This window comes from Coffea arabica, chromosome 7e (assembly GCF_036785885.1).
Source record: "Coffea arabica cultivar ET-39 chromosome 7e, Coffea Arabica ET-39 HiFi, whole genome shotgun sequence".
In the NCBI taxonomy this organism is placed as follows: Eukaryota; Viridiplantae; Streptophyta; class Magnoliopsida; order Gentianales; family Rubiaceae; genus Coffea; species Coffea arabica.
Window position 1 is genome coordinate 42649459 of NC_092323.1, and position 71258 is coordinate 42720716.

General features: G+C 36.1%; 2 protein-coding genes, 2 long non-coding RNA genes and 1 other non-coding gene across 5 annotated transcripts; 4 read left to right on the top strand and 1 right to left on the bottom strand.

Annotated features, from left to right (window-relative positions):
* Window positions 1–43328: 43328 nt before the first annotated feature.
* Window positions 43329–44165, bottom strand: LOC113700859 (uncharacterized). The gene has a single exon (XM_027221293.1). It carries the CDS (start codon window positions 44163–44165, stop codon window positions 43329–43331), a length of 837 nt encoding a protein of 278 aa, XP_027077094.1.
* Window positions 44166–44847: 682 nt separating this feature from the next.
* LOC113702583 (small nucleolar RNA R71) lies at window positions 44848–44954 on the top strand. Its single transcript, XR_003451220.1, has one exon. It is a non-coding gene; the product is annotated as a small nucleolar RNA R71 (small nucleolar RNA).
* Window positions 44955–52417: 7463 nt separating this feature from the next.
* On the top strand, window positions 52418–53194 carry LOC140010958 (uncharacterized). Its single transcript, XR_011818158.1, has 2 exons — window positions 52418–52610; window positions 52873–53194. It is a non-coding gene; the product is annotated as an uncharacterized lncRNA (long non-coding RNA).
* Window positions 53195–56371: 3177 nt separating this feature from the next.
* LOC113701262 (uncharacterized) lies at window positions 56372–57495 on the top strand. Its single transcript, XR_003450875.2, has 2 exons — window positions 56372–56620; window positions 57088–57495. It is a non-coding gene; the product is annotated as an uncharacterized lncRNA (long non-coding RNA).
* Window positions 57496–65757: 8262 nt separating this feature from the next.
* On the top strand, window positions 65758–69726 carry LOC113700860 (uncharacterized). The gene has a single exon (XM_027221294.1). It carries the CDS (start codon window positions 65758–65760, stop codon window positions 69724–69726), a length of 3969 nt encoding a protein of 1322 aa, XP_027077095.1.
* The last annotated feature ends 1532 nt before the right edge of the window (window positions 69727–71258 follow it).

The window sequence follows — 71258 nt, forward strand, 5'->3', positions numbered from 1 at the left end:
CGCCCTTAAGTTTGAAACTTATCTTATTGTCTTTCTTTTGCCTTATCTCACTAATTCATAGTGTTTCCTCTAATCCACTCTTAACACTTCTAATCACATAAGCTCTCTTCGATAAATACCCATTTTTGTCCATCAAATTTATTACGCAACTCACTAGTGGATCCCACTTCTATAATATTCTACGAACTTAATGTACATTAACTTATGGTAGAAAATGATTAAAAATCTTAATTCTCTTATAAAAATATCTAGAAAATTAAGACAATAAAATAAAGTAAAGAAAATATATTCAAAGAAATAAAAGAAAAGATGAAATAATTTTCGGGCCCTCACATTTGGACTTGTGCAGCCTTAGTTATGACCTGAACTAGAAACTGCGTTGGGTATTCCAAAGTTGAAATTTCATGTTTCAGGTTTCAAAAATCAACTTTCAAAAAATTATTGTATCTTGGTGTAGAATCCAAATTGCGTTCCATTTATTGCATTTGAAAATAGACTTGGATTTATTTCAGCGGTATAAATTTCAGGGGCTAGTTTGATTTCTATGAATTTTGAAAAATTATTAAAGTTCATTGAAATTTAAGACTATTTTGCCTTGTTTTTACGGTAGCAGTGATTTGGAATTAAAATTTGACTGGTTTCTACTTTGAATTTGTAAGGATCGAAGACAACCTAAGAAGGGGGTGAATTAAGTTATTTAAAAATCAATCAGGTTATGAGATACCTTTTGCTCAATATAAAATTTATTCTCTTTTATAGATTATCACTCAATGAAATAGTTAACAAGAAAGCAAGATTGCTCGTGAGTAGAGAAGATGAACAATTTATGTTGCAGGATAGTAAGTAAAAGAGAAAGAATAGCAAACCAAATCACATACAAGCTCCTCTTGAATTTGAGTATCACTTTATAGAGCAAACTTTTTCAACTTGATCAATTACAGCCAATTTTTGTGTACAAATGAAGGATCACTTCCTCCTTGCCCCAAGCCACACTTGGTTAAATTAGAAAGTTTTATTATCTCTCGGATAGCCCTCACAAAGCTACACTATTGAAATAATTTTCTCACACAAGAAAAGTTTATAAGAAATTTATACAACTAAGAGTACAAATCTTCCTTGAAGAGCATTTTCACACTAAAATCATTCTAGATCTTTTGTAGTCTCAATGTGCAAAAGTGCCCTTAAAGTGGTTGACCATACTCTATTTATATGATACCAAAAAGTTCTTCAATTAATGCTTCCAACGGATAGAAGGCAGCTGAAGAGTCAACTATAGTCATGTTTCTTGCGTCCTACGCAGGCAGTGAGTTAAAGAGATATTCTTTAATTCTTTCGGACGTCCGGTACCTTCAATGTTTGCGTCCGAAAGTAGATAATGAAATTGAGAAACCATCTTCAATCCTTTCGGACGTGCGGTATCTCCAATGCTTTGCGTCTGAAGTGTCGCATCATTTATCGGACGTCCGGTGCTCTAATGTTTTACGTCCGATCGAAGTCAGTGAGTTTAGAGGAAATATTTGAATTCCTTCAGACGTCCGGTGGTGGAGTTCATCATGCGTCCTAAGTTACGCAATGATTGTCAGACATCCGATCCTGTTTTCACAAGCGTCTGACAGCTTTCAGTATCCTTCGTCTTTTTCAATTGTACTTAATTTTTGAACCTGATTTGCTTCATAGCTGAGAAGATCTTTGAAGAGATATTAGTAGCATCCATTTGTTTTATAAACATCAAAAGTTAGGAACTAAGATTAACAATCTCCCTTTTTTGATGATGACAACACAATGGATAGAAGAAAAAATAATTTAGCTAAAATTCCCTCTCGCTTAATGCATCCAATGAGTTTTTAAGTACTAACTCCCCCTCAGGATAACTTCCCCTTACACATTTATCAGTTTACATTTTCTAGTATTCCCACATAATCTCAGCAGCATCCATTTTCATTTTTCCCCCTTTTGTTATCATTAGATGATTTTAGTAACAATGGCAGCGATCCAATATCAGAAATCATACAATCAGAAACCAAGTTCATCAGACATCAAGTCCAATATTCAATCCAAATAGACAATCCAATATCCAATCTAATATACCACAGTATACCAGAAATGCAATCCAAATACAAGTACAGAGGGTTAATATTAGAAATCAGAGAAGGTACCAAACAGAGGAATACTATAGCAAATTTACCGGAAGCCATTAAAGTTAACCAATATCCATAGTACAGAGTACTTGTAAAGTCAAAATACAAAAGATACAATTATCTACTATGAAGTGCCATCCTAGAATGAAGTGTAAGTGCCTAATAATGCCTAAATGTTGATCTTAGCCGATCCAGGTCTCCTTCTTGCAAGATGAAACTCAGCAGGATCGAATTCTTCTTTAGTTTTCTCATCATCATCACCACTAGCTTCAGTTCCTGGAGCCTTTCCTTTATCTTGTGGCTGAGAACTCGAGGCAAGAACTTCAGAAGTGGACTCAATATGGGGCCCTTTGTCATGTGGAACAGAGGTTGACTCAGTTGGCTCAGTCTGAGACTCATTCTGATGAACATTTTCATCTTCTTAAGGGACAGGGGGTACAAGCAGATTTCTTTTGTCAACGAAGGTGGCTTGTTGCTCAGGTGACATGGTCATCATCAGACCATCCTCAAGAAGGAGAATGTGCTGTTTGAGATTCTCAAGCAAAGAGATGACTTCAGAGTTAGATGAATAAGGCCGAGTGGATGATTTTCTAGGAAGAATGGTGAGGATGAGACATATTAGGACTGATCTTTGAGAGGTCTAGGGGTAACAGGAGTTTCATGACTGTTCTTTGTCCTAGATTCCAACACAGACTCCTTGTAGCACCACTGACCATAAAAAAATCTCAGATTTTTTCTTTCAAAATAAGCCTTTGAAAAAATAGTTGATGCACTCTCTTTTGAAGCTATGCTAATGTCAGATTTTTTCTTTCAAAATAAGCCTTTGAAAAAATAGTTGATGCACTCTCTTTTGAAGATATGCTAATGAAAGGAATCTTAAGGTGAGCAAAGATTGGAGTCAAAAATTTTTCATAGGAAAGTTTTCTACGACTATCAGTGCTGATTTTGAGCAAAAACTTACACATAACAAAGCTGAAATCAATTTGGATCTTTTTAAGAAAGCAATAAAATAAGTAAAGCTCCATTTTGCTGACATCAGTCTTATGACCATCAGCAGGAACCAACAGATTTGAAATTATTGAAAAGATGATCAAATTTTGAGGACTGAGATCCTCCAATTTTTCCTCAGCAGGAGTGTTAAAATGTGTTTGAAAATAGGTCATCAGTTTTGCAACATGAAAGTAATGATAGGTAGAATGAAACTCTTTATAAAAGAAAAAGTTTACAATTTTTTCTTCAAATTCATCTTCAATTTTGGTCTTTAAAATGACATTAACAAAGTTAGGATTGAGTGTAATATCAACCGAATTGACATGAGAAATGAGGTCAGTGTGTGAACTACTCTTCCTAAAATTAGCAAAGAATTGATAAAGCATATCAGGGTAATAAGTGTTGGGTAAAGACAGAATGTGTGACCATTTTTGGAATTCAAAGAGTTTGAGAACAGGTTCAAGGTCAAGCTTACGAAATTCATAAGGGACAATGGTCCTTTGAGTGATGAAACCCTTCTGTGAAATCCATTCAAACCTTTCCCTGACATCATCATCAATACATTTGGGTAATAGGGTTGGCTTTTCCTCAGTTTGACCAGCAGATTGTCCTCTAGTAGGACTTTTCCTTTTTTCACCACGTTGAGCATCAGTTGGCACATCAATCCTTTTCCTTAATGATGTCCTGGTGGAAGGCTTAGCAGAAGGCTCAACAGTTTACTGTTCCTCATCACTGACATTGGGCACTTCAGTTGGCTGTGCTTCAGTTTATTTTGTTCATTTTACTCTGGCAGGTTGTGTCCTTATTCCACCACGTGCTTAGTTCCTTTTTGGGTGATTTCATGATGGACGGCTCGACAATCTCAATGTTTTCATCCCTCAGCCTGGTAGTGTGTCCGGCACCCGTAGATCCACTTCTTACCCTTACCATGATGAAATGCAGGTCGATTGTGTTGCAGAAAGTGGTGAATGTGTAAATGAGATGGACTAAGATTGCATAATAGACTAGAATGTATGCATGAATCTCTTCAAAAGGAATGAATTTTCAGTTGCTAGGGTTTTGAGTGAGAATTGAAATTTGTGGGGTGGTTACCAGTTGGAGGAAGTTATGAAGGGTAATGAATGGGCAAAAGGGATGTGATGGTATTAGACAATTCAATTTGTTGGAACTTGTTCAGAGGAAAGATGAATTTTGAAATTTAAAAGTTGGAGAAGAGGAAGGGTTGCGTCCTAGACAACGGTTAAAATTGAACTGAATGAAGGAGAGAACTTGTGAGAACCTTGAAAAAAATATATATATATATATATAAACCAGTGCATATTTCATTCGCATTTCTTTTATTCCTTAATAATTCCTAGCATTACTTTCACTTGTTTCCAAATAAGTACGTAAAAAACACTTTTCATGTGAGAGATAATATAATTTTTCTAAGTTATGATATTTCATGGTTTTGCTAGACTAAATTAATACATCTGGAGTTAGAATTACTTATCGCCTTAACGTAAAATTTCTTGAATTCCAATAATTAATTTTTATTAGTGAATAACGTTAAATACTAATAAGAACTTTCACGTTAAGACAAAGTCGATAAATTCTAGATAAACCTGACACAAGTACACTAAACATATTTAAGACGTAAAAATTACGATAATTAAAGTCTTGCAAGGTTAGCGTATAATTAGGCGTTTAAATCACACTTGGGGATAATTTTTTGGAATTAAGTTAGAATTAAGGACTTAAGTGGAGGTTAGGAGAATAAGTGAAATGACTAAACTACCCTCCACTACCTCACAAATTACCATGCAATCCAAACACATTTTCGGACAACATCATAACTCACCACCCCATCCGGCCAATGTAAATTTCTACCATTTCTATACTCAACCCTCTCATGCACTCAACCTCCCTCAAAACCGCAACTCCATTCCACCATTTCACCTCAAAACCGCAACTCCATTCCACCATTTCACCTCATACCACAACAACATTCCACTTCATTCCTTTACCTCGTTAATATCGACCGAGAGAGAGAGAGCCACCTTCTGCAACCGAGAGTAAGAAGAAAAAAAAACTGTGAGCTGCAACTTGTTCTGGTTCTGTCCGGGAGTTGAAGGAAGAAAGGGAGAGGCCGTGCATGAGTTCTTTCTGCACCTTCACCTCCACCAGCTGCAGCCATTTCATCAGTTCCAACCGCAACACCATTCCAGCTGCAACCAGAAAACCAGAACCAAACCATCGCGTGTGTGAGCCAGCCGAGAGGAGAGGAAGGAAACTTCAGTATCTGTCGTGTGAGTGAGCTTCCAGTAGAGGTAATTTCTGGACTAAAAGCAGTAGATTACAGGTAGATTAAGCTGATTAAGGACTTGCATGTGAAGCTGATGCATTCGGATGATGAAATCAAAGCATAAGAAAATTGGATTCGAAGGAAATGGAATTACCGAGAAGCTGAAGCGAGAATGCAGCTTTAATTTTGTTTCTCTGGAGTAATCTGAGCATATAGATGTGATTAACTAACTAAGAACAAGATGATTAAGCTCTGCATGAAGCTAACTGGTTGGATTAAGCTAGAAAAAAAAATGAAATGAAATCTGCTTGCATGCAAGCTTAGCCGAGAAGAATGGAACAAATTCTGATTTGATTGGGGAATGCGGATGACAACCGAATCTGATTTTGGACTAGAAATGTTAATTAATTAGGTAAGTAGTTGCATGACAGATTTGAGAGCAAAATACAAAGTTTAGCCGAAGGAAAAATTTGGATTATGACTAACTAAGTGCTGGAAGATTTCTGTGATTGCCGAGGGAATGAAGCTAGAAATTTCAGTTTTAAATTGGTAATCGGTATGTCCTGAGCTTAAAACTGTGATTAGCTAGTTATTAACAAGATAACTAAGCTCTGCCTGCAGTTGTTTTGGTTGGTTTAAAACAGAAAAAAAATAAAAGAAAATCTGTTACATGCATGTTCATCCGAAACTAGCTGAACAGAATTACTGGAAATTTTGAGGTTTGCAGCTGTTATTCGAATTTAACCTCGAACTGGGAATGTTTAATAGCTAACTACGTGTTTGCATGTCAAAATGGAGGACTTAAAACACTGGTTTGGCCGAGTAAAACCCGGATCAGTGATGGTCTAAGCTGTTGGAAATTTTTCCAGAGTAGCCGAGTAAGGAAGAAAAGAATTTTCCAGTTTTCTTTGGCCAAATTGGTTGGGACTTTTGGTGGAATAATTTGCGGGAACTATCTGTCACTTGACTCATTTCATGTCAAACAAAATGCATGTTAAGTGTTTAGTGTTTAAAGCAAGATAAGGATGGAAGCCTTGTTGAAAATTTTGAAGTATCTTTGCTGGAAATCTATACGTGGTTGCTAGCCGTACTAGCTCAAGCTTTTAATGAGTTTATTTTCTGGACTCGTGTATTATTTGCTTTAGTTTAAGCTGAGCAGGTTATGAGCTATATTTTTAGTGTATCTAGCAAGTAAAAGATGGAGAGTTATTAGATATTTTGAATTGACACTTGCTGGAATTTTCCTGACTTTCAAAGCAAGAGAGAAATTCATGAACTTCTTGAGTTAATTGATTGTAAACTAGCCGTGACTTAATTTTTTTTATATACTCGAGTTAAAATTTCTGCTGTTCGTAGCAAGGGATGGTAGCTTGATACTAAGAGCTAATGATTGATGAAACTCTTGGCCATTTGAGTAGTTTTTACAAAACTTAATTCTAATAAAGCATTCAAGTAGTTGACTAAAATGTGCTTGGAAGCTTCATGGTTTGCACTTTGGAATGTCTTGATACCTTGGACTTCCTTTATCGAGTTTTATTTGGAACTGAATCTACTGAGACCTAGGGCTAATGATTGATGAAGCCCTAGTGAAATTTATATGTGAATTATGTATTTGCTATAAGGGCAACTTGAAATACAATGTGCAAATGGAATGAAATCGCGAAGTCCGTTCTAGTCTTTTGAACTCAAGTACCTCTAAATCAAATCTCGTGGGAATATTTTACCCTAATATCAAGTTATATATATATATTGAGTTAAGTACGTTAATATTAAAACTTTGATATTGGGACCTTTAAAACCTTGCCGACTAATTATACCTTCCTTCGCTTAAACCAGTTTTATTACCTCCAGAGAGTAATTGCAATAACTACTAAACTTTAAGTTTTCGTAAAATTACCCTTGATTAGCTGTTTTAGAGAAAATTTGTTAAAAACATCTAATTCGAATAATTTCAAATAAAAGACATGAAAAATTTACTCGGCAAGAAACTTTGCTAAAACCAATTTAGCTTTAGTTTGCCTCTAGAAGGGAAATATCTTTAAAAAGAAACCACACGAAACATTTTATCTTTTTTTCCAGTTTAATTTTAAAAGGAGGTTATTGACTTGTTTTGAGAAATTAAGCTAGATTTATACAAGATAATCTTTTATTTATAAACCAAGGGTTCGTTTAGTAAAACTTATGGTTTATAAAACTTGAATTTTCTAGGATCCAACGAGGACGCGGACTACGATTTCCAGCCTGACTTTTGAGCCTCACTTTTTGTGAGTGTCCTTGCCTGTTCTATGACTATTTGGTTAAAGTGCTTTCTTGACTCGATATATGATAATTGCAAAGTGGTTTTTGATCCATCGAAGTGAGCAGTGTGTACTTTATCACACTAGCCGTTCGAGTGGTGACTTGTGTGAAATGTTTTAGTGAATATCTCAAGTGTCGTGAAGTCGTTGGGTGAATCCCTCGACTAATTATCCAAAGGGTATATTCGAATATTACTGCTTTCTTATTTCGTGACGTCGTTGGGTGAATCCCTCGACTAATTATCCAAAGGGTATATTCGAATATTACTGCTTTCTTATTTCGTGACGTCGTTGGGTGAATCCCTCGACTAATTATCCAGGGGGTATACTCGAGTACTACCGCTCTCATTTATCTGGTGTGCAGGCCCGTGACAGGGGTATGATTGGTGACGGGTTAAGAAAAAGAAAAAGATCTACATGGACCGTAGGTAGTGAGAGTTGACGGAGGGTCAACTACGGTAAAATTTTGATCAAGCGCGGAAAATGGCTCCTGAGAGCCCCCATATCCTACTTTGTACTGTTATGCGCTTTCCTATTTGTTTACTTTAGTCAAAATCGATACTTGCTATTTGTTTATTTAATTGTATGTTTTGGGGCACCACTGAGCTTTAGCTCACCCCACGTTTATTTGTTTTCCTTGACAGGTCTTGAAGTTTGAGAAATCTGAACTACTTAGACTTTCTTATGAATGTATTTGAGCTTTATTACTTCATTTTGCGGTTTATAATGTATTCGGATAAGATGATATAGTTTTGTTTTGCGGTTCATAACCCTGATTATGATATTTGGCTTGTATGTGTATATATTCGGTCTGTATGAAATTATATGTTTTGGAAACTGTAAGACTTTACCTCTTGAATGTAACGCGTGAGGTGTTTAGGAGCCGCCGATTGGCTAATTTCGGATGTTGTTATCTTTGAAGTTAATGTGGTATTAGAAATCGATTTATTTTGGAAGAATCGCTATTGTAATAGTTTAGGTTAATCTTCGGAAGGATTTGGATTAGTGTGCTTGCGTGAGTCCTGGCGAGAGTTGGGCAGACGGCCCGCCAACCCTCTGGTTCGCCTTAGGGGGAAGTGGGGTCGCCACAGAACTGCTTTATAATACGCATCTTTCAAGTGTCGGATGATTGAATAAAGAGAAGCGTTCGACACTACCGTCCGAAACAAGACCTTCTGAAAAAATGGCTTAGAACATTGTCGGATGGCCGTTTTTATGTATCGGACGTCCGATAATATGTGACCAGAGAATTTTCAGAAATTCTTTTCCAAAATGTCCAATTTTGTTCTCAAATTTTCAAACTGATTTAATAGTAAGGCTTTTGTGAGAATATCAGCAATTTGATTTTTTGAACAGACGCACTGAATACAAATTTTACCCTTTTGAACAAGATCACGAATGAAATGGTGCTTAATTTATGTGTACATGCTTTGTCCTAGAATGTTGAATCGAATTTTTGTCAAATTTATAGCACTAATATTATCACAATACATAGGCACACAATCATATACTAATCCAAAATCATTAAAGTACTTTTCATCCATAATAATTGAGCATAACATGCCCCGGCGGTAACATATTCCACTTCAGTAGTAGATAAGGAAATAGCATTTTGTTTCTTACTAAACCAAGACACTAAGTAATTATCAAGAAAGTGACATGTACCAATTGTACTTTTTTTATCTATCCTACAACCAGCAAAATCAGCATCCGAAAAATCAAATAAAGGAAACTTATGACACTTAGGATACCAAAAACCATAATTCAAAGTTCCTTTTAGATCTAAAATTTTTTTTTTACAGTATTTAAGTGAGATTTCTTTGGACAAGATTGAAAACGAGCACATAAGTAAACAACAAACATAATATCAGGTCTACTTGCGGTTAAGTAAAGTAAACTACCAATTATACCTCTATATTTCTTTTCATCAACTTTTATACTTTCTTCATCCTTGTCAAGCTTGGTAGATATGCACATAGATGTTCCAACGTGCGTTGAACCCTCCATTCCAAATCTTTTGAGCAACTCCTTGGTGTATTTAACTTGATTGATGAACGTACCTTCTCAAGTTTGAACCACTTGGAGCCCAAGGAAGAAATTCAACTCTCCCATCATACTCATCTCAAACTCTTATCGGATGGATCACCAATGATAAGTTTCTTGGGATGATTTTGAGCAAACTTCCAAATTCTTGGAAGATCCCTAGGTATACCATCATCCTTGTTACTTTCTTCCACTGTGTGATTTTCTTGAAGATCATCTTCCTTCGAATTGTCTTCTAGTGGAGCATTATCTTGATCATGAATTGTGAGTTTCTTGAGTCCTTCTTGAACACCTACATCATCATCCTTACAACAACTCTTGGAAATCTCATCATTAGATTCATCAAATGTGACATGTATGGCTTCTTTTATGACAAGAGTCCTTCTATTATAGATTCTAAAACCTCTTTTGTTCTCACAATATTCCAAAAAAATACCTTCATCAAATTTCTTATCAAATTTTTCAAGGTATTCCTTGATATTTAAAATAAAATATTTGCAACCAAAAACTTTGAAATATCCAACAATTATTTTTTTTATCAAACATTAACTCATAAGAAGTTTTATTCAAAGTTGGTCTCAAAAAAACTCTATTCATTGTATAACAAACCGTATTAACGGTTTCGGTCCAAAACTATTTTGGCAAGTTGCATTCACTTAACATGGTTCTTGCGGTTTCTTGAAGAATTCTATTCTTTCTTTCAACAACACCATTTTGTTGAGGAGTTCTTGCAATTGAAAATTCATGTGTGATTCCATTATTATCACAAAATTCTGAAAAATAGCAAAATTTAAATTCCGAACCATTGTCACTTCTAATCTTAATGATTTTCAATTCAATCAGATTTTGAACTTTTGCAAATAAGAAAACAAAATTTTTGAAAGTGTCACCTTTGTGAGCAAGAAAAATCACCCAAGTGTATCTAGAAGAATCATCAACAATAACCAAATAATATATTTTACCACCCAAACTAGCAATTTGTTAGGACCAAATAAATCAAGATGTAAAAATTTCAAAGGTTTTGAAGTAGAAACACATTTTTGGGGTTTGAAAGAAACTTTTATTATTTTTTAAATTGACAAACATCACAAATTTTGTCCTTTTCAAACTTAATGTTTGGCAAACCTCTAATAAGTTCCTTTTTAGAAATTTCTTTTAACAAATCCATGTTGAAATGACAAAGTCTTTTATAATGGTCTTCATTTTCAATTTTAAGACATTTAAATCTAGAGGAATCGATATTTTCAAGAATAACTATATAGATGTCATTTATTCTTTTTTTCTTGAAGATAATATTAAACTTTGAGTCAAGAACAAGATATTCATGTTTTTTGAACAACACAAACAGATTTCTATCACATAATTGACTAACACTTGGCAAGTTGTAACTCAAATTATCAACTAAAAGTACATTGTGAACAAAAGTTTGACCATTCTTACCAACATGTCTAACTCCAACTGTTTTGATTTTATTATCATCTCCAAAAGTCACTTTTTCACTTGATTTAGGTTGAACTTGACGAATTGTGATGGATCACCGGTTATGTGCCTTGAACATCCACTATCTATGAATCATTTTGATTCATTAATGATATTCACCAAGTTCACCTACACAAAAGTTCACAAGATAATATTTGGTATCATTTATTTTTTTGGTCCTTGAGAGTTAGCATTATGTCTAACTATCCACATACATTTCATGTCATTTCTCATATTCTTTCTTACATAACAATTACTCTTAATGTGACCAATTTAGCAACAAAAACTACACATAGTCAGCGAATTACTTGCATGGATAGGTTTAACAAATCTAACTTGCCTTCTCTTATAAATGGTAAATTCGTTTGTATTAGAGTTCAACATTTTCTCATGCATGCCAACATGAGGTTTTGAATCATTTCTTTGAAAACAGTTTTGTTTCTCGTGTTGAAGCAAATCATTTAGATTATCCATTCTCCTTTTCAAATTTCCTTATTCTCTTTTGAACATTTCACAAATCTTTGTTTTTCTATCAAGGTCAACACGTAGATCAGTATCAACCTTTTTGAAGTTATCATTTTTAGCTTTTAGATTCTTGTTCTGTCAAAAAAGACTTACATTATCCAGAATAAGAAAATTAATTTTTGTTTTAATTCCTTATTTCTAGCATAGGAATCTTTCAAACTACTATGCAATTTTTCAATGAAGGAATTAACATCATCATCAGATTCCTCATCACTATCAAGTTGAGAGTTGCAAGTAGTTATCTCATCATCACCAATAGTCATGAAAGCCATTTGAGCAGATTCTTCTTTTTTTCGACTTCACATTCTGAGTTGCAATCATTCCATATGATTTGAAAGTTGTTGAACTTTGGTTTTTGTTCAACTTTTCCCTCTTTCTTTTTCTTCATTGGGCACTCACTCACGTAGTGTCCAAGTTGGCCGCATTCAAAGCATTTGTCAGTTTGCTTTTTATTAAACTCTTGCTTTCCTTTGTTTCTTGCATTGTTGAACTGATTTGGAAATGAGTTGCTAGGTTCCCCTTTTCCGAATCTCCTTTTGTTGAGGATTCTCTTAAAATTTCTTGTGATGAGAACAAGATCACTGTCATCAACTTTCACATCTTCCCCATCAAGGAGGCCGAATCATTTTCATTTTGAAATGCTTTTAGAGCAATGCTCCTTCTTACCTTAGCATCCTCATCCTCTTGCACCTTAGACTTAAGTTTCAGCTCATAAGAGATTACAGAATTAATAAGAGATTCAATAGGCATAGAATTTAAATCTTTAGTCTTTTCAATGGCAGTCACCTTACTTTTCCAATCTTTGGACAATGCATTCAGGATTTTTCTATTTTTCTTACCTAGAGAATATTCCTTTTCCAACACGTCTAGGTTCTTAATGAGGTTATTGAATCTACAATACATCTTGTCAATATTTTCATGAGGTTCCATCTTGAATGATTCATATTTAGTGACTAGGATAGATTTCTTTTGTTCTCTCATATTCTCACTCCATTCATGGATTTTTCTAAATTTATCCCAAATCCCTTTAGCATACCTACACCCTTTGACCCTAATGGATTCATTTGAATCTAAAACATTATACAATACATTCATAGTTTTGGCATTCAAGGTAAGGTGGGTCATATCATCACCAGTCAATTCATTTCTGATTTTTGGTTTTGGTCTATGAGTAATTTCATCTATTATAAAGGTATCATATGGACCTTCATTAACAATGAACCACAGTTCAATATCAATAGATTGCAAAAAAATAATCATTCTTTCCTTCCAACTCACGTAATTTGATCCATTAAATATTGGAGGTTTAGTGACAGATTGTCCTTCAAAAAATATGGCATTGTTGGTTGTCATTTTTACTCCAAAACCGATTTGAGCTTAATCTCTAGGAGACCAAACTTTGATACCAATTGTAAGGATCGAAAACAATCTAAGAGGGGGTGAATTAGGTTATTTAAAAACTAATCAGGTTATGAGACACCTTTTTGCTCAATATGAAATTTGCCATCTTTTCTAGATGATCACTCAATGAAACAGTTAACAAGACAGCAAGATTGCTCATGAGTAGAGGAGATGAACAATTTATATTGCAGGATAATAAGTAAAAGAGAAAGAATAGCAAACCAAATTCACATCCAAGCTTCCTTGAGCTTGAGTATCACTTTATTGAGCAAGTTTTTTTAAATTGATCAATTACAACTAATCTTTGTGTACAAAGGAAGGATCACTTCCTCCTTGCCCCAAGCCACACTTGGTCAAGTTAGGAAGTTTTACACAACTAAGAGTATAAATCTTCCTTGAAGAGTACTTTCACACTAAAATCACTCTAGATCTCTTGTAGTCTTAATGTGCAAAAGTGCCCTTGAAGTGGTTGACCATACTCTATTTATATGAGATAAAAAAGTTCTTTAATTAATGCTTCCAACGGATAGAACGCAACTGAAGAGTCAACTAGCCGTTGGTAGTATCGGACGTCTGGTAGTCCTGTTTCTTGCGTCCGATCTCAAGCAGTGAACTAAAAAGATATTCTTTAATTCTTTCAGACGTCCAGTATCTTCAATGTTTGTGTTCGAAAGCGGATAGTGAAATTGAAAAATCTTCTTCAATCCTTTCGGACGTCCGGTATCTTCAATGCTTTGCGTCCGAAGTGCCGCATCATTTATCGGACATCCGGTGCTCTAATGTTTTGCGTCCAATCGATATTAGTGAGTTTAAAGAAAATGTTTGAATTCCTTCGGACGTCCGGTAGTGGAGTTCATCATGCTTCTGAAGTTGCGCAATGATTGTCGGACGTCCGATCCTGTCTTCACAAGCATCCGACAGTTTTCAGTACCCTTTGTCTCTTTTAGTTGTATTTAATCTTTGAACCTGATTTGCTTCATAACTGAGAAGATCTTTGAAGAGATATCAGTAGCATCCATTTATTTTGTAAACATCAAAAGTTAGGGACTAAGATTAACAGAATCTGGTAAAAGTGTCTTTAGAGAATTTTAGTTCATTGAGTCTGTTTTCCAACGGTATAAGATTTGCAATTTTTGGATTTATGAAACTCAAGTTATGATTCTTCAAAGAACATTACAAAAACTGAAAATTTTCTTATAAAGTGGCAAAAGCTTAAAAGTGGTTTGGAAACTTTTCTAGATTTCAAGTCTAACTTTCTTGATTATTTGCACTTCATTTCATACTTGAAAAATGGATTTCACCGAGCACATGAGATTTCTCTTGATTTGGACCGGAAAAATTGATTGTTTGGAAGTTGGCCAAACTTCAAGCGAAACTAGTTTGTTTCCTTTGGCTCCAAAATAAGATTTTCACCTTCTAGTTTTATGCCCTCGATTTTCATGAAAATGAACCATAAATTGAGCATTTTAGCTAGATCAATTCTTGAGGAATTTCACCAGATTCATATTTGAAACTTGAAACTTTTAACTCCAATATTTACTATGAAATAAGTGACGCTTTTAATGGATTTTGACTTCATAAGTTTAGAAAACGTGAACGCTCAGCTATATTCTAAAACTTGGGCATAGGATTAGAAATTTTAAAATATGAAAATATTTTTTTTCTTCCTCGATTTTTGTGTAAAAATTAAGCGTTGTACTTCTCTTTTAAAATCGAAACTTCTTGCCACGACTTTAACTCGAAAATAGAACTTTTGAATCCTTTTTGAGTATTATTTTAGTGATTAAATGTGAAATGTTCTCTTTTAAGTTGACTTGAACTTGAGGTTCTTGAGTGTAGGTAGCAAGGGAATTTTTTTATTAGTCTTGGTCGAATACCTAGGTAACCGTGATTGTGCATGTCTCAAGTGATCAAGTGAATAACTAGGAGCTCGTTTGACCTCTTGCTTTTGCTCTCGCTTTGCTCTTGACTTTTGGTGAGTGTCAAGTGAATGCTTCATGTTGTCTTGATTGAAATGATACTTGTACAAATTCTATGTGATTCTTGTGATTGTAAACTTATTGAGACGAGAGTGTACTTTATCGCTCTCATCCTCTCCCGTTTGAATAATTGCTACTTGTTATATGAATGTGTGTAACTTGCACTTGTACTCGAACATGCTCTTAACTCGTGAGCACTGAGCGGCAGTATGTATCCCATCCTATTCGAGTGGGAGGTGCCTCTCATCCCGACTCAATGCTATGATCGATTCTAAATTGATTGAAGCGTTGTCTCATCGATCAATTGTACTTGTGGGGACACTCCAACCCATTGGCTAATTTCATTACTCAAGCCGGCAAGGGGTTGGTCGAGAAGTTTGGTGAACCATGAAAAATTATATATAGTTTGGTCTTTTGAGATCTTACTTGGCATACTCGAACAGTATTGCCATCTCGTGCTTGTTTGGTTCCGGATCCGAGAGGGTGATATGGTGGATGGAGGAAGTGAGTGGAATTCTACAAACATGTTACTACTTGAGTTGATGGATGGTCAACCAAAGATGGCTTGAACTAGCCGAGATGTAGGAATAGCTCCTGAGAGCTCTTATATCCTTTCTACCTTTGTTTTACTTCCTACTTGCTCACTTATATGAAATTCATGTTAAGTCGCTCTTAAGTATGCTATTTGATTTAGTTCATGCTACTTACTTGCTTACTTGATTTTCTTGGCCTCGAGCGTTAGCTCACCCTAAGTTGTTATTCCTTTAATCCTAAGTCTATGGTTGACTTGTGGATCTCTATTAAACTAAAATGAGTGTGTGAGTCCTGATGAGAGTTAGGCAGACACCTTGCTGATACCCTAGGGCTCGCCCTAGGGAGAGGTGGGTGTAAGGAGAGGTGGGGGCGTTACATTCTCTATTTTTCAGTAAAAGATAGCACAAGTCTTTACTAAACTTTAGAATGATAATATTATTAACTGCCAGCTAAAATTGTATGAAAAGTATTTGTACAGTCAATTGGATCAAATGTTTGGAAAATAGAGTTGGTATTGCTGAAAGAAATTCAAAGGCAAAGAAATGAGTCAAAAAAATCCCAATTTTCTTGGTATCTATTCTAAATAGAGTTTTGTACGTTTTTCATGGGAAAAAAGTACAACCAATTCATAAAAAATATAACCATGAATCCACTACAAAATCTCCGCAAGTGAGTCGAAAAAGAAACATAGAAACAACTATTTCTTTGCAGAGGAAAACATACGAAAGAGAAGGTGATCTTCTTCTTTTCCATATAATTATAAATTATTATTAATAATAAACAATTAGCAAGTAATGAGAAATTGATCAACCAAAAGCTAAAAACGTTCAGAGGGTCCAAAATATTACAACACAGTCAATTTTTTTAATCAAAAATAAATGAAAAGAAAAGTGAAAAAAAAAGAATTACAATTTGACTTGCAAACCCTTGAACAGTTAGTCATTGTTTATCTAGTTAATTAAATTGGAAAAGGCAAATATGGTATTTAATATGAAGGTATCGAAAATCATTTTACAACATCATTTTTAAGTAATAATTTAATTTATCCATTTACAACATCATCCTTTAACAGTCATTAACCATCATGGTTGGAAAAGTAATTTTACCCAATTTAATCCCACTAGCCTTATGCTAATCATGCAATTCTTAGCCAAGGAGTGTGTATGTCTCTACGTGTGTATATAGTACAATATCACCCTATAACAATAATTAATTGGTGAACACAGTAGCTTAATCATCAAGGTTGGAAAAGTAAAATTTATTTTCACTTAGCCTTACTGATCATGCAATTCTCAGCCAAGGAGTATACATGCGTACATACATATATATGTGTGTGTGTGTGTGTATGTGTGCATATGTGTGCTTAAATATATGTACATATATACAATAGATCCAAACCCTTTTCAAACAATAGCCTCAGTGCTGCCCTTATCCAGTCTTAAACAATAGCCTCAGTATACCCTTATCCATTCTTTCACCAAAAACATGCGCTGCTACTATTGAGGAAGAAAAATTGAAATAAAACCACCTTCCTATTTGGATCTTAAGCAATGGGCCCTAACCATAAGCTATCTTATATCAAAGCTGCCAGAAATAATGAAAACCCTAGCCTGCCAATTGGGCAAATTCATTTGGGTCATTTTGTACAAGATATCATATCTTATACCAAAGATCTAAGCTTGCATATCCATATTAGCAGTATCATAATAAATTGAAAGACCCATTATGTGAGGACTCGCAAATTTACCTATTTTAAACTTTTATTACTAGTTTATTTAAATATTTAATTGCTTGTTTGCTCCGAATATTTTATTCCAACCCTTTTGGACCCAATTACATGGAACTATAACTCACATATATTTTTAAAATAACTTGTTACAAAATTTAATTTTTGGGAAGCTCGTTAGTGAGAATAGTGAATACGCGTTTGGAGGTAATAATCGATTCTAGGGTACAGTGAGCTTGGAGATTGAAGACTTATACATTAGTCTTAAAATAGGTAATTTTATGTTTAAGTACTCAAGTATTAGTTAGTAATACTATTGTTACGAGAATTTCTTAGAAATTGCATTTTCTCACGCACAAGTCGGAAGTACGCATTTTCGCTCGCGCGACTAATTGAGGGACTTTGGACATTTATTTTTAGACTATTAAGAGTGAATAATAATAGTATCAATGGAAGTGCATTAGAGATTTAGTGCACAAGTGAAACAAACCCGAGAGGAAACGAGCACGAATCGCCCGCGTACGCGCACTATTCCTAGTTGACTTTTGAAGTAATTTGGGCCACAAACACTTAAGCATCTCAAGGAAGCTTCACCATCAGCAAAACACTCTCTCTCCCTTTGCTCTTGCTGGCCGAAACACCATAGGAGGAAGAGGACCAAAGCTCTTCATCATCTTGCTTCATCTCTTGCTCATTTCACCTCAAATTCCTACCATACCTTACAAATAACTTGGAGATCATCTTGGGCTAGGAAAGGAGCTTCATTCTCACGGTTTCTTGGAGCTAAAGAGGGCCAAAAATTTCTGGTTTAATACCATCTAGGAGGTAATGATGATCCAACCCTTGAATCTTAGCTTTTGTAAGTTAAATTGCACTAAGCTTGTAACTTCATGTGGGTAGCTTTGGATTGTTGGAAATCATGTGAGTGGGCTCTATGAAATCCCACAATGGACTTGATGATCTGATTTGATGAGTTTGGATGTTATTTGTGTTGATTGAGTGTTAATCTAGTAGATTTAAGTTCAAAGAGTAAAAAGAAAATCAAAGGAAATGATGCATGTTGAAGGGCTGAATCTGCCCTGTCTTTGCTGTGCCTCTTGGTGCAATTTTTTTGTGGTCCAATTGACTTGATTTCAGTGTATATATGTTTTATAGGTTGTGTGGAAAGTTTCCACCAAAAATCATTTGAATTGGTTGGGAAAAAGTTGTGTTTTCGAAAATTTTTCATGACTGGAAAACGTGTCCAAAGTTGCTCTGGCAGCGAATTTCAAATGACTATAACTCTTTACTCCGACATCGAAATTGAGTGTTGTTTGTGGAATTAGAAACTAGACATTTCTAGTTTTCCAACGGTATAAAATGCATTCCTTGATTCCACTTGAGTGGACCGTAGCAGCCTTTCAAAGTTACCTGTCCTGTTTCTCGGCTGTGTTAGGAAGCCTGTTATGTACTGTGAATTGTTGCTTGAAAATGAGCTAGTTATGGACAGAATTTTAAAACAATTCCTTCTGTGAAATTGTAGCCTTATGAATGTAGCTTCTAACTCCACCAACCACGCTCAATTCCAAGTTGAATTGAGTGAATTGTGGCCAAATTTTGAAACTGTCTCAGTGATGGAAAACCCATTTTTGGCTAGTTGAATGCCTTAATTTGGATTGGGACTTGTTATTTTGAAATTCTTGGTGTTAACCACCTACCAAATGTATCTTGGATGTTTATTAGACCTTGTCTTCATAATTGAACCATGTTTGAGATAATTTCATTGACTCAAAAGTTAGAAAAGGGAAAACGGAAGTACAAGGCAGATTTGCTTTGGAAATTCTTGAAATTTTAGTGGCTTTGTTAATTGACTTCCCGTACGAATTTTTATATAAAATTTGATAGAGCCCTTATATGGTAGGGTAATACTACCAAATTTGGTGCCATTCCAAATCCATTTTGATGCCCAACCAAAGTCTCAAAATTCATGTTTTACATCTGGAAAACCCTTGTGCAGTGAGAAATTTTCAGTAACCTTGAGCTGCTATATCTTGGTGCTCAAAACTCCGATTCTTGTTCCACTTGTTGTGTTTTAAACTTTGATTGCAACTCTAATTGAGTTTCAAATTTCAGAGGCTAGTTCACATCCTGTGAATTTTGCCGAATTTCCAAAATTGGCCAAAAACCAACCTCGAAACTGTTTTGGTATTCCAAAACGGCAACTTGAAGCCGAAATTTGAATGTCTTCCATTTGGAATCATGGAAAAGTGCCTCCCAAAAACTTTTAGTACTCTGGAACTAGTTTCTAATGGTACCAAGTTTTCCAATTTTGCACTTTCAAAGAGTGAGTTATGTTTTTTCAAAGAATGCCCTCAAATTCGATATTTCTTGACCAATTTAGAAAATTTTTTATCACAGGAAAGTTTTCAAAGAATCCGGTTGTATATCCGGCCAGTTCTTGGCCGGATTTGTCGTGACAGTTGAAAAAAAAAATTTGGATCCCTCTTTACCTTGAATCCGGCCGGATTGTGACGTGGCACCTTGAAGTCCGTCTTCGATCGCTCGTTTGAAAAATGATTTATATGATTTCATACCTACTTGTTTCTATCCAATGATTTTAAAGATGAAAATCAGATTTTTCTTGTGTTCTTAAACCCCACATTCAAGTCTCGATTTACGAGTAATTAAGGCTCATTTTTATGATATCTTTTTAGATTGTACAAGAGTGCAATCTTCCTCGATAATTAGGGGTTTTGAGCTATAGTGTGTAATAGTTCATTATTAATTGTTCAGGCACTCAAGAAGACCTTCAAGAGGATCTCACAGGAGACGCCTAGACACACGATTGTGCTTGCTTCCTTATTTTACTTGGTGAATATCAAGTGTATGCGAACTTGATACATGTTTAACTGTTATTAATGATTGAAGATTTTGAAAATATAGTCGAGTGTATACTTTATCGCACTCGTTCTCATTTGAATTGAATGAATCATGAATGACTTGATTGAAATGAAACAACTGATTAAATAATTGAATGAAATGAAATGGTATGTTATGGCTATATACGTCATTGGAGTGAATCTCCTCGACTCACAAATGTTACATGGAGGATGCCCAAACTCATAGGCCGACCTTGGGACTCGAGCCGGCATGGGCTTGGTCGGGAACCTCGGTGAGACATGAGAATAATATGATAAGGTTGATCTATTGGAGAGATCTCGCTTGGCATACTCGTGGAGTATCGCCTTATAAATGACGTTCGGGTCCGGTGCGGTGTACGGTGGACGGACATGAGAAGTAAGTGGAGTTCTACGGATTGAAAATACCGACCCGGTTGACGGAGAGTCATCACGGAAAGGTATACGAATGAGATTGGCAAAGCAAGTGAAAATTAGCTCCTGAGAGCTACCATATCCTTGAATTGTTTCTGTTTAAATTTCACTGGAATTGTTAATTACTCGAATATTATTGTTTTACTTGTTAAATAGGATTGTTACTTGGACAACGTGCTTGCATGTGTGTTCTTGGCCTCATGAGCAATTGCTCACCCCGTAGATTTGTTTTCCTTAACAGGAATGGTCATGGAGTGAAATTCGGAGAGACCTCTTTTGATGTACTTTTGTATTAGGGTTTCAAATGTAAATGACTAGACATTTCGGCTGTTGTATATTTTGGGAATTGATGTATCTTTTGGAAACCTGATGTAAGAATTGGATAGTTGATGTATTTTGAACTCGTGTCGTAAGATTTGGATATTCGATTATGGAAGCGACTCTTCTTTATTAGGCTTGTATTATTTGTTATGTATCGTTAAGCGTAAATCGATTTATCTTGAGTCCTGGCGAGAGCTGGGCAGGCGTCCCGCGGATACTCTTTGGTTCGCCTCAGGGAGAAATGGGAGCGTCACACATTATTAGAACATTCCCAATTGTTTTTCAACCAATATCAAAGAAAATTTCCTAGATGGTCTCCCTAAATTCTTGCAACACCTGGCCTGAGATAAGCTCAGAAACCAATATGATATAGTAGTCCCATTGGAAACAATCACTGATGGCCAACTCACAAGTCAAACTGAGTTGCCCTATAGGTGTGTAAACAACACAAGATGCTTAGGTAGCTTGCCAAAAACAAGGCTCAATGAAGGAAAGATTTAGATTCCTTCTGCAACTCTATGTATATGCCTATATACATACACATGCTGACATCTAATGTCAACCATTTAAATTTAAGTAGGTGGATATATAATTAAAAGCTATATAGACAAGCATAATAGAGTAATTCATTGCAAACCAAAGTGCCAAGTAATATGTAATGTTTAGGGAGTTAACATATCCTAGAGTTGGATCCTTGAAATAATTCCTGACTTAAATGCATTGTTAGTTAAACTGGCTCGAATTATGATATCACTATACATATTATGATTCATTAAATTTTGGAATAGAAAAATAATGGATCATAATATAGTGCAAAAACTCATTTTACATCTGAAGCAGTACAGCTGTCTAGTTAAGTAACAAAGAATAAGTTGAAATCATTAGATTTTCACTTGTCTTCTATCTTCTTCTTGCTCTTCTTTGGAGGACTGGCTTGTACATTGGTGGGGTTTTAAGTTGGCTGAGCATTGGTGGCTTCATCTAGTTTGGTAGTAGCACTTACATTTTGTCTTGGCAAAATAGTTGTAGGAACAGTGCATTGATTTGGTGTGCCTTGTCCTACAAAGTTTAGTGTTCTCTTACTTCCGCCTATTCCAAGACTTTTGGTCATAGCAATAGTGGCCTAAGCAATTTCCTTCAGAATAAGTTTTGAGGTTGGAGTAAAAAAATTGTTCCTTAGTTTCTTTATCTTCATGCTCGGAAGGTGGTGAAGAAAATTGACGGAGTGTGATACAAACCCCACCAAGAGTGACAAAACCCAATATCTAGACAAGCCATGGGATTTTATGGACAAAATTTAGGGTTGCAAAAACCATGACCCAACAAGAGCCTTAACACGCATACCGTCTCAAGAGGAGGCTCACATTCATCAAGACATTTCCTAAGTTGCTCCATTGTAAGCAACTGCTTCATTTGTGGGCAAATCCTTCTTAAGATGAGGGAAATGATAAGGAAGTGCAAGCTATCCAAGGGCCAAATCATGTGAATGTCAAGGTACCATTTGGTCCAATTATTCGAACCCATGCTAAGAGATTCAAGGAGTCACGTCAACCTTTTGTTCATGCTATCCAAGATCAAGTTGGGACTCATATATGTATGGGGGGTTAGGCTTCAGGTCAAAACCCTAGTTCAAGCGGAAAAAGCTAAGGAAAATGCGGATTAACATGATCTGCCAATCGATCCATGCATGGATCACCTCTCAGATTGAGTCTGGGTGGTTGTTCTATTTTCACATTCATTTTTCATTGCTTCTGGAGGGAATCCAAATCCATGCAAGAACTCGTTCGCAGATTCCCATCACTAATTTTTAGGATTTTTTTCTATTGTCACTTAATTTCTTATGATTTCATTTAGTTACTTAATTGTTAGTTACTAGGAATAAATGGCCAACTATGTTAGCTATTTGTGCCACTAGATTAGTCATTTAAATGGAATAAGTGAATATAATCCATGTCTGATTCGGATTTGGGTTAGTTTAGGACTTTTGCCTATAAATAAGTCATATTTTCAGTTGCAATAAAAAAAAAGACTTGATAATTAACATTGAGAGTATTCTCTTGACTCCTTGGAAACTATTCTTGAATTCATCATAGTGTCTCAGCGTTTTCAAATTGACTTATCAATCACGGACCGCACTTGATTGTAGCATCTTCTACCTTATACCAAAATTCTTCAATTATTCTTTCATGTTGGGTTGAGATAATATCAAGATTCACGAATTAGGGTTCTTGTTAGGTTAAGATTTCTACAATCCTAAACTTGTCCATAAAACGATCCTGTGGCTTATCTAGATATCGAGTTTCATCACTCTTGGTGCGATTCATATTAGAGTGCTTACTCCTTTTTTGAAAATATCAAGCTTGCATGTGGTTATAGCAGTTCCTCAGCTGTATAAGTCTTGACAACACTTTTTTATTTTTTCTTTTTTTTAATTTTTGTCCTTGGAACATAGATTCTGTGTAAACTTATTGATGGTTTCTACAATGGCATAATCCAATGGCATATCCTATGAACACATGATTATTTAGGATAGTTCTCTTGGTTTGGAGAAGCATGAATTGAACTATGTTTTGCAATAATGCAGAAGTTAGTCAGTTTTGTGACGACCCCACTTCTCCCAAGGGCGAACCCAAGGGTATCGGCGGGCCGCCTGCCTAACTCGCGCCAGGACTCAAAACTTAAAACAAGAAAACTAGATAAATCGAAAGAGCACTATATACAATATACAATCCCAAAAGTTATATTTACATCTTCAAAAGTCTCGAGTCAAACCACTCTAATACACTATAACCACAACCAACAGAAGATAGACCCTAAGGAGGGTCCTTATACAAATCACCAAAACAAAAAAAAACAAACTATATGTCCAACTATTACAATCAAACCTAACTAGACTAGTGTACGTGCCAGAAGTCCCCGCGTTGGCCCCTGCTAAGGAAAACAAAAGGAAAGGGGTAAGCTATATGCTTAGTAAGTAAACAGGGGCGAAAGCGTAAATTTCACGTAACAACAGTTACACAGTAAAAGTAAAGCAAAAGCAGAAAAGTAACATCACATAATAAGGATACAGGTGGCTCCAAAACCAGATCATTTGCCATGTGTGACCTCCTGCCGACACTCCGTCGACCTCAAATAATGGTCCGTAGAACTTCACTTGTACTCCCACCGTACACCTTATCACCCTCTCTGGCCAGGCACCTCACAACCTTGCTCGAGCGAACGAAATTGAGCTTGATTCACAAGCTCGGGTCACAAACTTGGTCCACATAATCGGTGAACCGGATTCACAAACTTGGTCACCTCAAACCAGGTTGGACTGACTTCGACCAAGCCCTAACCGGCTCGAATAGTCCATCTAGGTCATGAGATCGGGCCCCAAACTCACAAACTTCACGAAATTTATTCAAAAGTCACCCCGAGCCACAAGCTCAAGGGGTTTAGTTCCAAAATGATTCATATACATATGTCATGTACAAATATGTGCGCAAACTAGGGTTTAGGTCGAGTGCGATAAAGTACACCCTCGCCTAGGTGCCCTTTTCATACATATCGAAACACATAAGCAACTAACACGTAAGAGCGGCCTGAATACTTACACAACGAACAAAAGAGCAAAAGTACGAAATTCGTGCCGCGAGGAGTAGCTAGTAGGTCCCACCGGCTCCACCTAACTCACCAACGTCTGAAATTGAAGATTGTGTCACAATATATCACAAACGGATACTAACAAACTTAAAACAAGCAAAACGGCAAAATGGGCACACACGCCCGCGTGGAACGGCAAACGGAAATGGCCAAAACTGCCTTCTCAAACCGTTTTGATCAAAAGTTAGGCTAGGAATGTCGGATCAAGGTACATGAGATACCGCTGCGAATCTAAGAGGAAGGGCTACAATTTTCATGAAGACACCTAAGTCTGGATCTGAAAAGAAATAGGTCGAAAGTATGGAAAATCGTTCCAGAAATTCGCACTTTAGAGTGACGAACAGGGTATGTTTGCTGGACCATAACTCCCAGCTCACAAATCCAAATCAGGAAATTCCAAAGGCATTAGAAAGCTGAGACATAAGGCTAAAACTTTGATGTTTTGACCGAGACCTGAATCCACTCAGAACAGAACGAAAATTGAGTGCCAAAGTACCCGTCAGAACTGTCCAGATCAAAGGCAGTTCTGACGATCAATCTTGTTTTGGTCATAACGGAAGCTACGGAACTCGGATTTCGACGCACTTTATACCGTTTCGAAGCTAAAACCATGATCTACATTTCTTATGAAGGAGTCAACACCCAGATCGCATGTTATCAAAACGGATAAAACATGGGCAGAAGCAAAAATCAAAACGTAACACTATCCAGGGTACCAAAACAGGTGCTAGTGTTTTGTCTATAACTCGGGCTACACTAATCCGTTTAACCTGAAATTTTGTATACATAATCAGGACATAAGAGGCTACAACATTGAAGAAGGCTACCCAGTCCAGTTTCTATTGCAACCAGGTCAAAATTGCCATATACCACCCCAGAACCGTAAAAAACAGGCTCACAAACCGCATTTTGGTGTAAACATCATAAATCAGCCTACCTAAGTCCAAACCAAGTGATTCCAAAGCCATCCGAAAGTTAAGAAACAGAGTTACAATTCATCAGAAGACCTCAACAATAAATTCTGAAGCATTCCCAAGCAAATTCACCAATTCCAGTCGCAGTTCTCAAGTTCGGGTAAAACCAGAACAGCAATAGTAATTTCGACTTATCTCATTCCACACTACTCCGATTGACCTGAAATTTTGTAGGCTCCTTTAAAATATCATTCCCTACAACTTTTATGTTTTAAGCCAAGGCCAATTCGGCCTCTATCTATGAGCTATAAATTCGGACAGAATGTTCCTTCACAAAACCGAAATTTCTGAAATTTCTTCCAAAACAGAAATTGATTGCAATTAATCACTTTTTCCACCTCCTAGAGTCATTAAACATCATTTCCAATCATCATAGATAGCCACACAATCATGCTTATATTAAAACAGAAAAATCCCCAAAAATAATAAAACTTCATCATTTCAACCACAAATCAAGAAATAATCCATAAACTTGCATCTCATACTACTACTAAGCATGATTTAAGCATCAATTAAGGAGGAGGGTGGTTCTTCACAACTTACCTTAAGAACAAGAGAGAGAGAGCTATTGGTCACCTTAACTTTCCAAATAACTTCACACAACAACTCACAAACACTAATTGAAGAGGTTTTATGGAGAAATTGCAAGTTTCAATGGTTGGTTGGATGGATTTGAGCTAAATGGAAGCAAACCTTGAAGAGTTTCTTTCTTTCTTTTGGAGAGAGAGAGCCGGCCACTTGAAGAGATGAAAATGGGAAATTTTGGTGATTTTTGGTTTATTTAAATCAAATGGTAAGACCATGAATAGTGGTCTTAAAGGTAAACCACTTAAATGGTGACACTTGTCACCTTTTATTAAATGCTTACCTAACTTGTCTCTCTTATACCAATCCACTTAGCCTCCTCTAATTATCTCTTAACACCCGGTAAATTAATTCCAGTATCCAAAACTTAACCTAGTAGGCCGAATTTTCCGAACTTTTCGCACTAGTGGGTCCCACGTCCGGTATACGCTCTTAATTTCTCAAAATCCATTAAATACTAGAAAAATCATCTAAAAATTATATCTGCTCCTTAAATTCATCTAGAATATTTCCTAAGCACGAAAATGCAGAAAACAAGCCACGGAAAATAATAAAACCTAGAAAATGGGAAAAAAAATACGGGTTCTCACACTAATACTTTTCGGGGCGTCACAATCTCCCCCACTTAGGACAATTTCGTCCTCGAAATTAATTCTTTGGTCAAAGCGTACCTTCGAAACTTGCCGAAGGGTCAGTCACCTCTTGTTGACCCATTGCATACACTCTTGCTAGCCCTTTGGGTCGATTTTCCCCTGCATTTGACGGCTTCGTTGTGGTCCCTTCTATTGGTGGTTTGAGTCCTTCCTTCTGCATCTTAGGGCACCGGGCAATCAGATGTTCGGTGCTACCACATTTGAAGCATTTCCGTACCGAACTATTTTTCCAGCAATTTTCATCGGTGTGATTGGCCCCATAGAAACCACAGGTTGGCTTAGTGGCCGTACTTGACCTTCCACGCTGGGCACTCCTCTGGGGCTCTTGCAATATCTGACCTCGCCCAAAGCTATTCAGGGTTCTTGTAGGTCGCGGACCATCTGTGCCTTTACTCGTCTTAGCCGGTGGCTCGTTTCGCGAACTCTGTCCAACCGTTGAGTCATTCGAGCTGGGTTGCCTCCTTTTCCGGTCATGGAAGGCTTTAACCTGTCCCCTGACTGTCTCAATCCGCTGGGCTTTTTCTAGCGCTTAGCCAAACGTGTCCAACTGAGCAGCTGCTAGAGCCTCCTGGATTTCCACATTCAAGCCTTGGACGAAGCGACGGATTCGTTTTCGCTCCGTTAGCACCAACTCCGGAGCAAAACGGGAGAGCTTTGTAAACTGGGTCTCGTACTCCGCTACACTAGATGCCCCTTGACACAGGCGGATAAAATCATCTTCTCGTTTCTCTTGCACAATGGGCGGCAAGTATTTCTCATTAAATTCTCGAGTAAAATTGACCCATGTCCAGGGGGTCTGTTCTCGCTCCCACTTGGCTTTGATCACGTTCCACCAGGCTCGCGCGGCCCCTTCGAACTGAAAGACGGCAAAGGATATTTGCCGCTCCTCCGAATACCTAAGCGCGGCAAATATGTCTAACATACGATCCATCCAGCCCTCGGCTAGGTCAGGATTAGGTCCACCTATAAATTTAGGAGGTGCAAATTTTTGGAACCGTTCTAAAGCACGGTCCTCTCCTTCGTGATTACCCGGATTATTTCCAGGGTTTCCAACAGCATTCCCATGGCCCTGACCCTGATGGTCGACCATACGTTCTAGCAAGTCAGCCATCCGCTGAATGGCTGTAGCTACTTGATCTGGCTCTTGTCCTTGTTCCCTTTCAGGGTTTCGTGCTCGCCCTCTACCTCCACCTCGAGTACCGGAGGCCATTTAAGTGCAAAAGTCCATAGATCGGAACATTACGTATACTTATTATCCAAACTATGAGCAAAAGTACGGACGTAAAGCGTATGCACAAAAGACACACAAAAGATAAGTTCAAAATGCTACTCAAATAGATACATATACTTACAAAGTCACACCAAAAGATTTACACATATTACCGACCTCCAATCGGTACAAAACCCAATGTACACATGAGCACCGGCTCCAAAACTCTAGTCAGTCAACCAAGTAACGAAAGAAATTGGTCATGCCAGTTTTAACAAAAGTAATCCACTAACTAAACAAAAGTACAAAAGCGACCCTAAACGCCTTCCCCAAGGTAATTCAGCGAATAAAAGCAGTAAAGCGACACAAGTAATCGAATTCTAGCACACCAATTACACCAAAGACATATACACATATAACACCATGTATCAAGATGGTAGACAATCCAATACATCAATACATGTCAAATTAGACAAATAATCATATGCACAATTACTCAAACCAATGTCATGTCATAGCGGTATCAAAGCAAATCAAGAATAAAGGCGATATCGTCCCATACCCAATTAAAATAACCCCGTCCGATCTCTCACGTCACTTACTATTCAAACGACTTATCCATTAACCTCTTGTACTCATTCCAGCCAAATAAAACCTGTTCATGTTCCCAAAATGCAAATCTCACATATTTAACACCCCCTCAACTCTGGAGTACTCTGGCACAAGAATCCGAAATAAGACAATTCACCTCTCGGACTGGCCAGTCCCAAGAGTAAACCATCTACAATCGAAATTCCTACCAGACGTACCTATCTATGATCCTCAGATATCATGAGAGAAATTTACGGCCTATAACATTCACAATTCAGAGCTTAGGCTCAAACGAGCACTTAGTCCTTCATACTTATTCACTACTTAGTCCAGGCTCACTCCGCGCAGAGACCACGCGAAGCAGGCTCTGATACCAACTGTGACGACCCCACTTCTCCCAAGGGCGAACCCAAGGGTATCGGCGGGCCGCCTGCCTAGCTCGCGCCAGGACTCAAAACTTAAAACAAGAAAACTAGATAAATCGAAAGAGCACTATATACAATATACAATCCCAAAAGTTATATTTACATCTTCAAAAGTCTCGAGTCAAACCACTCTAATACACTATAACCACAACCAACAGAAGATAGACCCTAAGGAGGGTCCTTATACAAATCACCAAAACAAAAACAAACAAACTATATGTCCAACTATTACAATCAAACCTAACTAGACTAGTGTACGTGCCAAAAGTCCTCGCGTTGGCCCCTGCTAAGGAAAATAAAAGGAAAGGGGTAAGCTATATGCTTAGTAAGTAAACAGGGGCGAAAGCGTAAATTTCACGTAACAACAGTTACACAGTAAAAGTAAAGAAAAAGCAGAAAAGTAACATCACATAATAAGGATACAGGTGGCTCCAAAGCCAGATCATTTGCCATGTGTGACCTCCTGCCGACACTCCGTCGACCTCAAATAATGGTCCGTAGAACTTCACTTGTACTCCCACCGTACACCTTATCACCCTCTCTGGCCAGGCACCTCACAAACTTGCTCGAGCGAACGAAATTGAGCTTGATTCACAAGCTCGGGTCACAAACTTGGTCCACATAATCGGTGAACCGGATTCACAAACTTGGTCACCTCAAACCAGGTTGGACTGACTTCGACCAAGCCCTAACCGGCTCGAATAGTCCATCTAGGTCATGAGATCGGGCCCCAAACTCACAAACTTCACGAAATTTATTCAAAAGTCACCCCGAGCCACAAGCTCAAGGGGTTTAGTTCCAAAATGATTCATATACATATGTCATGTACAAATATGTGCGCAAACTAGGGTTTAGGTCGAGTGCGATAAAGTACACCCTCGCCTAGGTGCCCTTTTCATACATATCGAAACACATAAGCAACTAACACGTAAGAGCGGCCTGAATACTTACACAACGAACAAAAGAGCAAAAGTACGAAATTCGTGCCGCGAGGAGTAGCTAGTAGGTCCCACCGGCTCCACCTAACTCACCAACGTCTGAAATTGAAGATTGTGTCACAATATATCACAAACGGATACTAACAAACTTAAAACAAGCAAAACGGCAAAATGGGCACACACGCCCGCGTGGAACGGCAAACGGAAATGGCCAAAACTGCCTTCTCAAACCGTTTTGATCAAAAGTTAGGCTAGGAATGTCGGATCAAGGTACATGAGATACCGCTGCGAATCTAAGAGGAAGGGCTACAATTTTCATGAAGACACCTAAGTCTGGATCTGAAAAGAAATAGGTCGAAAGTATGGAAAATCGTTCCAGAAATTCGCACTTTAGAGTGACGAACAGGGTATGTTTGCTGGACCATAACTCCCAGCTCACAAATCCAAATCAGGAAATTCCAAAGGCATTAGAAAGCTGAGACATAAGGCTAAAACTTTGATGTTTTGACCGAGACCTGAATCCACTCAGAACAGAACGAAAATTGAGTGCCAAAGTACCCGTCAGAACTGTCCAGATCAAAGGCAGTTCTGACGATCAATCTTGTTTTGGTCATAACGGAAGCTACGGAACTCGGATTTCGACGCACTTTATACCGTTTCGAAGCTAAAACCATGATCTACATTTCTTATGAAGGAGTCAACACCCAGATCGCATGTTATCAAAACGGATAAAACATGGGCAGAAGCAAAAATCAAAACGTAACACTATCCAGGGTACCAAAACAGGTGCTAGTGTTTTGTCTATAACTCGGGCTACACTAATCCGTTTAACCTGAAATTTTGTATACATAATCAGGACATAAGAGGCTACAACATTGAAGAAGGCTACCCAGTCCAGTTTCTATTGCAACCAGGTCAAAATTGCCATATACCACCCCAGAACCGTAAAAAACAGGCTCACAAACCGCATTTTGGTGTAAACATCATAAATCAGCCTACCTAAGTCCAAACCAAGTGATTCCAAAGCCATCCGAAAGTTAAGAAACAGAGTTACAATTCATCAGAAGACCTCAACAATAAATTCTGAAGCATTCCCAAGCAAATTCACCAATTCCAGTCGCAGTTCTCAAGTTCGGGTAAAACCAGAACAGCAATAGTAATTTCGACTTATCTCATTCCACACTACTCCGATTGACCTGAAATTTTGTAGGCTCCTTTAAAATATCATTCCCTACAACTTTTATGTTTTAAGCCAAGGCCAATTCGGCCTCTATCTATGAGCTATAAATTCGGACAGAATGTTCCTTCACAAAACCGAAATTTCTGAAATTTCTTCCAAAACAGAAATTGATTGCAATTAATCACTTTTTCCACCTCCTAGAGTCATTAAACATCATTTCCAATCATCATAGATAGCCACACAATCATGCTTATATTAAAACAGAAAAATCCCCAAAAATAATAAAACTTCATCATTTCAACCACAAATCAAGAAATAATCCATAAACTTGCATCTCATACTACTACTAAGCATGATTTAAGCATCAATTAAGGAGGAGGGTGGTTCTTCACAACTTACCTTAAGAACAAGAGAGAGAGAGCTATTGGTCACCTTAACTTTCCAAATAACTTCACACAACAACTCACAAACACTAATTGAAGAGGTTTTATGGAGAAATTGCAAGTTTCAATGGTTGGTTGGATGGATTTGAGCTAAATGGAAGCAAACCTTGAAGAGTTTCTTTCTTTCTTTTGGAGAGAGAGAGCCGGCCACTTGAAGAGATGAAAATGGGAAATTTTGGTGATTTTTGGTTTATTTAAATCAAATGGTAAGACCATGAATAGTGGTCTTAAAGGTAAACCACTTAAATGGTGACACTTGTCACCTTTTATTAAATGCTTACCTAACTTGTCTCTCTTATACCAATCCACTTAGCCTCCTCTAATTATCTCTTAACACCCGGTAAATTAATTCCAGTATCCAAAACTTAACCTAGTTGGCCGAATTTTCCGAACTTTTCGCACTAGTGGGTCCCACGTCCGGTATACGCTCTTAATTTCTCAAAATCCATTAAATACTAGAAAAATCATCTAAAAATTATATCTGCTCCTTAAATTCATCTAGAATTTTTCCTAAGTACGAAAATGCAGAAAACAAGCCACGAAAAATAATAAAACCTAGAAAATGGGAAAAAAATACGGGTTCTCACACTAATACTTTCGGGGCGTCACAAGTTTAACTTATATGTCGATCTATTTCTACTAGTTGTGCATCTATGAAAATTATCAGTTTTCAACATCATCATCGTAGGTAGTTGTGGTCAATATGCTAGTATTATTGGTGAATAAGGTTGAAATACAACACCTGTAAGATATAGTAAGATGTGATGTTTCTGTTAATTAAAATTGGCTCATGGTGTACCTTGTCTGTACTAAAAAAACGTAATTTATTGGACCTTGGCAAATATGATTGAATTAACTTCTCAATAGGTTCATAATCACTAGAATTGTAGACAAAAAACACTATGCAGATTCATTTAGAAGTGAATTATTAAGTTTTTTTATCTGAGAATTTCATTTTAAGTTTGACTAAATATCTAGATAGTTTGCAAGAGAATAAACAGTCATATCAAGGAAAGCCATAAAGTATGAAAGCAACTACATATAAAAACCTACTTAAAAAAATAGAAACAATTATATTCCAGTTTACGTATTACCTAACTTCTACTTCTCTTTCTTCTTTGCATGAAGGACATGTTATAATCCATTCAATGGTAACATTGACTGATCTTTGATCATTTTTCCAAGTTGTAAACTAATACCTACTTTTCTCAAGACTAAGTTTTGTCTTTCTTTTGACCAAAACTACTTTATTCTATTTTGGATATTTTCATAGCTACGCATTCATGTAAAGGAGCTAGCTATTTTCATATATAAATATAGTCATGAACATCTTAAACTATAGGCAGAGAATACATGTTGAACTTGATCCCTAGTTTTGATGATTATACAAAACAAATGATGATTAGTACTAATGATTTTGTGTAAGAATCATGTAACAAATGATTGACAAGTTGGGAAGCATAGAAATTTGAAATAAAAGAAATTGCAAGTTTTTGTAAACTGTCGGACGCTCAATACTAGTTTCATATGTCCGTCAAATTGTGACAAACCAATGGAAATTTCTATCAAACATAGTAACCTATTATCAGCTGTCTCAAAAACTCAAAACTCATATCAAAACCCTCTGTTCAACGGTCGGACACCGTAGATCTGTAGTATGAAGGATTGGATATCTGGTCGATTGTAAACAAAAATTTCTTAACCTGCCATTAGATGTAATTGTTGGATGCACTTCAAAGTGTTGATGTTTGACAGTCTTAATGGCTAGTTTTTGGAACATTTAATGCTTGACCATTGGAAGCAAATTTGGCACCATTTTTCTGCACCTATATAAGGAGTAATTCCATAATTGAAGAGGAACTTTTATTGACATTGATTGGATTCCAAGAGTGATTTTAGCCAAAAAAAAATACTCTCTCTCTCTCTTGTAGTTCTTTGTGTAGTTGTAATAGATTGTGTAGTTTTTCAATTGTGAGTGAGTGCATTCAATTTGTAGTTTTGTGAAGGTTGACTTGGTAAATTGTAGAACTTCTTGGTTCAACCAAAAGGAGTTTGGGGTGAGCAAGAAGGGAGCCTTCCATTGTACGAGATTGGTTTGCTTCACCAAATTGAAGAAGTTTAATAGTGGATACAACTCCAAATTCGAGTCAAAGCTTGGGAGTTAGCGTGGTTTGCAATTATCCTTTCCAATTTATCATTGTTTTTTTTTATATTTGCTTAAGTGAGTTTATTGCTTTAATTCTACTATCTCCCCAAGTTGGTGCTTAATTACTTGATTGATTGCCTAGGCAACTTTGTAAATTTATTTTAAGCAAAAATTGTATTAATATTACTATATTTTTAATCAACCTAATTCACCCCCTCTTAGGTTGCTCGGGCCTTACAATAAACTCTCACGAAGGTTGGAACCGTGGCTACTCAACAATAATTTTCTTATCGGATAGTGGCAGCAAATAAGTAGAATCGTATAAACTTTGACCTGAACAATATTTTTTTAGTTCCTATCTATGACCAACATATCTATTCAATGAAATTAAGAAAGAATAGTTGATATGGTAAGTATGTGCTCAATTTAAAATCAAATATTAGTAATTTAAAGATTAGGTAGTAGATAATTTTACCATTCTTTTAGCTGCATTCCGCTGGTATTGAAGGGTTGATCATGATGGAGAATGACGATCTCAAATTGAGAGATAGTGTTACAAAAGATAATAAAGTTTGAAAAGCTTAGTTAGAATTCATTTGGTAAAATGTTACAGTAAATAAACAAATGGAACTTATTTCTCACAATTAAATGTTGTGACTTTAATTCTCATTGTAAGTATCATAGGAGTTGTTGCAATGCTTTTTACCACTCTATTCCCTTCTTTCTTATCAAATGCGTTCCAGAGGGATAATACCATCAATGTTGTCCTGAAGAATATAGTGGATTAGTAGGAGTTTATTATAATCTTGTGTAATGTAAATGAAAAAATTGAAACCTAGGTTATAATGACTCAATCTTCACTACTATAACAAAACCCCTTGTGGTTGTGTCTGGAATGTGGGATTTCTATAGTAGGACATGAATGATAATAGCCTTGATACCTTTTAAAAGGAAATAATGCACTAATTTCTATTGCTTAGAAATAGCATTATATAAAGAATGTATAGAACATAATATATAAGAGGTTTACTTTGCAGGTTCTTAATATCAGCATAATTGTATTATCATAGAAATTAGCCAACTCAAACGTTCAAGTAAGCGGAGGGGTAATGGGTTCAACATAATTTTCAACCAAAGTGTTGTAGGTAAAGATCCACAAGTACAGATAATTACTAACTCTGTGGACAAGAGGGTCAATGCTTAGTGTTGCATTAGAGATGTAGTATCACTAGTATAGCCACCACTTGTTGAACAAAAGTCTAACTCAATTATCTTATGCAGCAACAGAGGCTTTAGTTTCCAATAATGTCATGTTAATGTGAGGATCAGGCATGTTTCTCATTTAAAGTAAGATAAAGATTCTCTATTTTAAGTGTGTTCGTATACTTGAGAATTAGGCAATATAAAGAATCTAATTTTCTTTGATAGTGATTACTGAGTCAGCTAAAAAGCATTCCTCTCAATTACTTGCACAAGCACAATCCTTTTTTCCACTTTTTTCAGTGTCTAAACATTGACAAGATGTGTCTAGGCATCATTACCTAGATTTTGGAAAATTAAAGATACTTTCAGCAAAATGAAACTGTATAATATAGCAAATGTGAGAAGATAAACTTGGCAATGAAACATGAGAAGCCTCTAGTACTTCTCTGTATACTATGTTTTGTATGACTAACAAATTCCTGCAAGTATATAGGTTCTATCGTAGTAATAAAAATCACCTAGAGTAATCCAGGGGCCGAATCCATAGAAACAATTATTTCTATACTTTAATTCTTTAGCAAATTCTAACAAATACCAAAGCTTGAATATGAATGATTAAACTAGTATGTGGCGAAAAAAAGGAATAAGTCAAATAAAATAGTGGTTGAGAAAAAATAGGAAAGAATCTAGGGTATAGGTTTTAATCTAGAATTTGAATGAATTCACTAATTATTTTCTTGACTGGCTATGAACACCTCACACTAGGGTATTTTGTATTATCTCTCGATATATCTAAAATTTTCCTAATTAAATCACATGTCTCTCTTGAGATCACAAGGATTTAATTAAACCCTCTAAGAATTTAGATGATTTAATGGTGTCATGTGAACCCTAACCTACTCTCATGATTAGACTAACCATGTTCATCTATCTAGTACATAGCTCCATGTCTCTTCTCAGCTTAATACAGCTCAAATATCATGTTCATGTTGATCAGGTATAAACATGTAATTAAGATCAAGACAGATAAATCATAGGAAACATTAAGAAATTGAACTAGAAAAATTAATCAAATTCCTTCATAAAAGCTCTAACCCTAGAAATAATTTTAGTTCAACATAATTGGGAAATTAAAATCACGAATTCAAAGAGTTGCTACAAATATAAGAAAAAGAATAAGAAAACTTCTCAGTTGCTCGCTCTGATCTCCTCTTTTCGCATTCCTCGATTCGTCTTCGTTTGATCATGATTTCTCCAGAATAAACTATGAAATTATGTTTAAAGTAAGCTATACTAATATTTTTCAACTTCAAAAATGTCCTAAATATCTCCTATTTATAGTTACTAAAGATTACAAGTGAATCCCAGTTGGAATAGATTTCTTAAATTTAAAGAAAATATGTGCTCGTAAACATCCGACGAAGTTTGGCGATAAGTCCGACGACAAATCTAGTGCCAGATTTCATCAATTTCTCCAATGTTTGAACTCTAGTGAATGTTTATCGATTCATTCAGCACCATGTCCGGCACCGACAACTCTTGAAATTGCATTTTGGCCCCTTAACTTTGAAATCTTTGTGGAATTTCCATCCAATTCCCTTACTTCTTCACTTTACTCACTACGACAAAAATATAACACCAAATGAGCAGTTTTCTATTAAATTTAAACATATAGGGCATAAATAATTAATCAAAAATACATGCAAAAACCCTCTAATTTATGCGCTATCAAGGATTAGTGTGAGTTTCAAAATAGAAAGGCTTTATAAGAACTTTGATAGCTGCCAATATTTTTGCATGTGATAAAACTACATAAAGCTAGCTATGGGAAAAGCACATGTTCTTTTAGGTAGATGCCAATGAATTGAGAGTTTGTTCCTAAGCTTTATTTATAGTCATTGCAAAGTACAAGCAAATAGGGTATTCTATTATTTTATATGGAACTGGATATTGCTAATTATTTGATGGTTACAAAAGAATTCTATGTATCAATACTTGTTTGCCAACAAAATCTCCAACAGAAATTTCAACATGAATGACATATCTGGTTATAGTTTTTGTATAGCAATCTAGTTCCATTGCAAAGACCTTCTGTAGGATCCAAATTTTTAAAAAGGATTATATATGAATTTGTTATAACATCAATTTAGGTGTAAGAGTGTTAAATAAAAATATACATATTGAGCTTGATCATTTGCATTTAGAGTTTCATCAAAACTAAGATATTCAATAGGCTCTCTTGGAAATTTATTGATCAAAACTTCATTTATTTCATCAACAAAGCAATTTTTGTTAGTTAATATTTCTCTATTGAGGGAAATATGTAGATTTTGTGATCTGTCTTTGAATTTAGATAAATTATGTCAATTAACTTGTAAAGTGGACCAGTATCACTTCCATGGACAACTAAGTTCAAAAATGGTATTCTAATTATGTTATTTTGATCCATTTTTTTGTAGCCCCATATTTTTCTGTTAATTTCAACTTTTCAAGTTGTTGCCACTTTGGAAAATTAATCGAACAAGAACTTATTGTTTAGACTTTGTGCCTTCATGAAATGCAGGTAATGCTTGTTTGAAATCACCTCCCAAAACTGCCACTTTCTCCCAAAATTCTTGTTTGAATTTATTAAATCTCTAAGCAAATCAACTAGAGGTTCAATAGCAACTTTTTTTATTGTTGGTGCTTCATTCTAAATGATTGACTTTGCTTCTTTTATTAGAGTTGCTAATGTAGTTTCTTGACTCACTCTACACGTTACACCATCTATAATGTCTACTAGAATTTTGAACCCAGAGTGCGAGGTTCTCCTACTAGATAAAATTAACATTGCCATTTCTGATGTGGCAATTGCAAGTGTAATATATCCTTTTGACCTTACATCAACCAGTAAATTTCTATACAAAAAGGCTTTTCCAATCCCTTCTGGTCTATCAATAAAGAAACTAGATGTGATATCCCATATTTTTGGCTTTACATTTTAATCTAACAAACTTGTGATGTTGTAGATTTTATGATATAACTCCCATGTTTAAGGTAATTCGACATAAAGGAAGCTACAAATTTAGATGACTAATAATGAGAAAGAAGAAAATGTTAGTATTTGTACATATTTTGTTTAAAGGAAAGACATTTTTGGAATTAAAATTATTATTTGTCCTACATGTGCATATATATGATTCTCATTGGCCTTATTAACTCATACGTTTTGTTCTTGTTATTTAAAAAATAATAATTTCAAATATACATGATGACTGAATCCAACTGAGACAATTTGATCCATTAGCCCATCAAAAATGTTAGAAGTTACAGTTAGTTGATAAAAAAAAAAACTCAATTTATTGTACTTGTATTAAGATTTTGTGTTCTTGTGACGACCCCATCTCCCTCTAGGGCATACCAAAGGGTTTAGCGGATCGCCTGCCCAACTCTCGCCAGGACTCACTCACTCGAAACTCGAGAAAATAACTTACATTCATAGCAAATAAGTAATACAACAAGTTCAAACTTAATATATACATTGATGCTCAGATCCAGCTACAAGGCTTATACACGCCCAAATACATTAATGTGTTTACAATCCAAGTCCAATCAACCCTAGTCGGATGCTAGCGTGAGCACAATTCAAAATTTCAAAATTAGACTACTCTGTACAAGTCTCACGCCTCGCTCGTACCCCCTGCTAAGGAAAACAAATGGAACGGGGTAAACTATATGTTTAGTGAATAATCGGGGTAAAAACGTAAAATCACATCCAAATAAACATGTAAACCAAGATATTTCACATCAATAGATAGAAATATAACATCACAATGGTAGGATACGGGTGGCTTTAAAACCAGTTCAATTCCTCGAGATTGAACGCCTGTTGACACTCCGTCAACCAAAATACTCATGGTCCGTAGACTCCACTTACTTTTCCCGTTCATCTTATCAACCCTCGTTGGCCAGTCAACAGCACACAGCAGCTCGAGCAAGACAAAATCACTTAACTTTAATCAAAGCTTTAACAAAGAACGAAATCCCAAGGTTAGCATGGAACTATCTTCGACCAAGCCCCGGCTGACTCGAATAGTTCGTCTATCCTTGAAACCGGGTTGGAACCAAACCCTGAGATATCCAATCTCTCAATGGATAATATCTCTCAACAAAGTACTCACCCCAACAGCAAGGGGTTCAACTCAAGTTGTGTAATCACCCCAACAACACACAGCAAAAGGGTGTTATTCAGCACAAAGCATGTGTTCTCACATATTGAGTCAACAACAGAGAATGGGCTTAAGTCGAGTGAGATAAAGTACACTCTCACCTAAGTACCCATTCAATATATACAAATCACATCGACAATTTATCATATAAACCAACCCAATTACTCACTCAAAATAGTTAGCGCGCAAATCAAGGCACTCTATACGGGTCCACCGATTCCGTCCGGTTCGTCACTGCCTGTGACAGAAGATTATACTCAACTATCAGTCAACCAACCATCACAAATGGAAGTAAGGACTAAAACGGCCAAGATGACAAAAAGGGCAAAGAAATGTATGTGCGCGTGCGCAGAAATGAAAACTGTATAAAAATGGGTTACACGGTTTTGATCATAACCAGAGATGTGGTTATCCGATCAAGGTGTTCAAGGTAGCGTCTCGAAACTAAGAAAAAAGGTTACAACTTTCATGAAAACAACTCAACCCAGTTTTCAGTAGATCTAGGTCGAATTTGCAGATTACAGAACCAGAACTCCAAAGGCTGGTTTATACCTCTAATGAAAATTTGGGCAGCACGCCCTTTGTGTTTACCTATTTTCAGCCATTTATGGTTTCATTATTTTTCTCAATTTAGTCCCAAAATCCCACACAAGCAATGTTACCACCATAGTCTTTCAATTAGGCTCCAAAATCATCCATTTATAACACAAGTCTAATAAAACAACCAAAAATCAGTTTTTGAAGATAAAAGCTAAACATCAGATTTGACATCTTATAGAATTTTAGCTAAAACTGGAGCTATGTTTATCGGATTGGGGTACACTTTATACCGTTTCGAAGTTAAGACATAGAACTACAAGTCTCATGAAGACATCAACAACCAATTCGTGCATTGTCAATATCAAAATGTGTAATCACCGAGAAGACAGAAAACTGTCCACAAAACAGGGCATTTGGCAGTCAGGGGTATTTCTATCATTTCACATGATATAGTGCTCCGATTGAGGTGAAATTTTTCAGGAAGCTATATAAAATCATTTCCTACAACTTTCATGTTTTGACCTAAGCCTAATTAGGCCTCTAACATGGACGAATTAAACAGGTCAGAAGCTAAACAGGTTAGTTTCAATTTCTGGAATTTGAACTTTTCCTCTAGAATTTCATATCTAATAAGCATTCAATCATCAAAACCAACAATTACTAACTCTATAACATCCATTACTAGATAAATAACCATAATCAAGGCTGAAAATGTAAACCCTAGCTAATCATTCCACTATCTCATGCAAAACTCACTAATTAACCGTCATAACCCAAGATTAAGAGTTTCTATCCAACGTAAACAAGATTAAGGAAGAGGAAAAGGATAAGCAGCCATGATACCTTCCTAGGATGCTTGTAGGAGAAGACCACAACCTTTCCTTCCAAAATTTTGCTACACAAAGCTTTAATCTTCCCTAAAGAGTAACTTATATGGAGTGGTTTGCAAGATTTATGGTTGGAGTTCAAAATTGAGCAAGAAAATTGATTAGTGAAGATGAAGTTTCCCCTCCCTTTTCTCCATCTGTGGTTCGGCCAGCCTTGAAGAAGAATGAAGATGATTCTAGTCCAAATTAGATATTTAGCAAAGGTAAGAAATTGGTCAAAATCCAACTTCCATAGGTTCATGACACTTGGCTTTTCTTTTCTAGACTTTTCTCTTATTTCTTTTGGTCAAAAATTGTGGCTAATTTAAAAGATATTTCAGGGTTAATTAGCTGAAATAAAGCAAGACTATTAAGGTAATAAGGTAGTGGTCAAGTGGTGTACTCACTCGGTAAACGGTACTCGTCGGTTCCAACCGTTTTTCCTTAACTCGCACGTACTAGAGTTTTCACTTATAATTCACTATCTTATGATTATTATTTCTAATCACACACTTTTTCTTATCTAAACGTCACTCTTAATCACCAAATTTAGTACACAGCCCGTACCGATTACTCACACTACGAAAAGACGTAAAAACCTTAGTTTACCCTAACGATGAATGAAAAGGGAAAACTCTTAATTCTATTCTTTATTCCAACCACTGGGGAGGTAAATGAGTAGTATAGCTATTATAAAATAATTTAATCAAAATAAAAGGATATTTGAAGAAAATATGAGGGATTTTACAACTCCATAGATCACCAACTTAATGTAATCCACAAGCTTAATTACAGCTCATTAATCTACTAACCACCCAACCGTTATAGTTACCTATCTTCTTGCGTACCAATGATTAATTACCTAGCCAATCTCTAATTGTCTTCTAGTATCTTGTAATATAATATCCCTTAACACAGAACTCCAACTAGTTATCAAACATTATCGCACGTACCGCACTAGCGAGTCCCACGTCCAATATACACTACTAATATCACACGAACTAACTTATATCGGGAAAATGTCTTGGAACTTAACTCCCTTCTAAAAATAGCTAAAAAAATTCATTCTAGAAAATGTATGCACGGAATTAAAATAATGGCTAGAAAATAAGAAAACTTTCGGGTTCTCACACTCTCTCTTCTTACACAAAATCCAGGGTGTCACACACTCCCTTACTTAAAAGAATTTCGTCCTCAAAATTCCAACCTTTCATTCAAATCTTCTTAATCTTTTCACGAGCTAAGGGTTGGAATACTGTAATACCTCATTAATGAGTTCATCACTAATAGTAAAGTTCACCTCAAGAAATTTGTCACTCTATGTATTTCAATCCAACCAGGAGAGATTAAACAGAGCTATTCTCAAATGAAATAGACAAGAAGGTAGCTATGCCATGTATTCTTATTCTGGAATTTTAACACAAGGAGTACCCTTATCACTTATGTACATAATGAAATCCTAAAGCATACTTCGTATCTCAAAAGTTCCACACCCTATCTCAACCTATTTAGTTTCAAAATCAAGTAAACACATAACAAATTTTCACATGCATAGGAGAAATGAAATAGGCTTGCAAAGCTAGCACTTTAACATTCACAGCAACTGGCAAAGTCCAAATCTAACCACAATCTATCAAAACCCTCGCCAAACTATTATTGAACTAGTCTAAGATACCAATCTCCTCAATCGGGTAAATTTCAAGTCCAATACAAGAATCCTCCGTGCTCGGACCTTTGCCACCAGAACTTATCTCAAAGTCACTTATGATTTCTAGTCACCTCATAATACACGAGACTATACCCTTTCCGAATTCACAAGTGTTCTCTCAGGAAAAGTATTTAGTACTCAAGTATAAGAATCCAAACTAAGAGAATTTACAACTTAGGCCGTACGCTCCCAAGTACAAATCAATAAAGTTTAAGATTCCTACCTGACGTACACATCTATCTACCTCAAGTATCATGATAAAGATTTTACACTTACCACTTTCTTAGTTCACAACTTATGCACAAGAAGTGCACTTAGTCCTTTATACATATTCACATAATTGAGACCATATCACCATGTGGCCCAAACTCACTCCGCGCAGAGATAACACGAAGTGGCTCTGATACCATCTGTGACGACCCCACCTCCCCCTAGGGCGTACCAAAGGGTTTAGCGGATCGCCTGCCCAACTCTCGTCAGAACTCATTCACTCGAAACTCGAGAAAATAACTTACATTCATATCAAATAAGAAATACAACAAGTTCAAACTTAATATATACATTGATGCTCAGATCTAGCTACAAGACTTATACACGCCCAAATACATTAACGTGTTTACAATCCAAGTCCAATCAACCCTAGTCGGGTGCTAGCGCGAATACAATTCCAAATTTCAAAACTAGACTACTCTGTACAAGTCTCACCCCTCGCTCGTACCCCCTGCTAAGGAAAACAAATGAAATGGGGTAATCTATATGCTTAGTGAATAATCGGGGGTAAAAATATAAAATCACATTCAAATAAACATGTAAACCAAGATATTTCACATTAATAGATAGAAATGTAACATCACAATGGTAGGATATGGGTGGCTTCAAAGCTAGTTCAGCTTGAACGCCTGTTGACACTCCATCAACCAAAATACTCATGCTCCGTAGACTCCACTTACTTTCCCTGTTCACCTTATCAACCCCCGCTGGCCAGTCAATAGCACACAGCAGCATTTTTTGTCTGTGCTGTGCTCAACAAGGGTCTACCTAATAGCAAAGGTGAAGGGTTGGGAGAATGGTCATCATCCATATCAAGTACATAAAAGTCAGCCGGGAATATCAATTCATTAACTTTAACCAGCACATCCTCGACCAACTCATTAGGGTATGCATTTGTTCGGTTAGCTAATTGGATTATTAACTCAATTTCTTTTAATGGACCGAGATTCAGAGAAGCATACATAGACTTAGGCATTACGTTGATCGATGTTCCTAAGTCCAGCAGGGTATTCCTAATCAAAGTATTACCTATCCTACATGGAACAGTAAACCTACCTGGATCCCCGCACTTCAGTGAAAACTTCCTTTGGAGAACTGCTGACACGTTCTCCCCCACAATGACCCTTTCATCCCCTCTCAGCTGCTGTCGGTTGACACATAGGTCCTTCAAAAACTTTGCATACTTCGGCACTTGCTTGATGGCATCTAACAGGGGAATATTGATCTCTACCTTGCGGAACACCTGCGGGATCTCTTTCTTCTTATCCTGCTTCCTCGGTTTCTCCAACCTGTTAGGAAAGGGAGGCGGGTTAGTTCTAACTGTAATGACTAGATCAGGGAGTACCTTTTCATTTGTGCCATTGTTGTCCTCCTTCTCAAGCTCATTATCGATCCTTTCCTTATCTTTGTCCTTGGAAATCGTGAGTTCGGACCCCTGAATTTCCTTCCCACTCCTTAACGTCATTGCACTTATATTCTTCAGGTTCAATTCAGGTTGAGAAGGCAATTTTTCAAAAACTTGGGATTCCAAGCAGTTGATTGCCACTGCCATCTGACTTAGCAAATTTTGCATTACTAGTATCTGGCCCAGTTGATTTCTCATACCTTGTAGGTCAGAATCTGTCTTTTGTTGATTAGCAATTAATTGCTTCATCATCTCCTCTAAAGATGGACTAGAGCTTGGTGGCGGAGGTGGCGGTGGTGGCGGTGGGCGGGGCTAATACTGCTAGTGATGCCCCTATGGTCTATTAGGTGCAAAATTGGGCTGCCTATTGCCTCCATAACTGAAGTTAGGGTGATCTCTCCATCCCGGATTGTATGTGTTCGAGTACGAGTCATAGGCCTTTCTTGGCGCGGGCGCGTGACCAGCCATGTTCACTTGCTCTGCATTTTCTTCCTGAATCATCGGGCACATATCTGTAGAATGGCCCATCGTAGCACAAATTCCACACACTTTGGCCTGAGATGCATTTCTTACAGCCAGTTGCCTAACAAACGAGGTTAACTCCATCAACTACTGCTGGATAAAAGATGTATCTACCTCATTTACCTTGCGTATCGGGACATCCTCTCTCGTACCGAACTGTTGTGAATTCTCGGCCATTCCCTCAATTAGTTCCCATGCTGCCCGAGGGGTTTTGTTCACCAGTGTCCCTCCACTCACAGCATCAATTATACTCCTGTTTCTGAAGAGTAGCCCCTCGTAAAAATATTGTATGAGCAACTGCTCACTTATTTGATGTTGGGGGCACTTGATGCACAACTTTTTAAACCGCTCCCAGTAGTCATAAAGCGACTCCCCTGGATGTTGTTTGATCCCACAAATTTCTTTCCTTAGACTTGCAGCGCTGGACGCAGGAAAATATTTATTTAAAAATTTTTTCTTCAATTGGTCTCACGTGGTGATACTACCTGGGGGTAGGTAGTACAACCAGTCTTTTGCAGAGTCTTTCAAGGAGAAGGGGAATGCCCTCATTTTTATCTGCTCTTCTATAATACCTGGGGTCTTCATGCTGTTGCAAACTACATCAAACTCTTGCAGGTGTTTATACGGTTCCTCACCTGGTAAACCATGGAATGATGACAAAAGATGAATTAGACTAGATTTTAATTCAAATGGAGTGTTATCATTTAAACTTGGGAAAGTAATGCATAGAGGTTGCTGATTTAAATTGGGAGCGGCCAACTCCCTTAGTGTTTGTGCATTCGCCATGGTGACTTCCTCTTGGTCTGAATCACTTGAGTTATCACTACGCAAATCCGTTGACTCAACCTCTAGCTCAAGTCCTTGAGATGCAACACTGGACTGCTTCTCTCTGAGTTGTCTGGTTTCCTTTCTCGTTTTACGCGCGATCTTCTCTATTTCAGGGTCAAAAATCAATTCACCTATACGAGAAAACCGAGGCATACATTAGAAAAATACTAGAAAATTAGAGCAAAAATGAACTTAAAAAGAAACAAATAATAACGCCAGTCCCCGGCAACGGCGCCAAAAATTGACAGGTTGTCGAAGCCTGTGCAATAATAAAAATAAATCTATTTGTCAATTAAAATAGCCAAAACCCGATTCCAAGTACTGGAGCAGGGAGTCTAGGTGTGCAATGGGTTACTCGATTCACCCTGTTCCTGAAGAGTTTGCTTGATTCGATATACCCGAATGGGATGGCTTTTTCACAAATAAATATTAATTTATAAACAGGGCAAGTAGGGTCGTATTGTCAGAGATTGGGGGTATTTGTCTCTTTCAAAATCCAAAAATAACACAGGGAGTGTTTTTGTGCAGAAGTTGACAATCAAAGAAATTCAAATAAAAATGAATAGCTAATTAGAAATTAAATGATAATTCACTAAAATTAGAGCAGCAATAATTAAAGGTCTAAAACAATTAAGACAAGGAAACAATTAAAAGTAAAATAAAATAGGCAACTAAAAATCAAATGGCAATCGCTAAAATTAAGGTAATAATAATTAAAGATCTAGCCAAGAAATAACTTCAGCAATGATTCACTTAATTGATCGATCATCGATGCACAAGCAATTTCAATTATTTATTAATAAATAGGTTATAACTGCCAAACAAGCGATGACAGTCAACCCCTCCTTACTGTGTTGGTGATTAAGGTACACTCGTTAATCACTGCTTTAATTGAGAAATAATCCTAGGTACGCCCATAGAATTTAATTCCCCAATTGCCTTACGTATTAGAGGAGCCCTATTCTAACCAAATAACGCACTACTAGGGTTATTTCAGATTAGCCCGTGTATTCCCCTGACACAAATCCAATCATGCCAGTTGTCACTATTTCAAGGCAATTAAATAATTACGGATTTAATGCCCTAATTGACAATAGATTACCCAATCAACTAATTATCCGGATCCAAGACAATCAATTAATTGGACGATTAAAATCACTGTAATCAGAGAATATGCGAATACTAATAAATAAAATGAAAAAGATAAAATTAAATCGATCTCACAAGTTTTATGTGAATCAAAACCTCCGTTGTTCCTTGACTAGAGAAGGAGATTTAGTTCATCTTGGATAAGAAAGACCCACACAAAGTTGCAGCAACAATTGTGGCCATGGTCTCCAAAATTGAGAAAATTCAATTTGGTTCGGCAATTAAGGAAAAGTCAAGATTACAAAGAATGCCCAATTGCTTTTCTTTGCCTTCACATCCGATGGAAGCAAAAGCACAACAAGACGAAAAGAGGAAAAGTCAAAAGAAAAACTAAGCTAAAGCCTAAAAGTAGTGCTTGTCCTCTGCCCAATTTTTCTACCTAATTGTTAACTAAGATCTCCTCTTGTGCGGCGGCTCCTAGGGGAAAAGAACACTTCGGCCCAAATTACCCAAAAAGGGCTTGCATCTCTTTTGTTCCCAAAATGCCCCTGTATGCCTTTCATTTGAATTCTTTCTTGATGACTGTCAAATTGGCCTTGGTTGTGGTATTTTTGTTCTACTCCCTGAAATAAATGCAAATTACAAAAAATGAGTAGAATCTAATAATTAATTCACATCAGATCAGGTAATAGGGAAAATAAATAATAAAATTACAACCTATCATTCATAATGATTTTTTTTTTCATTTCTGGTCCTTATAAACTTCAGAAGATCCTACACTGACGCAGTTGACAGGCCAAAGATCGAAACCAACCCTCCATAAACTGAAAATATACCAGCTTCAAGCAACGATAGAACCAACAACACGACAGAGGCCACCAGTTTGAGCACAAGTGGAGACAACAGAGTTCGAGGAAATAAGAATGTTGCCGCAAGAGAAATCAAGCAGACAATGGCTAACTAGTTCTGAAGTTGAAGGAGAACTTCGTCCACAGTTCATCAGGAATGATTATATTATATGTGTGGCACTTACCAAGTAGTAGTAATATGTAGTGGCTTGTTTTACTAATTACTGAAAGAATAAGGTGGTTTGTCTATAAGTACGTCTTCTTTTTCTCTTTTTCTAGTTGATGTTTGGTGATGTATTGTTCTGTAACAAGATTATCATATTCATAATGCTACCAGTGTTCTGTATTGCTAAATTTTATTTGCAAGATGGCTTGACTTTGAGGCTGCTTCAGTTTCTATATATGCATGGAACTAAAATTTGGGATTAATCGAAATGAAGTTTGATAGTATTCGACAGTACTAAATTGAAAATGTTTAGCAAAACATACAAATAATATATCTCGTGTGATTACCAAATATTCACTTTCTTTCCATTGCACTAAATTATCGAACTATATACGGTTTCTCAAATTTATGGACTTTTACTAACTCTTAATTCACAAAACTCCCGAATAAATAACGTGGATTTGCTGTGCACTTTGTCAGTCGTCTAGACTCCAAATTATAAGGAACAAAATAGCAATTTAAGGGGTTTAGAAGTATCTTTCTTGATACAATGGAGGAAGAACTAGGAGGGTGGAGCATTTGTTTTTCGTTCCTACAAGCCAGACATTATAACTTACCCGTGCCAAGGGGTACCTGCACCCAGAGGTTTCCAAGTACTTTTCCAATGGGGAAATATGTGGTTTATTTCTTTTACTGTTTTCCCTATCCGCAGCAACCCTACCTACTTACTTGCATACCTGATCTTTCATAATCATCTAGTCTCTAGGGTTGCAAGCAAATGAGTTGATTTTCTCTATACTCAACTCGAATTCGATAGCTTAGTTTGGTCGCCTCAAGTTTGAGTCGAGTTTTGACTGAGAGTATTTCTAAGTGCTCGCAAATGCCTTGATAAAATAATTATTTTATCATTTTTTATTAAGAAAATGAAATTTTATTCATTTTTAATAATAATCTAATAATTTATAAAAATGATATAATAATAATAATTATTATTTTTTAAGAAAAATAAATATTTTATTCATTTTTAAAATTTTAAAATAATTATTTTTTTATTTTTTAAGTTTGAGTAGGCTCGAGTTCAAGATTGATAAAATTAAATGAAAATTCGACTCTATTAGATCAAAATTTGACTTGATTCAACTCTTTCCAGCTCCACTAGACTCTCATTAGTTGGTTAGTCTCCTTTTTTAGGGATAATTTCAGAAACCTCCCCTGAGGTTTTTGATAATTTCACTATCCTCCCTTGAAGTTTGTAAAATTACACAAACCTCCCTTGATATTAAGCTTTTTATAACAAAAATAGTCCAATTAGAAAAAACTAACATTAAAAAGGTACTTTAAGAAGAGAGATGAAACTTTAATTCCATAAATACCCCTGTGCATGTATATAAGTTGTATTAATAAACGTTAGAAACAATTAATATACACATTTTACCACTTAAAAAATGTATATTTAAATATGCAATTTTACCACTAAATTTTTTTTAAAAATTTGCCTTTTTCTCTCTTTTCCTCCATTAGGTATATCAATTGATGTTATTTTATTAATAAAAGTCATCGTTCATTATTGAAGAAATTTTCAACAGTTATTTTCGTTAATTAGTACTCTAATTATTTGATTATTAGATATTAGTAAAGAAGAACGAAGGGAAATAAAAGGCAAATTTGAAAATTTTTCTGTTCAAAATCACAAGTGTTATAGTAAACATCATGTCAAAAGAAATGACTAATCTGTTTTATTGAATCTTTTGATTATTGGTGTAGTTTTGTTACTTATTTGCATTATCTAATTTATCAAATGTGAACTTTTTGAGTGATGAAATGTATGTATTAATTGTTTCTAAATTTTAATTATTTTTATTCTTTTATAAATACAACTTATATACATGCATAAGGGGTATTTATGAAATAAAAGTTTTTTTCTCTCCTTAAAGTACCTTTTTAATGTTACTTTTTCTAATTGGACTAATTTTGCTATCAAAATCTTAACTTCAGGGGAGATTTATGCAATTATGCAAACTTCAAGGGAGGCTAGTGAAATTATTAGAAACCCCAGGGGAGGTTTCTGAAATTATCCCCCTTTTTTAATAACATAGATAGTCTGATTTTACTAAATAAGCTCTAGGTAATTTTTAAAGTATGGTGGTTCCAATCGGTGTTGAGTACAAGATTTTAATAATTGTAAGTTAAATGAATTTTAGATATATTAACGAGTATCCAACGAGCACCTGTTAAAAAAATCCTTATTTAATAACTAGTCTCCCTTTTTTTTTTAAGTATAACATTTTTACAACGGGCCAATGTTGGATTGCAAGTTACATGTTATATAAGTATGTGATATTTTCTCGGATCTTGTTATGCTTTTCTAGATTCTAACCGACCAATAAAATGGCGATTTGAAATGCAGAAAATGATGCATAATTCCACATATAATAGAGCAAGGTGCATGGGTAGTTCCAAAAAGTGACAATTTTTTGGAGTTTCTCAGAGCTTTTAGGGTAAATTTGGTGAACTAGTACTTTTCTTTTTCATTGATTGAGCTAGTATTCTTCTTTTCTTGTTCGTTTGTATTAACCATTCTTCGATTTCAGAATTTTTTTTTTAAATTGGTGTTAATATTATTCATGGGGCTTCAAGCGCAATGCTTTGATTTCAAAAGCTGCCTAAATCTGCTGAAATACAGAAATAGGTCTAGTTAATTGGAATAATTTATTTATTTAGGCTCCTAGTTCTCTCCCTCGGTGACATTATTGTTTCTTTTCCCCCACTTTTAAGGAAAAAGAAATATATACATTTTGTCATGATACATAAGAAAAAGTTCAGATATGTTGTATTGTATCTTGTATTAGTGGATATAATTTCAAGTTGAAAAACATAAATTATCTAAAACAAAGAGAAAATTGGACACAAGAATGTCAAAGAAAATAACGAAGAAGAGAGAACATTAAAAATTGAGAAACCTTATTGCACCATGGCAAAGTAGCATCGAATCAAAAGGGATTTGAATTTTAGACACTCGAATAGCTTAATACCTATCAAGTGAAAAAAAAAATAGATTAGTAATTTTTGAATTGTTCAATATAACAGTATAAGCTAGCAGGGAAAATTTTATGTCGGTTCGGAACAACTAATAGATGCCTAATAGTTGTTCATGAATCAATGAAAGAGTTTCTGAACCAACTGCTAGGTATGTTTAATAGTTATTCAAGACCGACATAAAGCTTCTCAGGCTAGGCTGGCAATGTATATTAATTCGTCTTTGAGTTTTATATGTCGCTAACACTAGTTACCGAAACACAAATCCGTTTTAGGCTTTCATATAGATTGTAGTAATTAAATCTGTATCTAATCAATTATGGAAACTCAAAAAATCAAATTTTCCAGGGTCAAAATCAAGTCGTAATATGATTCTCATGCCGACCAATGACCATCACATGCGAAGTGGGTAATTTCCCTCGAGTACGGATCGCCGTCTGCTCCGACCATTGCATAGTGACTCTTGAGTGTTGCCTAAAGTTGATTGGTTTTCTGCAATGAATTGAAACCTACCCACGTTTTTGTTGACGCATATTGGATTTCAAGGGGCGTGAGCACGATGCTTTGATCATGACTAGATCATCATTTCACAGTTGATTATTACTCCCAGCGCCTTAGGAAGTGCAATGTTAACATCAACATCGTCGGTTGGGAAAAATGATAATGCTCAAGAGCTTCATAGCTGAAGGAACAATTACTGCAAATTTCAGGGCTACTGTATGTATATGAGATGTCTGAAAATGGGTCATAATTCGACGAGTTTGGACGGGTTATAAATTACTTATAGGAATAACTGACTCAACTCATTCATATCCATCGTCGGTTACCAATTTATGATCCGTTTGAAATTTTAATTGATTTTTTTCTGTTCTTTTCAAATGTTATTTGACAAAAAAAAAAATAATGACATTTTATTGTTACTGAATCGGTAAAAAATTCAATTATACCTACTTATCATACACCAAAAATTGATTTTAGGTGTGCAGTTATTTTTAAATAGATATAATTAAGCAATGCGAGTCAATCGATTATTCATTAATTAGATGGATTTAATTGAATCACCCACTTCTAAACCTATTCAAATTTCATTATATACTCAAATTCACTTATTAACGTGCGAATTTGGACAATTCCAACATGATTGAGTTGTGATCCATACCTATAATATGCATCACACCTTTGCATCATCTATTCAGCACGGCTCATCTGAACGTGCTATTCTTTTTCCAGAAATAGATAGGTCAACAATCACGTCTAATATTACTGTTTGAATGTAGTACTATTGGATATTCAACAATTAACCTGGGCTTAATTGAAGCAACCAATAGATGTTGGTCTGAATGGTAAGCGGCTCGGATTCGCTTAAGTAGGTCTCGTGTTCGAGTCCTAGTGTACACAGACACTTCTGTTGGGAGATTCACCCATCATAACCAGGTGCGCGATGCGGGTCGGATTCGGATTAGTCGGGGCAACGCTTCGGATACCGGGCGGGCAACCAAAAAAAAAAAGAAGAAAGCCAAAGAGAAGGAAAAAAAAAATTCATCCACCAAGCAGTCAAAGTTCCAATCCCGCTTCTCTTCCATATGCTTTTCAAACATAACTGAAACATGACGCCGGAATCAACAGTGGATCACGGCCAACCGTTGACTGCATTTACTGAGAAGCGGTCCATATTTTTTACTGCCATAAGGGATTGGAATTGATAACATGCTGTATATTTACTCCAAAAACATGAAAACAAAAACAAGAAAGTGGTCTCCGTCCATGATGCTTCTTCTCATACGTCCTTATCAGAATCAAGTGCAGGGAATTCTCTATAAATAGTCGTCCCGATTGCTCTCATTTCCCTCAGAACATAATTCGAAGATTTTATAGACTTATAGTGGTGCTACTTTTGTCAAAGACAACAGATCTTGCTCTCTAGTCTCTAGTCAGAAAAGAAGAGCATCTTTTGGCTGTTTTTTTTTTTTTTTTTCCTTTTTGAAAGAATCAGGCAAAGTTTTGTATCTGACTATTACAAATGGCTTCTATTGGTAGCTTCGTGCCAAAGAACTTGCTTAAAGTTCTCAGCTCCGACCCTCATAGGATTCCAAGTATTGTTATGTAAGTTCGATCTTATTGTTTCTGCTCGTTGCTCTTAACATCTTGACTTATGCTATTTTCTCCATGGCTATAAGTTTTCAGTTGTGCATTAAATGAGAAGAATAAAAGTACCTCCAGTTCAATCGTACAGAAGATGATCAAAAGAATAAAAATCGCCATTTTGCATATATCCAATGATGGATTGTGTTGCATTCTTGAAATTTTCTACTGATCTTCAAACTAATTTAATTTGCGTCTGCTCCGCGGTCTTACGTTTTTTCAGAAGATGTGCTTCTACATCGCAAGAAGGACCAAGCAGGCCCCCGATTCAAACCAACCCTCCACAAAATAACGCGGCAACGGATTCAACCGATGAGAAAATGGATGCCAATGCCGGAGGGCCATATTCACCAGTTGTATACGAGGACTATTGAAGGCAGCAGAGTTGATGATCAAGGCCATTCTTATACATTAGTCGCCCCTAAAATCTAGAGTTGAAATAGGAATAGAAGAAGTTAAAAGATGATGATCCATGCATTGACTAGTGAATAGAATTCTTTGTGGCTTTTGTTAGTCTCTGAAATAAAGGTTTATCTTTACTTGAACTCTTTCTTCTTCCCCACTCACCTTTTGATCTGATTAATTATATCACTGGGTCTTTCTCTTTTTTTCTTTTTCTTCTGGGCTAGAATTATATCTCGTTTTACTTTTCCGATTTGAGAATTTACTTGAGAATATATTGTGCCCTTCTTTTGAACGAGAACTTAATTTACTTGAAATCAAAGTGAGGATTCTTCTACACAATTGTGTTTCCAAACGAAGTACCTTCGCTAATTACCTGCAAATAAATCATTTCAGTTTAATGATGCCACAAGATTATTATCAACAAATGTAGGCTTATTCTACATATTAACGTCATTATCAACAAAAAATTGGAAGCCCGATTCGGAGTTAAACTCCTCATCACAATAAACACAGTACGTATGAACTTCTTACTTCTATTTTGAGTTCCATGACTCATATTTTTTTACAGAAAGAGAATAGGTTGTGGTAGAAGAAGCATGAGGTGTTAATTTTCTGAAGAAGTAAAATCAAATTGAGAAAGTATCTGAATGCAAGGGCTAACAAACATCATTTGCATAGTAAATTGTAACGGGTTAGCGGTTTGCTGTAGCATTGATGATTAAACCTGTTGGGCTAAAAAGATAAGTCTAACCTCTGAATATCTTAGATGTTTAGAAAATTGTTGATAGGTATTCATTGAAAGAAGCTGCTAAGATAGTAACGTGGAATCTCATAAACCACATGAACCTTTCGACTCAAGATGATGTGCTCATGCAGATTTCGGGCACAGCATGCTACTATTTATCCTTTTGTAGTTTCCTATTTCTCTTGTTGATACAATTAATATCACAAGTTGTTAATGGAGGATCAGGGGTCTCTCCAAATGAATCTATCCAATTATGTCTAACTATTTTAAACTTCTAGCCCCATTTGACAAGTGAGTTTTTTGGATGTTTGTATAAAATTTTACTATAATTTACTATAGAAGTTTTTTAAAAAATTTTTGAAGTGCGTTTTTTTTTAATATTTAAAAATGTATAGTTTAAAAACTTTAAGAAATTTTTTAAGATTACTGTAGCTAAAGTTTTTTAAAAACTTGTAACAGGCAAACTTGACAAAAAACTTGTCTGCCAAACAAGCCTCTATTGTAAACGCGTACATAAACTACACAACTTGATGGAACTAGACAAACTTTCAACTCAAAAGGCTCCTGATCTGCTAATGGAGTGACCTCTATTAAAGAACCTCCAAAATCTGTCCACATTTTTTCACGAGCATGATTTGCAGCAAAAATTCAGGCAGAGTTGATACCTCCCGAGGTATGGTGGTAACAGTTGTTCAGGTTATAATTAGGTTAATTAATTGCAATTGAAGTTCAAAATTTTTTTTTTTTAAAAAAAAACAGCCAATGCTCTTGTCATAGCTCAACTTGTGAAGAATGCTGTTATAACACTAAACAAAAAGGTAATTTCATTGCTACCCATTGCATAAAACACTTGTATCATATGCACTAAAATTATGACTAGTACTATATCTAAATTTGATAAATACACCCCCAAGGAGGCTGTCATACATGAAATGCAAAACCCAACATCTTTTTATATATGTATAAAATACTATAGATTAATCCTCTATACACTAATAGCGTACACACTTTCACCATTGGATGCATAACACATAATTCGAATTTGAATTTGAGACCCAAATTTTGCAAATTTGTCGTGCATTCAACCGTGATAACGTATACATTGTTAGTGTATATAAGATTTACTCTAATAACATTTAAGAGTTAGACGCATCAAACCCTTCTAAATTTTGCCTCCAGCTGCAGTTTATCATAAAACTCAATAAAGCAAACCTTATTGCACCATTTGCAAAGTAGCGTCTAACTAAAAGCAAGCATTGGATCTTTGAATAGCTTAATACCAATCGAAGGGTGAAGAAAATGGCATTCTACGTACTTTTGAACAGCTTAATTAATCTAGAAGTTTCAGCGAGCAGTGTATGTTAATTCGTCTTTGAGTTTTATATGCCTCTAACACTAGTTACAAAATACAACTTCGTTTTAAGGTTTTCGTAGAGATAGTAGTAAACAGTGGTATTTGGGGAATTAATCAATTGCGGAAGCTCAAAATTGAATCAAATTTTTCCAGACTCCAAATCAAGAAATACGATTCTCATGACTAGCATGACATGGGGACTACGTAATTTACTTTTCCTCTTGCTTCCGACCATTTCACAATGATAGTTGACTAAAATCGATTGTTTTTCTATGGTAATTGAAATTTATCCGCGTTTTTCTTGATACACATTGATTTTGACTGGTCAACTCACCAGCATGATATTTCACAGTTGATTGATACCCCCCACTACCTTAGGCATGCATTTGTTCATTTAAACATGAAAGGCAATAAGCCAAAGTAAAAAGAAGTTCAACCTCTTGATTCTCAATGGGTGCTTGTCTCAACTGCTGGATCATAGTGCATGTCAATTCCAGACTAGGTCAACCTGTTATTAAATACTTAATTGATTGTCTGGAATTGCGAGATAAGATTTCTTAATAAATTGAAGCTCACACATGAAAAAGAAAGAGAACCCAAAAAGGGGATACAAAAAAAAAGAAGAAGCCAACAATAACATGAAATCAACAATACACGATTTTCTTTTCAACATAAGAGAACCTACTTCTTACTCATCATGTGTATATGGTTTTTTGTCATAATAACGTTTAAGAATAATGTTTAAAATAATTATCTAGGTAAAATACTAGATATAGAACAATTAGCTTATTATTAAACACTTGATTGAGTGACAGTGAGAGAAAAAAATCTCTTAATGAAATTGTGTATATACACATAACAACGAAAGAGAAAAAGAAAATCATCCACTAATTGACCCCTCTTATCATCATAAGCTTTTGAAACTCTAGGGGAATGCTTTTAGCTTTAATCGTGGGCTGCTTTGCAAGTAAACTTTGGAGGAATACTCGTTTTTGTCCACTGAGGAGTGGTCCATTTCTTTTGGTACCACAAAAGATGGGAATCAATAACACGCCAGATTACTCCAAAAACATAAAACACAATAACAAAAAAAAAAAAAGGAAAGTGGGCTGATTCCATGATGCTTCTTCTCATGCGCATAATCGAAAGTAGACGCTAGGAGCTGCCTATAAATAGCCATGCTGATTGCATTCATTTCCCTCAAACATAATCGGAAAATTTTATAGACTTATAGCAATACTTTTGTCAAAGACAACCAATCTTGCTCTCTTGTTACAACAGGAAAAGTTTTACAGGAAGAAGAATTTTACAACGCTAGGAGCTTCTTTTAGGTTTTTTTGGAAGAAGAATTTTACAGGAAAAGTTTTGTATCCGACCATTACAAATGGCTTCCATTGGTAGCTTCGTGCCAAAGAACTTGCTAAAAGTTCTCAGCTCCGCTCCTCATCGGATTCCAAGTATTGTTATGTAAGTTTGATCTTTCTGAATTTTACTCGTTGTCCGCAACACTTTAATTGTTTATGGTATTTTCTCCATGCTATAAGTTTGCAATCCTGCATTAAATTGTTTTTGTCCAACATCTAAAATTTGTTTCGCACACAGAAGTTTTGGCTGCATCAATAATATGCTGAATGCTTGAGATTTGCCTGGATATATATATATAGCTTTAAATTATGGCCGCGATCCGCCTTAACAAGGATGTTAAATTTTGTGGAAGCAAGTATGAGAAGTATAAGTTTTACATACAAAGACTCCAAAAAGAAGTTTTTCACAGAATGTATACAAGAAACTCTCCATTTTGAAGATGATCGAGAGGATAAAATCACCACATGTGAATCCAACGATGGATTATTTTGCATTCTTGAATTACAGCTACAGCTTATATATTTACTGATTTTCAAATTTATTTGCTCTACGGTCTTACGTTTTTTCAGAAGATGTGCTTCTACATCGCAAGGAGGACCAAGCAGGCCCCCGATTCAAACCAACCCTCCACAAAATAACGCGGCAACGGATTCAACCGATGAGAAAATGGATGCCAATGCCAGAGGGCCATATTCACCAATTATATATGAGGGCTATTGAAGGCAGCAGAGTTGATGATCAAGGCCATTCTTATATATTAGTCGCCCATGAAATCTAAAGTTGAAATAGGAATAGAAGAAGTTAAAGATGATGATCCATGCATTGACTAGTGAATAGAATTCTTTGTGGCTTTTGTTAGTCTCTGAAATTAAGGTTTATCTTTACTTGAACTCTTTCTTCTTCCCCATTCACCTTCTGTAATGCAGTCCAGGATTCCAAAATGCAATATATATATTGGTCCTCTACAATTTGGTCAAGATCCGAGTGACTTGCCCTTTTTGTCCCTCAAAAGTTGGTCATGTGATATTCATATGATTGGGTCCGTCAAGAATTCACACGGAAAAGCTAACAAGAATCAAAATTGATCATTTTTTGTTTGTAATGGACTAAAAATGCTCATTTTCGTTCTTAGGGACTAAATTTTCACATCGTTAATATGTGAGGGACGATTTGTACAATTTTCCCATAATTTAAGTGCACCAATGAGTATCCAAAACTAACGAGCGTCCAATATATTAATTTTGAAGTTTTGTGAAGAACTTTAAGTCATTATATGAAAAGAACACTCAACATGGAGGATCATGAGAGAGGGCATGAATAATCGTCTCTAGAACAGTTCTTGAATTACATCTATTTTAACTCTTACAGCAAAAATATTTTATTTAACTATTGTTTATGTAGATCCATACAAGTTAATCGAGTTAGAAATACATATCATTATTTCATTCTTATAATTTGAAATTTTATTTTATTGGGAAAATCTAGACCATGTGCGTGTCTATATATATATATATATAATATATATATATATATATACATATATGTATATGTATATGTATGTATGTATCTATGTCTACACATGAGATCTTGCATTACACTACTCACTGCTAATTGGTTGTTTTTGAAATGGCAGTTCAAGTTTTGGACTTTAATGTCTGTTTGTTATTTCATTTATTGTTTCACCCATAACTTGATTCTTTCTCTATTGGGTTAGACCCATTTATCAAGTCATGTGTGAGAGTGATTGTTAGACGCTAAAAATGTCCCATGTTGATATTTGAAAATTTCCAGCCAGTATATAAGTTCTTCGACTGTATCACTTATTGACAATTGGTTTTAAAATGGAAGCTTGTACAATAGTAAGGCTTTATAATAGCCTGAGGCACTTGGGTTCGATAGTTTCGGCTTCAGCTATGTGCTGTATCATTGTTGGTTAAATCCACTGGGCTCAAAGAATCATAGCTGTTCCTTGAAAGAAGCTGCTAAGACAGAAACGTGAAGGGTTTACTCTCCACATGGTGAATTCAGGAATTTTCTAAACCACATGAACAGTTCCTGTCAATATGGATTGTAGGATGCAGTGAATGGTAGAAATGAATTTGATTTGAAATTGTGTGAATGGGATTGTTTTTGACACAATTTTTAAAGAGTATCAAATTTAATGTCTACATCTATTATATTAATATTTATATATGTTGTATTGTTGTATGTTTTTGTAGCATACAATTGAAATTGTTGATTGATGGGTGTCGACCTTGTGCAATAATAAATACCTACTTGAGAAAAATATAATTTTTTGTATATAACGGTGAGCATGGTTGAATCTATAGGGACGGAAAAAAATTCGTTTCTTCTAGAGTTCATAATCTTTGGGGGATTTTTATAAAAATGAAAATAATTAAACAATTCAAATAAAATAAATAAGTAAATAAAACTAAATGACAATTTATTAGAATTCAATCAATAATAAATATCTCTAAAAAACAATATCTCTAGTCAAGAACTAATTTCAGAAATGGTTTACTTAATTGATCATCGATGCAATAATAATTTCTTTTATTCACTGATAAACAAGTTATAATTGTCTAACAAGCGATGACAATTAACTCCTTCTTACTGTATTGGTGGTCAAAATACGACCGTTAGCCACCGTTCTAATAAAAAAATAACCCTAGGTACGACCTTAGAGTTCAATTTCCTAATTGCCTTAAGAACTAGAGAAATTCTGCTCTAACCAAATAACATGCTACGAGAATTATTTTAAATTAGCCCAAATGTTCCCCTGACACAAATCCAATCATGTCAATTACCACTAATTTAAAGCAATTAAACAATTATAGATTTAACTGCTCTAATTGATATTTCATTTCTTTCTTTTCAACTGCATCTTTTGATCATTTTTCTTGAAACTCTTGCAGTTTCTCATCACTTGTTAGAGTAATTGCACTCTCATCCTCTTCAAGATTGACAATGGACTATGAGGGCAATTCTTCATACATTTGAGAGGCCAATTGCGTCATTTTAGATGCCATCAGACACAATTAATTAGCCAACTTTCTAATTTCCTTCTCTGTCTCCTGTTGAAATCGATATGTGTTAGTAACTAATAATTTCATCATTTCTTCAAGAGACATACCTGATGTGAATGGCGATTGTTGCTATTGATATTGATGTTGAAAATCTATTAACTCAATTGTATAATTAAAGTTGAAGTTGTCCCACCATTCTTGATCATACACATTTGAATAAGAGTCATTCCACGTTTGAGACAAGATTGAGAAACCTTCAAAAGTATTAATTAGGGCACTCAGGTCATCTTGAAATGCGGGGCACATGCTAGTTCACTGACCGGAGGCATAACAAATTTCACAGGTTGCAATTACCAATTTTTTTTACATGAGAGGTATCTAAATGTTGATTACTAGAAAAAACACGAACCCCATTATCTCTTCTAAGAACAAAATCCAGTCTATTACCAAAATATGGAATGTTAGTAGCCACAAACTAGCAAAAAAAAAAAAAAAGAGAAAAATGAAAAATAAAAATAAGATGAACTCAAAAAAAGAAACAAATTAATCAAGTACCAATCTCCGACAACGGCGCAAAAAATTGACAAGTATTGACTCTGTACAATCATAAATACCTATTCGAGAAAAATACAATTTTTGTATATATCGGTGAATAGGATCGAATCCATAGGGATTAGAAAAAATTCGTTTCTTCTAAAGTTCAGAGTCTTAGGGGAATTTTTATAAAAATGAAAATAATTAAACAACTCAAATAAAATAAATAAGTAAATAAAATTAAATGACAATTTATTAGAATTGAATCAATAATAAATATCTCTAGCCACGAAATAATTTCGAAAATGTTTCACTTAATTGGTTATTTATGCAATAATAATTTCATTTATTCACTAATAAACAAGTTATAATTGCCAAACACGCGATGACAATTAACTCCTCCTTATTGTATTAGTGGTCAAGGTATGACCGTTAATCACTGCCCTAATCAAGAAATAACCCTAAATACGACCTTAGAGTTCAATTTTCTAATTGTCTTAAGAATTAGAGAAGTCTTATTCTAACTAAATAACATACTATGAGAGTTATTTTAAATTAATCCATATGTTCTCCTGACACAAATCCAATCATGTCAGTTACCACTAATTTAAAATAATTAAATAATTACAAATTTAATTTTTCTAACTGATTTAAACAGTGGTTAACGGTCATTGGATTAATTTAAATACCAGACCCTTGATGTTCAAATAACATAATAATCATAAGAAATTAAATCAGAGAACATACGAATACCAGTAACTAAAAAATATATATAATCAATTCGATCTCACAATTTTAGATGAATCAAATCCTCTATTTTTTTTTTAATTTTGATTTTTATTGAAAGGAAAATGGATAACACAAACATACAAATGGTGCATGGAAGCAGCTATTTAACCTGACATCTACGAAAGTTTGGAAGACCCAACCTATCAAGAGCGATATCACCTTTTACCAGACGAGGCAATTCATTGACCGACATATACGTTATAGATACCCTCGATTCCACCCCAACATTGGACAATCTATCTGCAGGCCTATTTGCTTCACGAAAATAATGTGAAACTTCCTTAATAAACCTTCTAGCTTCCAACATCTCTTGTAACTCCCTGCGCATCCTCCAAGGACATCGTGCCTTACCTTGAATAATATGAACCAGCTCTAGAGAATCAGATTCTACATGCAAATTGCGGAAACCCTTATCCAATGCCAACCGAACACCAAAGAGCAGCGCTTTGAATTCCGCATGTAGGCTCGTAAACTCCCCAAAGAATCAAATCCTCTATTACTCCTTGACTAGAAATAAAAGTTTAGTTCAACGTCACGGAGAAAGTCATGCACAAAATAGTTGAATTATTTGCCGAAAGCATTCCTCTAGAATAGGATGAACTACCGAATAAGAAGAAAAGAAAAGTTACGTACTGCTACTCCTAGTAGTCTCCTGTTCCGAGGAAAAGAAAAGATAAGGCAAAATGCCTTTCTGGTCTTGTTTCCTACTATTAGTAGACTATTATTACTTAGCCAAATCAAATTATAACAAATCTCATCCTATCTAAAAAGAGAGAAAGCGTCTCAATAAACAAAGTAGGTAGCGTCCTAGTAGAAATCAAATACTATTCATTTGGTGAAACATCTGACTCTTGTAACTTTAATTCGAATTTTGGAGATTACGTGCCAAATTCTGAGTCTCCGAACATACAAAATTAGATCTTAATGCACCCCACGCTGAATAGCATAAAAGTTCAGTGAAAATCACATCTTTAGTCCCTTTTTGTTTCAAATCCCTACAGCTAACACTAATTACAAAAAATAAGTAGAATCTACCAATTAACACAATATTTGATAATATAAAAGAGGAAACATTTATAAAATTAATATTCCCTTCATTCCACTTTGATAGTCCTGTATTCCTTTTTCATCTGTCACAAATTGTAGTCTACTTTTCAATTGAAGAATGTAGTTGTATTTTAATTTTTCTAAAATACCCTTATTCAATGTAAGTAATTGTTACTATAAACCTACCTCATTTAATGAGAGTTGATTCTTTTTTTACCATCAATTCAAGTTCCCATAAAGTTGTACCATATTTAATGTGAGGGTATTTTAGAAAAATAGCAATCTAAATTTACTTTTCCAACAAAGTTAAATACTTTTTCTTAAACTGTGTGAAAAAAAAAACAGGACTATCAAAGTGGGACGGAGGGAGTAACAAAAATATAACCTATCATTGATTGTGGAAGCCCCCCCTTAACTTTCACCTATTAATAGTATGGCTTCTCTTGGAGACCCTTCAAAGTCTATCCACGTTTTTCACGAGAACCTTAACAATTGGTCAATATGCATGGTGGTCTTGATCATCATTGCATGATTGTATCAACAATCATCATTGCTGATATCCCACTGTCTTGAGTGGAGGATCAATATCAATATTGATTTTCTTGGCTTGTACGTAGCGACTGGTGATAAGTGCGGCCTTTTATATATACACCACCCAAAAGCAGCAAAAAAGTGAGCTAAGCTTTAATCAAATTGTCCGCCGGATAGATGTTATAGTTATACTAATAGCGTTGCTTATGTTCTATAATGTTGAAGTTGAAAGCCATTATTAGCAGAGCAAAATTTTTTAAAAATATCCCCAAAAACAGCTAATTCAAACGGAGTCAAATGAGTCTCCATTAGTGCTCAAATTTTCATGGATTTAAGAAGCACACTAGCAGGTTGGAAGAAACAATACATAATTGGTGGAGTTGGGCATTCCTCTTTCGGTCTAGCTGCAGAAAGGTGGTAACTTTTGTCTAGTCATCGATTTCTAGTAGACCATTCATACTATGTGAACGGGATTTTGTCCCCTCATTGTAGTAATTAGGGGCATGCACGTGCCCCTTCCATTGTGTAATCTTACTTTTTGATCTTAATTAAACTATGGTGTTTACAAAATTAAAAATAAAAAAAATGTGGCATAAGCAAGAATCACATAGTAATATTCTTGTACCATACGTACATTACTCACTGTTTCTTCTTTTACATCATTAAACACCACCAAAATGACCATTTCATTTTTGAAGATACAGATAAAATCGTTGACTGGGTCTACATGAGGAATTTTTTTTTTTTTAAGAAAAAAATTCCATTCTTGGCCCTTGTTGTCGACTTCTCTCTTGTAAAATGTCTATAAATAATTGTCTTGTGAAGATTTATAGCAGAGCAAACATTGATTCGTTTCGCGCACGATAGAAGATAGGATAGAATAGAAGTGTTTTAGTAGCTAGTAGGATACAAAGAACTAACCAGATCCTGATCTGTCGTAGGAACAGAAGTGTTCTTTAGCTAGCTAAGGAGAACTTCTCCAGAGGAAAGATTCATAGCGATCCATTCCACTGATATATATGGCTTCTTTCATTGGCAGCTTCGTGCCAAAGAACTTGCTAAGGGTGCTCAGCCCCGCCGGTCCTCAGCGAGTTGGAAGAAGTATAATCATGTAAGGCTTTCTTTGTTTTCAGTTCACCTGATTGGAAAAGTTCAGATTAATTAGATAATTTATTCATTCTATTTATTTTGTTGCAGTAACTGCATGCATGCATGCATTCATTCACACCTCATCCTTTGTTTCTCTTTGTTCTGCTACTGGTTATAGATCCATATGGACTCTATCTAGATTAGCCATGGATACCCATATGTTCTTTTACATAGTGGCTTGATTTACATACAATATCTACTATATGCTAACTCAGTATCATATTTGTTCTTATTTATCAGAAGGTGTGCCAGCAACAGTGCTCGAGATAATAAGCCACCAAGGCAAAAGATCAAGACCAAAGACCCACAGACAAATGCCGTCCCAACTGCAAAAAACAAGACAATTCAGACGGATAAGAGCAGTAAACAGGCAAGCAGCAAGTGATGAATCAGCTATATGAAGTTGAAAGAGTTGCTTTATCAAGATTGTAACTATAATAAGTAGAGTTCACAAATGATTGTCAACGTCTTAACCCAACCTTGCTATCTATCCAATAAGTCCTAGAAAAAGCTTTCGGTGAAAAGCTGTGTAAAGTGGTGTATAAAGAAAATATAACTTTCGGTGATCTTGAGGTTGATGGCAGGTCAAGCTGCCCTTCAGCCTCCGGCTGGAGGGCAATCCCTTCCTTCTCCCACATTCCAAAAGAAATCTTTTTCTGAACTCTTTGGTAATGCAGCTGCCCAGCCCATTTTGACTATCAATGCAGTGTCTTCGACTCATCGGGGGGAACCTGCGATTCTCTTTTCCCAAACTGATTTGACCACACTTGCTGCTCCATACAAATTTGCTTTGGTTGGTAAATTTTCTAAGGGTCGTCCCTCTATGGAGGATCTCAGGAAATTCTTCTTTTCTCTTGATCTAAAAGAGGCTGCTAAGGTTGGTCTTTTAGACTCCAGACATGTAGTGATTAACTTGGGGAATGAGGTGGACTTTCATCGGATCTGGGCTAGAGGTATATGGTATGTTTATGGTGCCCCTATGCGTGTCTTTAAATGGTCTCCTGCTTTCCATGTGGACAAGGAGCCTTCGGTGGTTCCAGTTTGGTTTAAGTTACCAAAACTGCCGCTGCATTACTTTAACAAAGAATGCTTGTTCCAGATCGCGGGAATTTTGGGCAATCCTCTGTTTGTAGATTCTGCTACCATGGTGGCTTCAAGACCAAGTGTTGCAAGGGTGTGTGTAGAAGTAGATTTGCTAAAACCTCTTACTCCTAGGGTGTGGATTGGTAATGGTGATCATGAGGGCTTTTGGCAAGCTTTAATTCCAGAAAGCCTGCCTAAATATTGTTCCCACTGTTTTAAGCAGGGACATATCCAAGAGGATTGTCATATGCTATATCCGGATCTTAAAATTCAGAGACCGTTAGCTACCAAGAAACAGGATGGTCATGCACGTTTTCAAACTATTTCTTCACCTGCCTTGGCCACAATAGGCAAACAAGATGATCATTCTGGGAACAACAAACAGGATGAACAATCTGGGAAAGAGGTGCATCCAATAATTGTGCCGGCTACTACGGAGGAGGATGTGGGTGTGGTTGATAAGGAGGGGCCTTCAAAAAACACGAATCCTCTTGTAGAAGAAGCAAATATTTGTACTGGGATTTTCACCGAACCTGCTGATACTCAGGCGGTGGTGTCTCAGCATGATCTTGATGGACTGGAAGATACTATAACGGTGGCTCCCACTGGTGATGGACTGGAACTTATGGATGGAAAGGAAAACCAGCAAGCTAGTTCTTCGGAGCAGAATGCGCTTGTCATTGATATATCTCATTGTGGTGTGCTAGAGGATTTGCAGGCAAAACAATCATCTGCGGTTGCGGATATCTTTAATCTTGACCCGATCATTCAACAAGTCAGTGAAAAGCTCCAACATGAGGAAGGTTTACAGGTGGTTACGCATGGCAAACCAAAAGGTGTCAAGGCTAAATTTTCATCTGATCGTTCGTTGCGATCGAAAGCCAAGGTTTCCTCAAACTCTTCCTCTTCCTTGTCTCAATGATTAAGTTTATGTTTTGGAATATTAGGGGTGTTTCTCGCGCCCCAAATTTTCGAAGATTGAGGTATTTGGTAAAACACCATTCCATTCAACTAGTAGCTATTTGTGAACCAAAAATTCAAGTTGCAGAGATCCATTCGATCAGGATGAGACTTAATATGGACCATGCTATATTTAGCAGTACGGGTGATATTTGGATTTTTTTTAAAGCCTCTATTTCGTGTCGTAAAGTAGGAGAATCTAATCAACATTTGTCGTTACAAATTGATTCTGCATTATTTGCGGTCCCTATTATTTTTTCATTTGTGCACGCCAAGTGTACTGCCCTTCAACGAGTAGAATTATGGGATAGCCTTCTTGCGGACAAGCCGACTCAGTCTGCCTGGCTTCTTGTGGGGGATTTTAATGTCATTGTCTCGGAGGAGGAGAAAAGGGGTGGGGTGCCGTTTACACCAGAGGAAGGTTGGGAATTGTTGAACTTTATGTCTCAAGCTGGAATTTTTGATGTGGGGTATTCAGGGTCTATTTTCACATGGTGCAACAATAGATATGGTCGGGCGCGTATTTGGAAGAGATTAGACAGGTTGCTTATGAATCAGGTTTCTTCCAACCTAGGCTTAGGTTTCGATGTACAACATTTGTGTAGAGACCCATCAGATCACGCTCCATTGTTATTGTCGGCTCATACAAAATTGGATAACAAACCAAAGCCTTTTCGTTTTTTGAATTTCTGGACATCCAAACCAGAACTGTTGGACGTGGTTAGGTGCAACTGGATTGGGAATTTTTCAGGCCCTCCATTAAAGGTCCTTGCAGCTAAGCTTCGGAATGTAAAGATGGCCTTACGAATGTGGTCGCGCGAGGTATTCGGTGACATCTTTGAAGCTGTAAAGGTGGCAGAACAACGTGCTCTCAATGCTGAGGTTAGTTATGATGCTGATCCGTCTCAGCCAAATTTAGTTTTATTACACGAAGCACAAGCCCAGCTAAGGCGTTCACATGCAACTGAGAATATGTTTTGGCAACAAAAATCTAGGATTAAGTGGTTAAAGGATGGCGATAGGAACTCCAAGTATTTTCATTCTGTGGTGGTGGAACGACAAAGTAGATCATTAATCCATCGCATCAAGTCGTCTGATGGGAAGTGGTTGGATAGCACATCTGATATTGAGGGAGAGGCTGAATCATATTTTAAATGTTTGTTCACGGATGAATCATATGCTCAATCCTTTGAAACTCTTGAGGTTATTCCTAGATTAATCTCCTCACATGATAATGTGATGTTGGAGAAAATCCCTTCCAAAGAAGAAGTTAAGTTGGTGGTTTTTTCTATGGATGGTGATAGCGCGGCTGGTCCAGATGGTTTCTCCGGAAAGTTTTTTACCTTTGCATGGGACATTGTGGCTGAGGATGTATATGCGGCAGTTATTAGCTTTTTCTGTGGGGAGGTTTTGCCTAGAAGTATCTCCTCAACTTCAATAGTGTTGATTCCAAAGTTGCAATCTCCACAAGACTTTACACAATTTCGTCCTATAAGTTTGTGTAACTTTATCAACAAGGTGATCTCAAAGATTTTGTCGGATAGATTGTCCCGTCTCCTTCCTAAGATTATTTCTCCTCAGCAGAGTGGATTTGTTAGAGGAAGGCATATTTCAGATAATTTTTTGCTGGCTCAAGAGCTGATCTCTGGAATTCGGCAGCCCAATCAGGGGGGGAATGTGGTTTTGAAGTTGGATATGGCCAAAGCTTACGACAGAGTCTCATGGATCTTTTTGTTGCAAGTACTTCGTCGCTTTGGTTTTAGTGAGCGGTGGATCGATATGATTTGGCGATTGATTTCTAATGTCTGGTTTTCGGTTCTTATTAATGGCTCCCCATGTGGTTTTTTCCAGTCAACTCGAGGCCTGCGGCAAGGAGATCCCATTTCGCCTGCTCTTTTTATTATTGGGGCAGAGGTTTTTTCTAGATCGCTGAATTCTTTGGTAGGACAGAGAGGCTTCCTTCCCTTCAAGGTCCCTACTTCATGCCCTATTGTCACGCATCTAGCTTATGCGGATGACGTGATTATTTTTTGCAGTGGAGTTAAGCGTACTTTGAAGAAAGTTATGAGTGTTTTGGAGAACTATTGTTGTGTATCTGGTCAGCAACTTAATTCTCAAAAAAGTTGCTTTGTTGATCATGATGCTTTGACTTTACCTCGTAAACGTGTCATTTCACAAATCTCAGGTTTTCAAGCTAAGTCACTTCCTCTTCGATATCTTGGCTGTACTCTCTATTCAGGGAGAAGGAAAAGCAGTTATTTTTCAGATATCTGCACTTCAGTTGCTAAGAGAATTCTGTCTTGGAAGGAGAAGCTTTTGTCATCTGGAGGGAGGTTAGTGTTACTCAAAAATGTTCTATCATCTTTGCCTATTCATGTCTTAGCTGCTACAACTCCTCCAAAGGGTGTTCTCCGCACCCTTGAGAAAGCATTTGCAAATTTTCTATGGGGCACAACTGATAAAGGGTCTCGGTATCATTGGATTGCATGGGATTCATTGTGTAAGCCGTATGCCGAAGGGGGTGTGGGAGTGAGGGCTTTGACTGATGTGTTTAATGCCTTTTCATTGAAGTTATGGTGGTCTTTAAGGCAACGTCAGTCTCTTTGGGCAGAATTTATGTACAATAAATATTTACATAAATTGCATGCTTGCGAAGCGGAATTTCAGCCTTTACAATCGGTAACTTGGAAGAGATTGGTTACATATCAGTCTTTGGCAAATTCCCATATTCAGTGGGTGTTGCAGAATGGCTTGATAAACTTCTGGCATGAGAATTGGACTGGTACAGGTCCTTTATGTCAGCAGATCGACATTTTTGGAGATCACACAGTGGCGGATTTTGTTTCAAATGGTCAATGGAACATTCCAATGCTTCGACAATGGCTCCCAGAAAACATTGTATCTACGATTCTACAAATCATTCCCCCGGATGTTGTTTCTAATCAACCTGATAGGATGGTGTGGGATTTAGAAATTTCTGGTTCATTTTCCTTTTCTTCAGCCTATAAGGTGGTCCGCACCGTTGCCAATACGTCAATCTTTTCATCTACCATTTGGGTGAAAGACTTGCCAGCAAAAATCTCATTCTTTATGATGAGAATGCTGTCTTGGAGACTGCCGGTTCAGGATGTGTTGCAGCGCTTTGGTGTGTGCGGACCATCTCGTTGCGTTTGCTGCCAAAATCCTGGGTTTGATTCTATTGATCATGTTTTCTGTACAGGTGAAATCCCTCGCCAAGTTTGGAAATCGTTTCAGGTTGATATTGGCCAGTTTGTCACTCCTTCAACGGTAAAGCATGCAGTCATTCAATGGTGGTTGCTGCCAGCTAAAAACATTAAGCTTAAACTGGTTTATCAGCTGCTGCCATCGCTGATTTGCTGGCATCTTTGGAAAGCTAGGAATACTGCGGTTTGGGAAGGCAAGGTGTTGTCGGTCATGCAGATTAATACTTTTGTTCTTTCTGATCTCTATGACATTTTCCAATTACATTTTACAGACATTGGAGTTGGAAGGTACTCGTGGCCATGTTTTTACTCTTCACTGGTGAGTTGGCAAAAACCATTTAAATTCATCCTGGTTAGGTGGATCCCTCCAGTCTTGACGACATGTAAACTGAATACCGATGGTAGTTCTCTTGGTAATCCGGGAAGGAGTGGCGGTGGGGGGGTTTTGAGAAATAGCTCGGGGGTTTTTTTGTTGGGTTTTGCGTGTTATTGGGGTGTCATACCGAGTTTACATTCAGAGTTGAAGGTTTTGTTATTTGGAGTTAAGCTTTGTGTTATGCGAGGTTTCTTTTGCTTGCATTTGGAATCAGATTCGTCACTTCTTGTCCAAATGGTTAAGGGGATTAGTAGATGTCCATGGGATTTGCAACGAGAGCTGGACCAATTGCTCACTTTTAGGCATTTCTTTCAATCCGTCACTCATTGTTATCGTCAAGCGAATTTGCCTGCAGACCGCTTATCTAAGGTTGGAACTGAGTTAAAGTCCAACATAGTGTATGATTCATGGTTGGAATTGCCACGATTGGTTCGTGGAGACCTCAAGTTGGATAGGTTAGGTTATCCTAATTTTCGGGTTTACTAATCATTTGGATTTCTGGAATGGGGTCTAGTTCATCCACACAGATTCAAGCGTTGTTGCTGTTACTGTTGTTTTGCTATTGCTGCTGTTATTTTTTGCTCTCTGGTTGAGCAATTTCTTTCTTTTTGCACCTCTGTTTGGCAGATGATGATGTAACGTGATATTTATTTATCAAAAAAAAGAGTAATGTAAAAAAAAAAAAAAAAAGTAGAGTTGTTCTGGCTTGTTATGAATTAGTACGAAAGATAGCTATGTTTTTATTTGGGGGGGGGGGGGGGGGGGTACAATAAAGAAAAGAAGAAAAGAAAAGAGGAGACAGTTTGGATGAAAGAAAGCTGTGAACTCTTTCCATTTTCTTGTTTTCATTTTCTTTTTTCTTTTTTTTTTATATGGGTGAAGTTTTGTGTAAGATTTTGTAATGTTGGATCAAAAGCTCTTTCAATGCTATAAGTTTACTACCATGCAATTTGCAGAATTTATTTGCTTGGGGCAGCATGAATGTAACTGGTTTCAGATTACGCTTTCTATTGAGTTGTAAATTCCAATGCAAACAATTAGTTCCATGATGTGGTAAGAGGATGCAGTTAATTAGTTTTACTAGTCAATATATACGTTCCCGTAGCTACTGAGCATAGAATTTAAAAATGGGAAAATACTACGGTCTCTGAAGTTTTTTTTTTTTTTTTTCCCTTTCGTACTTTTTATTGCATTTTCTTCATCACTTTATTGACAGATTAAAAAAAAAATTGAGAATCCAGATGTTCAGAGAATCAATGAACACATGCAAACTATAAAGAGGCATATAGTTCTTAAGAAATAATTAAGCATAAATTCTATATGTTTGACTGAGGAATTTGACGAAGGATTTTTTTTTTTTTTTTTTTAGATGCTGGGGATGGTCATAGACCTTTACATTGGATTTTTTTGACAAAGGATTCGAAATCCACTCAAATTATTTTACTAGTGTGAATTGTTTAAGAGGAATTTGAGTTTGTAATTCACAAATTATCAAAAAATATTCTCAAAATTAGAATAATTAGTGATTTATAAATTTAAATACCTTCTAAATAATCTAAACAATCAGAGGAATTTGATAAAAGATTCCAAATCCATTCAAAACAGTTTAATAGTACTTTGAATTGCTTAAGAAGCATACAAATTTATAATTCACCTATTATATCAAAATATAATTTAAATACTAGAATAATTAGTGATTTTTAAATTTAAATACATTTTAAGTAATCTAAACAACCAACCAGAGAGATTTAAAAGAATTTCAAATCTTTCGTCAAATCCTGACGCAGCCAGAGATAATCTTCTACCTTATGTTAAATGTTATCCATTGCAACCCTAACAACGTGCAATTCTGCATCTGAACTACTCCGTTGGCTTTTGCATTTTGTTGTTTTAGCTTTTCGGTATCTGCGGGTTCCTTGAGGCCACCCCACTATTCAATGATGTGCTGGTGAAGTGAAAGGCCAAAAATATCCTAGTCTCAGCATTTGATCTAGGGATAATTTCAGAAATCTCCCCTG

What these genes read in the sequence shown, in the direction of transcription:
- LOC113700859 (XM_027221293.1), bottom strand. Translation starts at nt 44,165, where the DNA reads ATGGCAGTGGCAATCAACTGCTTGGAATCCCAAGTTTTTGAAAAATTG.
- LOC113700860 (XM_027221294.1), top strand. Translation starts at nt 65,758, where the DNA reads ATGGACCATGCTATATTTAGCAGTACGGGTGATATTTGGATTTTTTTT.